Below are 50824 nucleotides of genomic sequence, written 5' to 3' on the forward strand. Positions count from 1 at the left end.
GCTGTGTGCACTTCCTCCCCAGTTGCTCTCCTTCCTCGGAAGGAAGTGCACAGCAGGAGCCTGGGCCCCACGGGGCCAGAAGGCAAGAAAAAACGAGGACCTGAAGTGGACGTCAGGCCTACAGGAGTGGTTCTGAGGCCCCTCAGCCACAGACAGACAAGGTGGGCCTTGAAAAGCACCTGCAATTGACTGAAACAAGGCTGAGAGTCCATTACTAAGCTCGGCGAGGAGAAACAGACCTGTTACCACTGGCGTTAGGCAACCCGGCTTCGCCTGGTGACTTCACCCTGGTGTGGAGGAGGGCCCAGCCAGCCAGCGCTCCCCCCTTTCAGGGCGGTATTCAGCCACTTACACAGAGCCATGCTTGGTCGTCAAACAGGATGCCCGACCACAGGCTGACCTGGTGTGTGCTGCGTGTGCTGACAGCAGGCTGGGAAGAGACGCATCTCCCACTTAAGGCATTTCAACCCTGACTTGGTCACAGAGGTGTGACCACGTCATCAGTCAAGAGGACACCGATTCTGGAAACTGATCCAGGGGAAAACAGCCAGGTATTTACCTCTTTCCTGCCCAAATAGTATTTCAAGGTAATCAAATGGATGAGAAGGAAGAATCCTTTAGAGCATTCCAGCTAGTAAATGCAGAGGGAACTGATTCTTAAAATAACTATTTTGCAACCCTGAAGAAGTATTCAAGCCAGGTGTGGTACACACCTGAAATCTCAGGGGCTCAGAGGCTGAGGCAGGAGGATTGTGAGTTCAAAGCCAGCCTCAGCAACTTAGCGAGGCCATTAGCAGCTTAGCAAGACCTTATCTCAAAATAAAAAATAAAAAATAGGACTGGGGATGTGGCTCAGTGATTGAGGGCAACTGGGTTCAATCCCTGGTCCAAAAAGAAAAAAAAAAAAAAAGGTATCCAATTCAGGTGACCATTTTATCAATGACTGATAAAAAAACACCAGGTGAAAGACCAATGGCTCAGGCTGACACCTGGACAAGGCATCCCATGTCTCCCAAATGGGTGCACCGCCTGGGCGATTTCCCCCCGGGACTCAGGACATAAAGGGACAGCAGAGCATGACAAATACCACAATGAGAAAGCAGCTAGGCAAAGCCAGAGCAGGGCCTCTCCGTAGGACAATGGCCCTGTGCTCTCCACTGGAGTAACAGGAGGCCTGGACTGCACTGTCTATAGAGGCTGAATGGGCTGCAGCCTGGAGGCCCAGAGCACAGTGCCAGCATGCCTCAGCTTGTGGCAGGGCCATGGGCTGCCACCTCGTGGTGAAGGCAGATGGCAGATAGGACTGGGGGACTCGTTTGAGTCATGACCCAAAAGCAAAAAGCCATTTTCAAGGCATTCAGGGAAATGGGAATATGGAACAGGATCAGACACTAAGAAATTACTTTGTGTAACTTTTGTTAGGTACTGTGATGGTCAACTTTATGTGCAACCTGGTTGGACTACTGTGTCCAGATAACGGTGTCAAATATTATTCTGGATGCTTCTGTGAAGGTGTTTTTTGGATGAAATTGATATTTAAATCAGGGACTTTAGCAGATTACCCTCCAAGCAGGTGAAGGGTGGGCCTCACCCAGTCAGAGTTCACCTGCACAGAACTGGCTCTCTGAGCAAGGCTCACACGTCTGCCGGCACATGGCCTCTGGATTGGGCTGCCCCCTGGGTCCCCAGCCACTGCCGCCATACAGATGCGGGACTTGCACCTCTGCCCTCATGTGAGCCAGTTCCTTGATATAAATCTGTGTCCACACAAGGCTGGACAGGTCTGCTCTCCTGGTGAAGCCTGAGCAGCACACATGGAACCGAGAGTCCTGTGCCGGAGACAGGAAGCACGGGGCTCCTGGAGACAACGAGAAACACACAGACAAGACGGACGCTGGGGAATCAACAGCAAGGCTGGTGTGATGGTCACTGCTGCATCATGAGGCTCTGGAGTCACTCAGTACTTCTCTGTATGTTTGACGTTTTTTGTAATAAAAGCTTTTATTTAAAAGGGGGAATTCTGGGAGAGAAATCACCACACCTTTTACAATTTGAGTAGACCTTGGGAAGTCCTTCCAGTTCGGCAGACCTAAGGCCGGACCAGCACTGTCCTAGGCTCTGGGGGAGGAGGGTAAGGCCTACTTGTGTTGAGGGTCCCTGACCTAGCACCTCCCCAGATTTGCACAGGGTCCAAGTTGAGACCTGGCAGAGGTGCTGCTCCTGAGGGAGATGGTGCAGAGGGGAGCCGGCCAGGCCCAGGCAGCCTGTCTTTAGGCAAGAGTTGTCTCTGCCTCAGGGCTGAGCTTCTCCCCAGCAGGAGCAGGCCACCTGGCCCAGGCCTAGCCACTTTGGGCTGACTGAGCCACTGGGTTCCTGATGTTGCCAAGGGACGGGATTTCCCAGGAACTTGGTCAGCAGGATGTGGCTGGCCTGAGGCCTTTGGCTTTGAGATTAATGTGTCTTTATTTTGCATGCTGAAGGGACTTACAGTCACACAGAGAAGCAGGCCAATGGCCCATTTGTCCCAGGTGCCCTGAGGGAAGAGGTGGTGATGCCCTGTGGACACAGGAGAGCACTTCATGGGAGTGACTCCAGGGAAGTGGGCTCTGCAGGGCGCGAGTCCACGCTGGGAAGCTCTGAGACAAAAAGAACTGTTTCTGGGAACTTCTGAAGATCATATCCATTTGGGAAAGTCAGGAACAAGTCCAGCCTTGGGCTACTCCCAGCGTCCTCATCTCACCCAAATGAGGGGCACAGGCCTGTGTCAACGGTCCCAGCACTACCCGCACGTCACCAGTGAGTGAAGGAACTAGTGATGTGCTACAGGGGCCCCAAGGCCAGAAAACTTCCCTGTGGCTCCAACCCCTGCACTGACACCCGGACTTCTCAGGAAATTGACTGACCAGGATGATTCTGCCTGGGCCTGGCCTTTGCAAAGCCACCCCAAATGGATGGGATCCAAAACCAGGGCCTTTTTCGTCCATCTGTGACCAGAGATTGTGGCAGTTATCTCTGCCCCCAGTCACGAGGCCCAAGCTGGGACGGGCTGGGACCTAGTTGCACTGCGCCATCTCCACCTCTGGCTTTCTTTCTGCCACAGGTCATGAGTGCCAGTTCAGCCTGCCAGACTCTGAGCTGGGTTATGGTGCGTGAAGCCAAGAAGGTCCCCAAAAGCCCAGGGAAAAGGGCGACACTGAGCAGCAGGCACAACCAGGGCCAGGGCCTGTCCTTCTGGGACTCCAGATTTCCTCAGAGGGGCCTCTGGGCCAGTCTTGCTACTGTGGATGGCAATGGGGACCACAGCTTGCCATGGCAACCACACCAGGCTGGACACGGGTCACCTGGTCAGCTTGGGGATGAGGGTCTTGTCACACGTAGTCCAGAATCTCCGTCTCCATCTCGTTCTCACTCCCATCTGAGGGCTTGAAGTCTTCTTCCTCTTCCTCCTCTTCCTCTTCCTCCTCTTCATCCTCCCCAGACTCAAACATCAGCTGCCCTTTTGCACGGTCGGCTTTGGCTGGGCTAGAGAAGAGTGCTGGGCCCAGAGGAAATCAGACAGTGTCCCATATGGGCTTCGCAGGTGGCCCTCGATGGGATGCAGGGCTGCTGGTAGCCTGCTTACCATGCCGGGTACTGGGCTACTATGGGAAGTATGGTGGCCCAGGAAGCTGAGGTCTAACAAGCACCCCAGGAGACATGGAGGCAGGCAGGTCTGAAACCACTCTCCCAGCAGAGTCCCAGGTGGCCTCAAGGGCCCACCTTTATCCCTGGGAAAGGTTTGCAAAGGGGCTGCATGTGTAACCAAGCAGGGCCATGAGCCTCTGCTCAGGCCCCATCCCAGGAGAAGACCCAGAGGGCCCCCATCACTCTCCTCAACCTCCTTAGAGCACAGCCCAGCAAGTGCTGGCCCTGCTTCCTAGTGGCCAGCCCAGGCTGGGGAAGGAGCCCAGGAAGGGAGAGCAGAGCAATGGGCCACAGGCTCCTCCTGTCCCTGCTCCCCACAGTGGAAGAAGATAGGGCAGAGCCAGCCCCTCTGTGGCTGGAGGACGGAGGAGGGGTGAGGGCATGCAGCAGAGGCCTTGGATCAAAGCCCCACCCTCTGCCTGCCTGTCTCAGACCCCTGGGCCAGGACCATGATTCCCATCCCAGGTGCTCCAGCTGGGATGCTGGCTCTGGGACTGGGTCCTGGTTCCCCTGGCCTCCCCTCTCCCCACAGGCTCTCACCAGGCCTTTTGGAGCGGATGGTCTGCCGGATCATGATGGACATGGTGTCCCTCAGGTCATCGCTGGTCTTGGGGAGGCACCACCCATCCCGTTCTGTGCACAAGTCCTCCGCCCCGTCGTTGCGGTGAATGATCTTCTGCAACCTGTAGGCAGGAGCAGGAGTGGAACACGAGGCTCCCGGGCAGGGCCTCCATCAGGGTGCCCATGGGTGGTCTTGGCAGAGGTGGCACTGTGCTGGGAAACACAGCCCTCATATGGTCTGCAGAGTGACGGGCAGAGAGGTGTGGGCTGCATGCTCCAGCCAGACTCCCACCGGCGAGTCCCCAGCATCAGCTGCAGGCCAGCTGGGTGTCTATCACACACCCTTCTGGCAGGAGTCCGTTTCCCCAGAGTGGAAGCTGTTCCCCACTGCTGCCAGTCACCTCCATCCCAGGGCCCCACTCCTCGGACGTTCTGGACGTTACTAAGAGTATGTGGACCAGAGGTTCCTGGAATTCTGCTTGGCCTCAGGGTTAGGAACCATGTCAGGACCCTAGATGGGCAACAGTGGGGGGGGGTGACAAAGACTGCACAGCCAGAGCCCCCGACCCCAGGGTCCAGCCCTGGCACCACACAATGTCGCCAAGGGTGGCACAGCCCAAGCCTGCAGCAGGACCCTCAGCAGCACCCGACTCCAGGGCAGCGACTCCTCCTGAGAGCTGCATGCTGACCTGAAGTCAGAGCTGCAGAGACGCTGTCCCGAGCAGCACCCCAGCACTGCCCAGAGCCCTGCAGGCCCCTCGGGTACGTACTCTTCCACGTTCAAATCACACAACTGGTAGAACATCTGTCGATAGGGTGGCAGGGCCCCCTCCCGGAAAATGTAGACCGAGTCCTGGGGAGAAGGACAGAATGGACGTTAGCCAGAGCCCTGCGGGTGGGCAGTGTTACGCCCATTCGGCAGGATCCCAGGGGGCGGGTCTCTCTAAGAGGCTGGCTGGTCACCAGGACCAGGGGGGCAAACAGGCAGAGCTGGGGAGCAAAGCCAGCTCTGACTCCCCAGGAGGTCCTGGGAGGGCAGTGAGGCGGCCATGGGGCTGGCGCCAGCCTGTGCTGGACTCTGCTCTCTGTGCCTTCCTGCAGGACCTGGCCACCCATTCCTCACCAACGGCTGCTAGCTGGTCACCTCATGTGCCCTGCACACTGGCCTGACATCCCAGGAAGAAGGCAGGGCTTCATGGGTTCTGGAGGCAGGGACGGCCGCCTGAGAGTCCTTGGGGGAAGGAGGCTCACTCAGCTGGCACAGCCACCCTCACCTGGCACAGTGCCAAGGTCTGGAAAACAGCAGGCAGGCGCAGGGGCCAGGCACAGCTCCTGCTGCCTCTCACTTGGCCTCCCCCAGGCAAAGCTTCCAGGGTGGGGCACCTGCTGGCTCCCCTAAGCCACCCAGCAGCACTACAGCCGGTGTGGAAGGCTCAGCAATGCCAAGGGCTGCGGGGTGACACCAGTGACAGTGTGCGCCTGTGGGCCCACCCCTCCCAGCACCCAGCCAGCCTCAGCAGGGCCCCAGATGCTCTGGTTTGGCTCTATAGCATGTGCCTGATGCCCACCACCCAGGCGGCAGCTCCAGCCTCCGTGGGGCCCAGGCTCACGAGACCCAGCCACACACAGCTGCTGGATCAGATTTCCCTCTGAGACTTGTCAACACCTCTCTGCTGAGGGGCCCTCAACCCCCACGGCCCTGGGTGGTTCGTACCCTGAGTTCTCACTTTCAGTTTCTGGAAGGTTCCAAGGCCTCAACCAAGCCCTTCCCAGTGTCACCCAGGGCGCCAGCCCCACCCGCACCCTCCACCCCAGCCAGGCTGAGGGCCACCCTCCTTGGGCTTTGGGGCACCTACCTTGAGTTTGTACTTGTTGGAGGCCAACTTCCGGGGGCCGGCTACCCCTGATGGGCCCAGGCCCTGCTTTAGGTCATGCATGGTGACAAGCTGGGTGGCTGCACAGGACAAGGACAGGGCTGAGGCAAACAAGTGGAGACCACCCAGCCGCACCCTCCTGCACTCTCCTGTGCCACCAAGAGAAGGGCCAGCAGTGCCCTGGAGTGAGCCCGCAGTGGCACTTCCCATCTCGCCATCCGGGTGCCCGCCGCCCCCACGTCCCTCCTGCTGGCTGCGTGGCACGGGCCCAAGCACTCACGTGTCTTCTTGACGGTGATGGGGAGGCTGTAGTTGTAGGTGCTGCGCTTTGCTTTGACAGGCATGTCACTGGAGCCATACCCTGCAGAGGAGGGTGGGCATGCTGGGAGCTGGCAGGGCCCCCCGACCCTGCCAACTGGCTGGCAGCTGCAGCTTTATGGCTCACAGGGCCAGCTCCTGGGAAAGCAGACCCAAGCTGCCACACCACGGGGGAATGGGCACTGATGTCCTGTGTGCTCTTGCTGTGGTCCCAGGTCAGACACGGCAGGGCCAGCCTCGTGTCACATGACCACAGGGCACTGTGAAATTGCAAACAAGGGACCATGGCTCAAAGATGAGGGTCAGTGGTGGACAAGGACAAGCTAGGACCTTTGCTTCTGCTACTGTGTCCCAGACTCTCCCCAGGGAGGGTCTATCCTCTCCACACCAACAGGCTCGTTACAAAAGGAGAAGGCTCGCGGGCAGAGAGCAGAGCTCTTCACAGCTTACCGTACTTCATCCCACAGCGGATTCGGAAGTCAAGGACTTGGTAAATCTTAGCCTCTGGGTGTTTACGGGGGTCATATCCAAATCTAATCCACAGGCTCCTCCAGGGACCGGTTATCTGGAGACAGGAAAGGCCAAGCCCCAGGCTGAGGCAGCAGACCCTGAGAGCTGGGGACAGGACTCTGAACACCCACCCTGCTCTGCCCCCTGGACAGGCCACCTGGCCCCCAAAGCCTCAGTCTGCCCACCAGATGGAGGTCACAAGAGCACCTTCTCCGGGTTCTGGGAGTCACCTGAGATCAGGAGCCCCTACCACAGGCTGGCACAGTGCCATGTGTTAGCACCATCCTGGCACGCAGGCCATCTTCTGCCCTGAGTGGCACTCCTGAAGGACTTGTGCCTAAGACACCAATGCTAAGTGACAGAAGGTGGCTCTCCAGAACCTCCAACAGAACAAGAGGACAGGCCTTTCTCCTGCTCTCACACCTGCTGCAAAGCTCCTGGTCACATCTTGTGTGGCTCCTCCAAACGTGGGACCCCTGGCAGGTAAGATCCCTCTCCTTCTGGCACCTTGGGAACCTCAGTAATGCCACCCTATCTCCATCCCCTTCCTGGGATGAATCTGCCCCACTCTGGAGCAAGGATTTGAGGTAGATGGCACTGTGGTTAGGGGCCAGGTTCTGTGGCTAGACAGGCTCGGGCCCCAGGTGGTTCTGCCACCCTCTGGCTCCAGAATCTTGATGTGTCATATCACCTCTTTGAGCCTGGGCTTTTCCTCAGGGATGATAAAGGATATGATGTGCACCCAGTCTCATGCAGCGCCTGGTCCCTACAAGTTGACTGTATGGCCATTCGACAGCACATGATCTTCACCCATGAGGCAGGCAGTCACTCTGTCCCAAGTCACCCCGACAGGGCCAAACGTTACTAGGGACTGTGGAGTGAACATGGACGCGGGAGCTAGAAACCTCTCTGGCTGGCTTTGACAGGCCATCTGGGGTGCAGGATGGGGAAAGGGTGCCAGGAGACAGGGTCCCCTGCTCTGGCTGTGGCTCTAGGACATCGTGTCAGGGATCAAGGACCACACCGGTGGGAACCACGGTAGGGGGTGGGCTGCTGGCACTCACCATGTAGTAGGCCACGAAGGGAAGCAAGACCTTGAGCTTGTCAGGGTGGACACTGATGTTGGCCTTGACAGCATTTCGTGACCAGATGGGCCGAATGTCAAATAGCTGAGGGGGTCAATGGCAGAGCCTTCAAATAAGTACCAGGGGCCCCACCCTCCTGCCCAGCCCCAGCAGACCCTTCCAGGGGGAGGCCGTGGGGCCCAGTCACTACCCTCCCTCCTCTGTCCATCCCGCCCTCAGAGGCAGATCGTAGCCTAGCACAAGCCAGGTGCAACTATGTGGCCTGGATCCCGGAAGGACAGAGAGACACGGTCCCTGTCCTTACACAGTCCACACTGCAGCAGGCGCAGGGCTGCACTGGCAACCTGGACTCCACCCAGCCCCGACCTGGAGGGTGGGTGCTGAGCTGTAGCACCACGAGGACCACAGGAGTGGCCCGGTGATTCCTGCAGAAGGCTGCTGTGGGGAGGAGGCTACCCTGTGTCACCCAGAAATGCTAGGGAGCCACCCTGTCTCTAAGACTGCGCCCTGACAGGTGACTTCAGCTTAACCAAGGAAGCGGGCTGGTTGGGAGGCCCCTGTCCCCACAGCACCACAGCCAGAGGACAGGTACAATGGCCAGTGATGGCTCCAGCTCCATCTGGGGCAGAGGCCCCAGGCCTGGCACGGGGCTGGCTCCATTTGGTTTGCTGCAACACACATGGGGCTACGTGAAGGCCACCGGAGCCAGGTCCACGTGTGAGTCTCACTCCAGCACGGCACCGGCCCCCAACTACCCCAGGGACCGCTAGAGAACCCTGAGTATGTCCAACCTAGGGACTGCAGGACTTATGGGAGGCTTGGAGTTGCTACGTCTGGCGGAGAAAAGCTCCCATGTACTGACGAAGAGCGTAGCCCAGCCCACAGCACCACGGGACAGAAGCAGCTGGTAAACTGTCAAGGCCAGGCGGCCCGCGGGCTGGGCAGGGCACAGCCCACCTTCCTCAGCGCCTCCTCCACCTCCCGGTCTGCAGGGTTGGTGCAGTTCTTCCTCCACGTCTGTGCCGCGGCCTCCAGCGGCTGCATAGGCACCTCCGCATCCTCGAAGTTGACAAAGATGGCATTGTGGGGGCGCCGGGCCCTGCTCAGGCCGATCAGGTTCTCACCCGAGAGCGGGGGGTTGTTGTAGCCTTCCCTAGGGGCAGAGAGCAGTTGAGGGCAGAAGCCCTTAGGACTGTCCTGGCGCAGGCCTGTCAGACAGGCAAGGCCCCATTGCTACCTCTGCTATCCACCCCCTGCCTCCTACGGTGGCTTCCAGCTGGGGCCATGGGTCACCGTGATTCTAATTGGGTTAGGGGTCATGGGTTGTTGACTGCAAAATCAGCAGGACAAGCTAGCCTGGAAGGCTCCCCAGAGGAGTGGGAGGGGTTCAACATCCCTGAAATGGAGGGGCCCATCAGGCTAGCCCTCCAGCCTCCACAGAACTGTTAGGGGCCTGTAAGGCAGTGGCCAGGCCCTGTGTACCTGGGAAGGCCAACAGTGCAGAATAATCAATAGCAGCCTGAGAATATGAGCAGGTTCTTTCCATAGGTGGAAAACTAATAAATCATACCGGAGAGAACACAGGCCTGTTGGCCCAAGGGCACTGGCCCCCACCCTTGGCCTTCCAGGCGGGACTGGAACTTGCGCTGTACCCAGTGCCTACGAGTGCTGCACAGTAGTTCACCTCTTTCTTTTGTACATTTGTTTGTTTCTGACTATAAGAGTAAATAGCCTGGGTTGGTAGGGGGAGCAAAACATTTCAGAAATGTGCTACTTTAAAAAGGTGATCACTGTACCACCCCCTCCCACACTTAAAACCCACACTGGGCTCATGATGCGTGCAGGACATGTACCACTCCAGACAGGGTCTTCAGCGGGAGCTGGTGTCGCCTAAGTCTTTTTAGTTGTATGTTTCTGTAATTTCCCCCCCTAATGAGCACGGTTTACTGTCACAATCAGAAAAGCAGCTGGGGAGGGGACAGGGGACTGAGAGAGTAAATAGACCTGGGAGTCAGCAATCGAAACAGCATGTGGAGCCCTCCTCTAGCTCCTGAGTCGCTTCAGAGACAACTGGGGAAGCTGAAGGAGGCCTGACATGGGGCGTTTGTTGCAGGAGCACCCCAAAATCTGCATGGTGGGAGACTCTGGTGCAGGTGTTTAGAGGTACACACCGTTGTTTCTTCAGGCAGGTTGGGCCACCAGCAGGGATGGGGACCAGAAGCAAGGGAATGAGGGCAGCAGGATGTAGCTCCAGCTAAACAACTCCACTAACTTTCCGCGGTACTTTTTAATCTCTTTCTCTCTCTCCCTCCCTCCTCCCTCCCTCCCACCCATCATTCCTTTCTCTCTCTCTTTCGATGTTGCCCAGGCTGCCCTGAACTCCTGGACTCAAGCGATCCTCCCACTCAGCCTTACGAGTAGCTGGGACCTCCGGCATGAGCCACTGCACCTGGCTCCTATTTCCTTACAGGCAGAGAATAAAGCCCCTCTGAGTCATCATCAAAGCCACTGCCACAGTCTAGGAGACCCTGCCCCACAAGCCCTTGGCTCTGGGAGCACAAGCCCCTGGTCCTTCCTCTGCACATGTGACTCCCTGATCTGGAATGTTCTCCGGGATCTTCAGCTCCCTGGCTGGTACCCAGGCTTTGGTTTCCAACACCAGCTCCTCCTGAGCCCTCAACCCACCCACCCGTTACCCCCTGAAGGCACCCATCCATTTGCTCGAGTTCCACAGTCCCCACCCAGAATGGAGCCTCACTGCCACGGGGCCCCAGGGCGTCCACAGCAAGCGCCTGCTCAGGACTTGTTGAAGGACATGTTTAATTAGGAAGGGGAAGCTCCCTTCCTCCACGCTCCAGAGATGACCGTTCTGGGTCTACCTTCCAGACTTCTCTACTTTCTAGGCTTCAACAACCACAATTTCTTTTCATGCCACAGGACACGTTCTGGTACCTGCCCTGTTTGTGAGCAAGGTGCCATGTTAACCGCAGTCCGCTCTCCAGAGGCTGCGTGGGTGGCGGACAGCACCGCCCGAGGCCACCGTGCACACTGTGCTTCTCCTTTGCTCATCTGCTGGCACCCATCTTGCTCCCCAGCAAGGCCCACAGACACTCAGGGAGCGCCTTGCTCAGGCCAGGCTCTGTCCAGGCACCAAAGTCGCAGCAGAGAACAAAGCAAGACAAATTGTTCCTTTGGGGAGCTCACATTAAAAGCAGAAATTTTTAAAAAATTTGTCCACGTGTAATTTTAAAAGGAAAGTTCACAAAAATAAAGAGTGTGGTGCTGAGCCTGAGTGGGGGGCAAGACCAGGACTGGGTGCTTCCCACACAGCCCAGGGACCCTGGGTCTCAGCCTCCTCATTAGCAAAACAGGGTGACATCCTGGTGAGTCACACAGACCCAGCACCCCCACAGGGATACTAAAGGACCACAGCAGAACAGGCAAATGTCATTAATCTCAAGCTGGGTATTTTCAAATGCGTTTTCTTTGTTTTTTTCCTACTCTATTCAGCTCTGGCTTTTCTACAAAGCAAATTCTATTTCTTCCTGCCAATATGTGGCTGGCCTCTAGGGAAAAACCAGTCTTTGAAAATGCCCAGGCCTGCCTTTCCAACGCCTGGGTCTCTAATTATGTCAAGACCGTCTCAGTTAGAAAGCTCACTGAGCTCACTGTTTGAGTGGCTAGTGGATCATCCATTAGGGATGTGCACCTGGGGGAGGGTTGGGAGTCATCCCACCTGGGCTTCCCTCAGTGCAGAAGCCCACCCAGCACCTGTACTCAGGAGCTCACACTCCATGGGGGACAGGACACAGACCACAGTCAAGTACACAGTGAGCCCTGTACAGCACAGGCACAGCCAGCTTGGGACAGCACAAGGAGATGGGTGGGCTGGGCAGGCTCAGAAGCAATCTCTGGCCTTGGGGGTGGACCTGGAGTGGCCAACATCAAGGGTGAACAGGGCCGAGGTCCTGCAGGGAGAACGTGGCAAAGGGAAGTGACAGAGGCAGGATCAGTCACAAGAACAGCAGTGAAGTCTGCCCAGGATGGAAGTGGTCAAGGCCATGGGGAGGGCAGAGGAGGCACAATGGGCTGGGTCGGAGTGGGGACTCACAGGTGGCATATCGCAGGTGGTGTTACTGCTGCTGACCATGAGTCCAGAGTGGCTAGTCAGCTATGATCGGGGCAGGACCACAGAGAACATTTCTCAGCAGGAACCCTCAACTCCCACAGCCAAGTTCTCTGCACTTCAGAGGCCCTCAGGAATGAAGCCAGCTAAGCAATCACCAGGCTTGTGCTATATTCAGCACTGAGCTAAGAAAACATGCTTTTAAAATTTAATCCTACTCCTGGAATGGCAGGACACATGGGAAATCCAGCAACTGCAGAGGCTGAGGAAGGAGGATCAAAAGTTCAAGGCCAGCCTGGGCAACTTAGTGAGACCCTAGCCCAACATATAATAAGGGCTATGGATGTAGCTCAGTGGCAGAGCACTTGCCTAATACACATGAGACCTTGGGTTCCATCCCCAGTACTGTAAAATAGAAAAAAAAAAAAAAAAAAACAAGAAACAAAGGAAGGAATTGAACCCAACAGCTCTACTGAGCAATACCACCAGCAATGGGGATCTGAGGCTGAGAGGCACGCCTGAGGCCTCCTGCCATGAGTGCGGCATCCAGCCCTGGACCCACACCCTCTGGCCGCAGGGCCCTGGCTCTGATCCCAGCCCCGCAGTGGGGAAGGGTCCTTACCGGTGCTGGGTCTCAGGTCGATAGAAGTAGTCCACTGGGGTGTCCAGGCGGGAGAAGATGGGTGGCGGGATGTAGAGCGGCAGCTCCTGGTGGAAGAAGGCCTCCTTCTCTGGCCTGAGCATGAGCACTTTGTCATACATCGACATGTGCCTGCCACCGGCTTTCGTGTGCACCGCCAAGTACTGGAAGTCAGACATTCCTAGAAAGACGGGGACAGATGGCAAATACCATGGCCAGGGACACTCACCCTGACCTGGCAGCTGCCACAGCATCACCCATGTGCCCCAGGGAAGTGCTGAGCAAGTCCTGTGAGGACGGAGGTGGGAGATAAAGCTGCATCTTCCCGCTGCTTCTGTGCAACTAAATCATATCTATGACGGAGACTGGTGCAGGTGTTGGGGGTAAAGCCCAGGGCAGTGCTTCCTAACACAACATGCAGACGGAGCACCTGGGACCCGCCTTCTACCAAGCTCCGGGGGCTGAAGCTGCCAGTCCAGGGCCACAAGTAGCACAGCTGGCTCGATTAGAGAAATGTCAAGTGTGGTATCTCAGGGACCGCCAGGAGCACCTTGTCCCAGAGAGGACAGCCCCCTCTGGGGAACACGGCCCACAGGGTGACTGGCATCCCAGTAGAGCCAACAGACTGCAGCTCCTGCTCTCCTCCTGTCTCCTCTCCTCTTCCCCGTTTTCTCCTTTGATTTCCCTTTTCCCTCCTTAATATTTAACCTGGTTAAATTCTACCTAAGAACGGCAGTTGTAATTACTGGCATTTCTAAGGCCTGGTGGTAATCTGCCACATGCCTCTTGTGTGCCTGGCCCAGTCCTTCAACAAGTACCATCCCCAGAATCTTCTCAAGGCCTAAGGAACTCAGGGTGCCGCAGCCCCCGTTGGACAGGCAAGGAGGCAGAGGCTGAGGGAAACAAGCCACCTGCCCAAAGAACACAGAAGAGCCCAGGCAGGCCCAACACCAAGGCCTGTGCTCTTTCTTACCCCACCTCCCCAGACCCAGCTTAGAGACCCTCCAGGGCTCCCTGTGATTACCAGCCTGACTCCAGAGGGGACACAAGAGCAATACCATCAAGACCAAGACGCTGATCCACAACACTGGGGCACAGACTGGAGGCCTGCCCACCAGGCTGACCTGGCCCACACGGTGGCTTCACCAACACTCACACAACTCGAGTCCTGGTTTCTCTTGAGAACACAGAGGGCTGGGCAGTGACACGCCCCCACCCCCAAGGCAGGGCTGGCTGGAGGAAGGAAGGACTGCCTTCAGGACGGTGCCTGTGCTCTGCTGTTCCACACAACACAGCCCCTGGTCAGACACATGCTGGAAGCTGTAACTACGGACATGTCTAAGGCTAATCGGTAATTTGCCATGTGCATTTCACTGGGCAGATGACCCACATGGCTCCACAGCAGGCCCAGATAACCCAATGCCACAGAGACTTCAGTTACCCTGAAATTTGTAAATGGTGGAGACGATGCCAAGGATCTCCATGTCGAACTCAACCTTGGAGTGGGCCTCAGCTCCGGGCACTCCTCTCTGCCACCTCGTCCTCTTCCTGATCCGGAGCAGCAGGCTGCTGGTACTGAAGCGATTGGCACACACTGGGTGGCAGTATGGGTCCTTGGGTCGGTAGTACAGCTCCAGTCTCTTGGTGGGGTCTGTATAGATCTGCAGTGAGGTGAGGGAGACAGGGAAGCAGAGGGTGCTGAGCAGCCAGCAGGAAGCTGCTCCTCCCAAGCCTGCTGGTAACCCAGGAAGACCAGGAGGCTGTGTTCCAAGCTGAGCTCTTAGTTCCCCACAGGCTCATGTTCTAAACCCAAGGGTCTCAATATTTTATCTAGTGGAGAAAAGGAGGGTGAATGGTGTCCTTCCTTCTAAGGCCTTATAAAGTTGAAGACAACTTCCAATTAATAAAAGTTGCCATCCATCAAGTGCCTGCTCACTGAGAGGCATGACGTGACTCTCCTAGCAACATTACCACCCTGGGTTTGCCTTTGAGGTAACTGAGGCTAGTGGGGTGCAGCGATCTGTCTAGGGCTACCTACTCCAGGAATCATACACCATGCCAGGACTGATTATGGTTTTCAGACTCATATGTAGATGTTTCTAGGTCCAAAGGAGATTAAATTAGCACTTGGCTCTGAGGAGCTGTCACCTTCAGCTTTCAAAGTCACAGTTCCTTCTCCTCAAACATCATAAGACCAGACCCACCTCCTAGAACTACTACAATAATTAAGGGAATGTAGGTGTAAAGCACTTGTCCTGCTACCCTCAGGATAAACGACTGTCAGTTACATATGAATGAGAGCTTGCCCCATGCTGGGTGAGAGGGATTCAGGTGAATCTGGAAGCACCCACAACATGCACTGAGATGAGACCATCCGCAAGCTGGTCTGCTGGCTGCCCAGCACTCCAGATAGGATGTGACCCTCAGGAAATGCTCAGGAACTATCTAAGGAACGAATGAAGGTTACAAGGAGCCTCGATCATCCAGACATGGGCCTGGACACAGGAGGTGATCAAGAAACAAAAGTAGAATGAATGACTAGTAAAGGTTCCTTCCCAAAGGGCTCACACTACAGTTGGAGACTTTTCAGTGTTCACAAAGGATTAGGAAGCAGAACTTGGGCTCTAGAGTAAGGCATGCAGGAGTTAAGTCCCTGTTGTATCATGTAAGAGATACTGGACCTAACCTTTCTTGCCTATCTTTAAGAAACGAGAATTTTAAAATAGTATCTAACTCATAAGATTGTTGTGAAGATTCAGTCATAGATTAAGAAGAATCAGACGTACTTATAAATATTAGAAATACAGAAGTCAGGAAGAAAGATTCCTGCTCTTAGGAAGTTCACTGCCTCACGGCCAAGGAATTGAGACAGACAATAAATGTCAATATAAAATTTCAGATTAGAATTAAAGGATGAGGAAGACACTTGGTTACAGTGTTCAGAGAAACCTCTCTAAAGAAGAGTCATTTCAAGATATGGTACATGTAAAGTATACAGAAAGCCTCCCCTCAGCTCAGCTACCCTGCTTATGACCCTAAATAAGTTGTGTCTGTTCTCTTGTAAAATGCAGACATTAGCCATGCACAGCGCAGTATGGCTATACCTGGAAGCTACCAGGTATATGATAAGTTTGCTGCCAGCCTGGGCAGAAATCCTCGCTCAAAATAAAAATTTTAAAGGGCCAGGGATGTAACTCAGTGGTAGAGTGCTTGCCTACCATGCTTGAGGTCCTGGGTTCAATCCCCAGTTATCACCAAAACAAAACAAAATAAATAAATACATTAGATAGCGCAGGTCTGACCCTAGTGGGTTCTAAGGAGGGTGGAATGTAAGCAAAGTAGTAGAACATGCCTGGCACAAAATAAGAAGTCAACTAATGCACCTCTGAGCCCCAGAGCAGGCAGGTCGGCAGTTGTCAATCTCCGGGTGCTTGCTCTCTACTCCGAGCCAAGAGGACCAAGCCGCACAGCACACCCTCCAGGCTGCAACTTGGCCGCATTCGCGGTGCGGATGCCGAGGGTGCCACTCATCCCCAGGGACAGGACAGAAGAAGGCCCAGGGTCTCCACTAGACATCCCCCTCCCCGCTGCGTTCTCTGGGTGCCAGGAGCGCCCTGGGCGCGAGTAGCGAAGCCCCGCCCACTGGGTGCAACTCCACCTCCGTTACCAGGGAAACCACACTTCCCCGCGAGGCCCCGCCCCCTCGGCCACAGTCCCTCGACTCGGTCCCTCCCCCGCTGTCCAGGGGAGTCCCCGCTCCTTACTCGGGAGACGCCCTCCTCGCCGCCCAGAGTCGACAGCATCTTGGCCACGTCGCGCACCACGCCCGGGTACTCCACGCACACCAAGCGCCGCTCGCGCCGCAGATCCACAGGGACCGCGGCCCTCGGCCCCGCTTCGGCCGCCTCTGCCGCCATCCCTGCACGCCTAGCCGAACCCGTCACGGTCCGTCCCTCAAAGTACTCCCACAGGCCTCTCCTCAACAGTTCCGTGAAGGAATCGTTCCGGCCTCTCTCACCGCTCGCGTCTCCTAAATCCTCAGGTTCAGCAAGACTCCCAGGCCTCGAAGAGCAAATGCCTCAGGGTTGGCCACGGGGAATTCGGAGTGAACTACAGCAGCGTCTTGGACTTTTTGTTTAAAACGAAGAGGGTTGTTCCAAGGGGCGGGGCAAAGGCTTGTCGCTACCAGCAGCCAGCAGGGACCCGGTGGATTTTAAGACACCACCGGCCCTCGACTTTAGCCAATGAGAAGCCGGGGGCCGAATCGAGCTCTTAGCCAATGAGGAGTCCGGAGAAGCCAGGTTCCACCCCTTCCCTCATTCCTCCGCACTAGCCAATACGGAACCTGGACTTGCCCTTTTCCGCAGATCCCACCCAATAAGGGCTTGGGGGCGGGCCTTGGGCGTTCGGCGCTCCTCCGGCTTGGGGAGAAGTCCCAGCCGCGCGGTGCCTCCGCCGCCGCTGGCCGGCGTCTGTGCAGATCCTGAGGCCGCAGGGCGGTTATGGAGTGGCGCTCGCCCCACCTCCGGCACGCGGAACCCGAGCTCGGGACGGGGCGCCGGCGTCCGCCTGTTAGGCGGCTAAGCGCCTGCTGTGTGCTGGCTGGCACGTTCAGGATGCGGCGAGGACGGCAGGCGAGGGTCCACGGCTGGCGCGGAGCCGCGGAGCCTCAGCGGAGGCGGACCGGAGAGGACGTGCCTGGCGGCCTGGCCTGAGTGCGACCCGGAGCCCGTGAAGGACTTTCTGTCGAGAGCACTAATGAGTTTTCGCATTTAAAAGACCTCTTGCGTGGCGCACGCAATCCCAGAGGCTCGGGAGGCCTGAGGCAGCACAAGTTAAGAGCCAGCCTCAGCAAACTTAGCGAGCTCCTGTCTCAAAAAATAAAATAGAAGGGCTGGGGATGTGACTCAGTGGTTAAGTGCCCCGGAGTTCAATCACTGGTACAAACAAGCAAACAAAAAAACTCTTGGTGTGGGGATCAGAGAGGGCGAAAGAGAATTCGGGTAAGCCAGCGGAGAAGCTCCGGGATCTAGGCAGGAAACGCTCAGTCCTGGGACCAGGGAAGCGGCAGGGATAGTGGAAAGAAGGGCCTAATTTAAGGGTGTTAGGAGATGAAAATCAGATAAGAGACCCCTTAGGCATGGCCATCCCAGGTTTTTAAAATTGATTCCTGAATTACTTGTTGTTGTAGATGAATTTAAGAAGGCAGAACAGGCTAGTCTTGGTGGCACATACCTATAATCCCAGCGACTCAGAGACTGAGGCAGGAGGATTGCCAGTTTGAGGCCAGCCTAGATGACTTAGTGAGACCTTGTCTCCAAATAGAAAGGGTTGGTCGTGTGACTCAGTGTAGAGTGTCCCTGGGTTCAATCTGGACTGGGGGAGGAAACAGCAAAGTTCAGGCATGACCCGATGTGCAGTGTCATAGTGGAACGACTCAGCTGGGAGCCCCAGATCTTGGAAGCAAGGGCACTTGTGAGAGTACAATGAGACTCAGCCAGCGCAGGGTGCTGGGTGAACCCGAAGAAAACCAGGGATTTCCACAGAACTGTCGATGAAGGCTGGGTGGACCCTGGCCTGCCCTCTGCAGTGGAGACTTATGTATTCTGCCACAACAAAGGGGTTCTGTGTAGTCAAGCCAGGGTTCTCCTCCAGAATTTTCCAGACCTTGAGATAAATTTTGCATTCAAATTTCTCATGTCCTTTTGTTCTCATTTGGTGCTCCTCAAGCAATCATCTGATGGCTTAATTTTCCAGAAAGAAGAAGCTGAATAACAAGGATATTTTAGGGATACGAATAGGAAAAGAGGAACTTAAGCTGTCACTATTTGCGGATGACATGATTCTATATTTAGAGAATCCAAAAACCTCCTCCAGAAAACTTCTAGACCTCATCAATGAATTCAGCAAAATAGCATGCTATAAAATCAACACACGTAAATCTAAAGCATTTTTATACACAAGCAATGAAACATCTGAAAGGGAAATGAGGAAAACATCTCCATTTGCAATAGCCTCAAAAAAAAAAATAAAATACTTGGGAATCAATCTAACCAAAGAGGTAAAAGATATCTACAAAGAAAACTTCAAAACATTGAAGAAAGAAATTGAGGAAGACCTTAGAAGATGGAAAGATCTCCCATGTTCTTGGATAGGCAGAATTAATATTGTCAAAATGGCCATACTACCCAAAGTGCTATACAGATTCAATGCAATTCCAATTAAAATCCCAATGATGTACCTTACAGAAATAGAGCAAGCAATCATGAAATTCATCTGGAAGAATAAGAAACCCAGAATAGCTAAAGCAATCCTTAGCAGGAAGAATGAAACAGAACTTCAACTATACTACAAAGCAATAGTAACAAAAACGGCATGGTATTGATGCCAAAATAGACAGGAAGATCAATGGTACAGAATAGAGGACACGGACACAAACCCAAATAAATACAATTTTCTCATACTAGACAAAGGTGCCAAAAATATGCAATGGAGAAAAGATAGCCTTTTCAACAAATGGTGCTGGGAAAACTGGAAATCCATATGCAACAGAATGAAACTAAACCCCTATCTCTCACCCTGCACAAAAATCAACTCACGATGGATCAAAGACCTTGAAATCAGACCAGAGACCCTTCATCTTATAGAAGAAAAAGTAGGACCAAATCTTCAACTTGTTGGCTTAGGATCAGACTTCCTTAATAGGACTCCCATAGCACAAGAAATAAAAGCAAGAGTCAATAACTGGAATAGATTCAAACTAAATAACTTTCAGCAAAGGAAACTATCAACAATGTGAAGAGAGAGCCTACAAAGTGGGAGAAAATCTTTGCCACTCATACTTCAGATAGAGCACTAATTTCCAGAATATACAAAGAACTCAAAAAACTCTACACCAGAATACAAATAACCCAATCAACAAAAATGGGCTAAGGATATGAACAGACGCTTCACAGAAGAAGATCTACAATCAATCAACAAACATGAAAAAAATGTTCATCATCTTTAGTAATAAGAGAAATGCAAATCAATACTACACTAAGATTCCATCTCACCCCAATTAGAATGGCGATTATCAAGAATACAAGCAACAATAGGTGTTGGAGAGGATGTGAAAAAAGTACACTCATACATTGCTGGTGGGGCTACAATTTAGTGCAGCCACTCTGAAAGCAGTGTGGAGATTCCTTAGAAAACTTGGATGGACCCACCATTTGACCCAGCTATCCCACTCCTCGGCCTATACCCAAAGGACTTAAAATCAGCATACTACAGAGATACAGCCACATCAGTGTTCATAGCTGCTCAATTCACAACAGCCAGATTGTGGAACCAACCTAGATGTCCTTTAATTGATGAATGGGTAAAGAATATACATATATATATATATATATATATATATATATATATATATATACACACACACACACACACACACACACAATGGAATATTACTCAGTTATAAAGAATAATAAAATTATGGCACTTGCAGGCATATGGATGAAATTGGAGTGAGATAAGCCAATCTCAAAAAACCAAAGGACGAATGATCTTGCTGATAAGCGGATACACATAATGGGGGGTGGGAGGGGGGCAAGAATGGAGGAAGGAGGGACTGTATAGAAGGATAAGAGGGGTGGGAGGAGTGGGGCAAAGGAAAAAATAACAGAATGAATCAAACACCATTACCCTATGTAGATGTATGATTACACAAATGGTATGCTGTTACTCCATGTATGAACAGAAATAACATGTGTCCCATTTGTTTACAATAAAAATAAATTTAAAAAAAAACAAGGATATTTTACCCTACCCCCAGTTGTAAATTAACGAATTGTAGTTACACCAGACCCCTGTGAGTTTGGAACATATGAGTCAGTCTCAAAGCCCTTGTCACTGTCAGTAGAGCTGACATAAAATATTGGATGCACACTGATGCAATATTTGGGATATATATTACATATTCATTGTTTATCTGAGATTCTGACTTAACCAGGTGTGTTTTTATTTGCTAAATACAGTTCCCCTACTATGGTCGTGAAAGAATTTTGAGTTTCTGCAAAGCTGATTCCAAACTACCTAGAACTTTAGTGAACCTGCTCTCCAATCCGATGGCCCTCTACTTTTGTCTGTTTAATCTCTTCTTGAGAAAGCAAGAGTAATCTTTCTAGATTGAAATCTCACTCTCTCCCCATCTCTAGTGACTCCCCACTCCTTCTCCCTCCCGCCAACTGCTGAGGCCGACTGCTCGTTCTTCAGGTTTCTGTTTAGACTTCACCTTGACCCCATAAGGTTGGTTTGGTGCTATTTTCTGTGCCCATGGCACCCAAGTGCACCCCATCATGAAACCTGTTTTATTTCTTTTTTACTGGTTGTTCTGTTCTGCTAAGCAGCAGCTTCCTGAGGGCAGAGTCTGTCTGTCTGTTTCCCCATTGTCTTCCCAGGTCTCAGCACAGAGCAGGTAAATGAGTGGACAAGGCCATGTGGCTCACTCAAGCCTCAGTGCAGTCTGGCCCTTAGGTCAGGGTGTGATCATGGGGACACTCAATCAAGGCTCGCCCAGTAGAGAAGTGTCCCCAAAGTGCACAGGAACCGAGGACAGAGGCAAAGGGTGAGGGAAAGACAAGGGCCAACTTCAGAGCATCAGACCAAACTTCTGTAAGACAGAGACTTGGTCCTGCCTGGGACCCAGGCAGGGAGATCAGAGAGACCAAGGAGGATCAGGAACCAGATTAAAGGAGAAACATGCACACAGGCACCATTTAACAAATGCTCCCTACTATGTGCTGGATCTTGTGCTTGGCTCAGACAATGCCGCTGAGAGAACACAGACAGACCCTGCCTCAGTCTGTATTTGAATAGCAGAGATAGCCAGCAAGTAAAAGCCATCCAGGCGTGTGGCTCAGTAATAAAGCACTCCCTAGCATGCATGAAGCCCTGGGTCTGCTTCCCAGCACCACCCCACCCAAGCAAAAAGGAATCCACCCGTTACAACACCAACTAACGCAGCACTAAGGAAAATCCAGGCCAGGGCCTCACACCTGTCTCCCAGCAGGCCCCAGCCCCTGCTGTAAACCCGGCAGCAGTAGGCTCTCAGACCTCTGTGCCGTGGGCTTAGGAGACGGCACCCAGCTAACCTTGTGAGGTCAAGGTGACGTCTAAGCCGAAACCTGAAGGATGAGGAGCGGTCAGCCAGGTGTGGGAACGACACTAATTAGCAGCAGCCTCTGCTCGCTCAGGCTCAGCCCCTCCCAGGCAGCTGGACACCCTGTTGTAGAAGCCGGTGGGCTGACCTGCACTCCTGCAACCCTCCGTCACAGCCTCAAGCACTAAGGACAAGCCAGACCAGCCCTCAGCTGAGCCACGTCCAACTGATATACTGACCCATACACTGGCCTGAGGAAAGACAGCTGCCCTGCCCTCCGGAGTGACCCAGGGCAGTGGAAAGGGACCACTGGCTGATTGGTGGCTGATTGGCAACGTCCAATCCCACAGGTAAGAGTGGTGGGAAAACCACCTGATACTTCTGGCCACTCTAATCCACCCCCTCCACGTCTGTCTCCTGGCCAGGGCCTTGGCTAAATGACGTCAGGGGACCCCTTCTGCGGGGTGACTGGAAGTGCAGGAATATGTATCCCTCTTTTTGTCTTCTTTTTGGTGGTGCTGGGGATGGAACCCAGGACCTGGCACGTGCTACGTAAGTGCCTTCCCACTGAGAGACACGCAGCCCCTGGATCCATGTTAACCAAGAGAAAGGAGAACTTTCCTCTGGACTCCAGTAGGGCTGGGGTATCACTCAGGGGAAGGGTGCTTACCTAGTACGTATAAGGTCCTGAGTTTCACCTCCAACACTGCAAAAAAATTCCTTTTGACTTCAGACTCTACATAGTCTTTCTTGGGCTTCTAGGTAGGTCTGTGAAGCGCCCAGTGGTTGTTTAATATTCCCTAGCCCCGCTTGCCTCGGGGCACCCTGGACTGGAGGAAAGGTGTAGGTTTGCTATTGGCCACCAGAGGGCGACATAGCATCCTTGTGGGCAACACAGCCGCCTGGTGGTCACAGGTGCTCATGACACCCTGGGAGAAATCGCCAAGTGGCTGGTGGAGTCGACTGAGACCGCTGCCTAGGTAGCTTGCGGTTCATGAACAGTTTGGCCTAGGAGGGGTCAGCACTCTGCTCCTGAGGAGGTGAGACTCTGTACTCTTACACACAAGCCAGGGCCAGGAATTGTCCCACACAGTCCCATCACTGGGTGGGAAGTGATGGGGACCTGGGAATGGGGTCTGTACAGAAGTTTCACAGTTTTCTCTTCACTTCCAAATGGGACAGATTGTTCCAAAGGACATTCTCCTCCCCCATCAACTCGTATTCCAAAGCAAAATTAAACCAAATACACCCAGGACTGAATTTCAAAGTTTGTTCATAAATAGAACGTATATTAAATATTTTCAAAAATGTTCCCAGTAGAGGCAAATTTACAATGAAACTAATAAAATCAAAGGACCAAGGCATATCAATTGCATGTGCCTTTTTCAAAGTCCCTGGGAGGTCCCTTGTCCTTGTGTTCACGTAAGCAGGTGTTTCTCCAAAGGATGAAATAGTAAGGCGTCTTAGCTGCGGTGGTTAAGCCAGCTGCACCTGTCCATCTAACCAGTCTGCCATCACTTCTGCTTGTGTTGGGAGATCCAGCGCTCTCAGGTGTGGGGGCCTTGGCTAAGGGGAAGTTGTTTAGTTGACATGGAGTGGAATGCAGGGGTGAGGTTTGCAGTCCTGCTGGGGTGGGGTGTAGCTCAGTGATAGAGAACCTCTAGCTTGTGCCAAGCGCTGGATCAAGCTGTTGCTGGTCATCATAGGCAGCAGTGGCTCTAGGGGACGCATGCTCCTTCCACCTTCTGTACGACTTACTGCTGCTGTGACATGAAAGGCCACAGCCAAGGCAGGAGAGGGCTCGGAGCCATGATCTGGACGGAGGGAAACGGCACCCACTGGTAGACGGGCGTGACTGGAAAAGGAGCAGCCACCGTGCAAGACCAGCAGCTCCTCAAAAGCTAAAACAGGATTGCTGGGCACTTCCGGGACACCCACGTTGGAGCAGCAGCGCTGCCAGCAGCCAGGGGGACACGCCCAGGGCCCCGTGGGCTGGGTGAACCGAGGACGGTGACCCACAGGTGGGGAGCTCTTCAGCCTGAAGGAGGAAGGCGGCTCTGACGCCTGCTGCCACGGGTGTGGACCTTGAGGACGGGGGGTGAGTGAAGAGGGCAGCCTTGAAAAGCCCGGTTCCACGGACGCCAGGCCCGGAACCAAGAGCCGAAGCCAAGTTGCCCTCTTCTAAGTGGCTTCCCAGTCATTTTGTCCCTCCCCCAAGCCCACGCGGTAGAGGCTCAGCCCCAGCTGGGCAGTGGAGAAGGGCGGCTGCGCTGCAGGGTGGGGCTCACCCCCCAGTCCCTAGCCATCGAGGGAGCGGGTCTGCTCCCCCTGGCTCTGTGCCCCGCACACTGACCCTCCCACAGCGGACCTTGGGCCGGAGCCCCTGAAACAACCAAAGTGAACCTCTGCCTTTATAAGCTGGTCATCTCGGTCCTCCGGTACAGTAACCAGAGCCCACCGCACACCTGAGCACAGCGCTAGCAATGAGTTTGTGAGCTGGAAAGTTCTTCACTAGCAGTGGCGAAAGACAAGACCTGATGAGCCACATCAAGGACCCCATCTCCGGAGAAACTACAGAGGCAAGGAGAGGATGTAGCCTCAAAACCTAGCAGAAAAGTAAGGCCGTGACCAACAGTTCACTCATATAAATAGCACTGTATCTGGATTTTGCTGTTCTGTAGAATTGAAAATTTATGATTTTCAATTAGCTATTTCGTTCACACCTGATTTAATATTCTTTTCGGGGAGAATGCTGGGAGTCATATGGGGGCCTCATGCCTGATGGGCAAGTGTTCTACCACTGAGCTGCACCCCAGCTCTGGTTGGTTTTGGGGGGTTTTCTTGGTATTTTTTTTTTGGTACCAGGGGTCGAACCCAGGGTGCTTAACCACTGAGCAACATCCCCAGCCCCTATATACTGTAGTTTGAGACAGGGTGTCACTAAGTTGCTGAGGCTGGCTTTGAACTTGTGATCCTCCTGCCTCAGCCTCCCAAGCTGCAGGGCCAGCCCTGCTTTTGTAGACCTAATTTTGTGTGCTTCCTGAAAAAGACCCTAAAACCGTATAAGCTTAAGTCCTGCCATGTGTCTGGCAGAGTGTGTGAACAAGCGAGGGCAGCCACAGCCACACAGTGACGCCAGGGCCAACAGACCAACCTCCCACAGTGGCTCTGTGAGGTCCTGTCACCAGGGACTTTGTGGTAGTCTGGGTTTGTGCAAGTACCCTCTGAGGCCTGCATGGGACAGAGTTGCCTAAGGACGCTTTCTCAGCATACTTCCAGGTCCTTCCACGGCGCTGGCTGCCCCCTCCCAGGAGCTTCTCCACACCCACACCCCTCCAGCTCTCCTGCCCCGACTCGGTGTTCCTCCCACGCCCAGGCTGATGGATATTTGTGGCATCTCCCTTTGTTAAAAAAAAAAAAAGAAGAAGAAAAAGCCTTTGGGGGTTGAGGACATGGCATAGTGGTAGAGCACTTGCCTAGCATGTGTGAGGCCCTGGGGTCCATCCCCAGCACTGCAAGACACACACACACACACACACACACACACACACACACACACACACAGATTTTAATTGAAGTATATCCAAAAGCATGTTGTCTTAATCCATTTTCTGTTGCTATAACGGAATGCCACAGAGTGGTAATCTATAAAGAACAGAGGTTCATTCCACTCGGGATCTGGAGACCTGGAGGTCCTCTGTGGAGGGGCCGCCTCTGGTCAGGGCTTCGTGCTGGGGCGGGGCTCTCCAGTGCTTCCAGCTGCCAGCCTGCCAGTGGTGTGGCTGAGGTCTCCCCAGCAGGGAGGAGAGAAATGCCGCTGGCCCCGCGCCTGGTTGTCTGGTCCTCAGGAGGAGGAGAGGAGGTAGCCGTTCTCCTTGGAGAGCGTGTGCTTTGCAGCCTGTGTGAGCAGAGCTGTTGCTTCCAGGTTTGCACCATTACGGATCCAGCTGCCGAGAATGTTGCGGAGCAAGGCCTTCCTGCTGCCATGAGCCAGATGCAGGGCCACCTGGAGAGTGAGCACTGACCTGCGGGGACACTGAGTCCTGTTCTCCATGTGCTGCACCCTCTCACACTGCCACCAGCCTCATTTGAGATTTCCAGCTGCCCCCCATCCCCACCCCCCATCTCCAGCCGCACTTGGCGTTCCTCGGCTCACCAGTGAGCGCTAGCTCTGACTCTTTGTGGCCTAGGTTTGCATTTCCTTCCTCACTAGAGAAATCGAGCTGCCAGGGGGCCCACGCCTGCAATTCCAGCTACTCCAGAGGCTCAGGCAGGAGGACTGCCGTTTCTAGGCAATTTAGGGAGGCCCTGTCTCAAAATGAAGATGAAAAAAGGGAAGGGAAATGTAGCGTCGCGGGAGAGCACTGGCCTAGCATGCACAAGGCCCTGGGTTCAATCCCCCAGTACTGAAAAAAAGTTTTAATTGTGCGATATTATAGCTGCAACAGATTTGTTTTGGTTCGTGTTTTCAGAGTATATGAATATTTTTTATTTTCATAGCATATATGTATATATATTTCCATCTTTCCACTCTAAATCTTCCTCATCCCTATATTCTAAGTCTGTCTCTATAAGCAACATGTAATTTTATTTTTCCTTCCTGTTTAATATTCTTTGTCTTTTAGTTGGAATATTTGGTATTTTTACATTTAATGTAATGTTGATGGATTCGGATTTAAATCTTCCATATTACTATTTGTCTTTCTACTTGTCCTATCTGTCCTATGTCCTTTTCCTTCCCCTTTCTTTCCTTCTTTTATCTTAGACATATTTTATTGCTTTATTTTTCCTCTAATAAAAAGTTGCATAGACTTACACTGGTTACCATAAAGATTATAATATGCATCCTTGATCTAAGTCAGCTACTGTACAAAGTAGTACTTTTCCCACTTCTGTGACAGTGTAAAGACACGTTTAGATGCCTCCTGCTTTTGAGCTATTGTTATCATGTCACGTATGTATTTGTGTGTAAATGCTTTTAAATCGACTTTACTGAGCTATAGTTTACATGCAACACAACAGGCACAGTTTAAATGTATAGTTTGGTGAGTTTGCAAATACATAAATGAAGTCACCGTGTCAATCATGATACAGAATATTTCAATCACCCCAAAGCATTTTCTCGTTCCTTTGTAGCGAGTCACCCCATCAGCCAGGCAAGGGAAACAGGGCTCTGTGGGGTCAGTGAGTCCTCTGCATCACTAACCAAACCCTAAACCTCCTAGTGTGGGCCAGAATTTGACGGCCGGGGCTGGGTTATGTGACTGAGGAAGCACATGTACCCAGGACTCACCCACACAGGTAGGAACAGCTCTCCCTCCACGGTTACCCACAGCAGGAATTTCCCCAACAGGGGGTAGAGGGGATCCTGGAGAGTCAAAGGGAAAAAAGGCAAAGGAAGCTCGAACTGAACCCACCCCGCATCTTCCAGGCTTCTATTTTTCACTCTTTTATTGGTGCATTATAACTATGCACAACAGTGGGATCCCTGTCATATATTCATACGTGCACTGAACATAATTTGGTCATTTTCATTCTCCAGAACCTCCCGCTCTTCACAGACCTTCTCTCTGGCCCGCCTGCCCCAGGATTCTTATTCTCCCCTCACCCCGCCATCCCCTTGGAACAAGAGCTCCAGAAACCTGGGTGTCAACTGGGGTTCCCGTCTCCCTGCGCCCACCCCAGTGTCCTCCACTGCTGAGGACATCGGGCTCTTCTCCCCCTGTCCCCGCTGTCCTCTCAGCCCTACCACCCCACCGTGGACTGCCTCCTGCCGGCCTCCCACGTCCACTTACACCTGGGGACAGGTAACCACACAAACATGAATCAAAATCAAAAGACACTGGGCTGGGGCTGGGGCTCAGTGGCAGAGCGCTTGCCTAGCCCATGTGAGGCACTGGGTTCCATCCTCAGCACCACATGCAAAGAAATAAATAAAATAAAGACATTGTGTCCATCTACAAGTAAAAAAATATTTTAAAAAATCAAAAGACACCAAAAGGTACTCAGCAAACATTTCCCTCCCACTCCCCCCAGACACTGAGACCTCCCTTTCCCTGGAATGCCGACGTGGGCAGTTTCTTGCTTCTCTGAAGACCATCTACCTAGCCAGAGCACAATCATCCCTAGATCCCCATCCCCTTGGGAAGTGGGTGGCTCACCCACAGCTGGGTCTTACTGTTCTCTCATCATAAGCAGTTGCACTTGCGGGCCTCCCTGGAGGTTGTAACAGACTCCCGGATCCGTAAACCTCGACCACCAATCGTGGACCACAAATGGAAGCTCGGCGGGCACTCCCTCCCTCCTCCTCTTTCCCTTGGCAAGGTGGATGGAACCACGCCACATCCATTCAGCGGGCACTTCCTCCTTTCTCCACAGACCACACGGGCCCATTTGCTGGACCGCGATTGGCTCAGCGGCCCTCTCGGCTGGGCACTTAGGTTGTTTCCGAGCTTTCCCCTGGGAAACACCACTGCAATGAATGGGCAGTGTGTCCCTTCACACCCAGGCCGGCTATCCGGGCAGCCCTGTCCAGTCAAGGGCGTGTGTACCTGTGATTTGGTTACGGCACTACATTTTCCCTTTGGGGTCACGGGGGCCTCTGAGGTATGAGACCATCCTCCAGCAGTGACCTGAGGGCGCTGTGGGCCTCCCCTGCAGCCACTCCCAGAGCCTCAGGTTTTGTGCTTCATTCACCTGCAGCATTGCCCTCCCCACAAAACCAGAGGGATTATCTCCCCCAAACTCAAATCTGGATCTTCCCTGACCTGCCTAAGACCTGCTGTGGCTCCCCGTGGCTCTGGGGCAGAAACCCAAACCTCTAACAGACTCTAGGGAGCTTCTCCTCGCATCTCCTCCCAACCTCATCCATTGCACCTTCTACCCCCAATTCCTAACCCTCCAGGGCCTTCCAGGACCTCTTCCAGCTGGGGGACCCTGGCAAGAGGTTCATAGCCCACATTTTTTTTTTTTTTTTTTTTTTTTTTTTTTTTGGTACTGGGGATTGAACTTAGGGGCACTTGGCCCCTGAGCCACGTCCCCAGCCTTGTTTTGTATTTTATTTAGAGACAGGGTCTCACTGCGTTGCTTAGCACCTCGCCATGCTGCGGCTGGTTTTGAACTCAGGATCCTCCCGCCTCAGCCTCCTGAGCCTCTGGGATTACGGGCGTGGCCACCGCGCCCGGCTTCATTGCCCACTTTTTGAAGAGGCCTCTTCCTGCAACACACCGGCCGGACGAGTGGTCTGTCGGGCGGGTCTTCGGAGGGCATCTCCTGGAGCCTGGCACAGACATGACCCGCAGTGATGCCGGCGGTAGCGCAGCCAACGCACTGGGACGGCACTCGCGGGCAGCCGCTGCGCGGCCACCAGGGGGCGCCGTCTTCCTCGGCTCCGGCTGTCCCCGACCCGGCGTGCGCAGGCCGGCGACAGCGCGGACCTGGGAGACACCCGATCGGGCCCGCGCGCTGCAGGGACTAGGGGGTCGCGCCAGGCAGGGTGAATGGCGTCCTGGGAGAGGGGAGGGAGAGAAGGAAAGGAGGTGGGAGGCAGGACGGGAGGGATGAGGACTGGAGCGGGCAGAGAAGGACGAATTGGGGGCACGGCCTGGCCCTCTCCACCCCGCTGCCCCTCTGGCTCACCCCTTGCTTGCAGCCTGCCCAGCCGCACAGCAAGACCTTACCGTACAGTGCCGGGTCCAGGATGGGAGGGGGCCAAGGGGCCAGCCCCAAACCCTAGCTTCCTTGAGTGCTGGACAGTGGTCACTTAAAGATTAGTCCAGCCTTGGTGGCGCCTGTTTCCCATGGGGGTAAAATGGCTCCTGCCATTCGCTGAGGGAAGGGCTGAGCCAGTGGTGGGCACCCAGGGCAAGGGCTCAGGGTGGGTGAGGGTGCCACCTGGGCCAGCTTCCAGGATGCTCAGCTCAGACCAAAGTCAGAGCTGTTCCCACACCCACCCTCCACCCAGGTGGGGCCTCCTCCAGGTGCAGCACAAACCACAGAGTCGCAGGAGCGACTGACAGTGGTTCTGAACTGCAGCCTATGTCCCAAACAAGACACTAAAGTCCCACCCGCACAGGCAACTCCAACTCTGACCACGCCTTGGGTCCCTTTGGGACGGGAGACCCATCTGTCCATCACCTACTCTACAGTACTTCTTACCCGGGGACCTTCATGGAATGTGTCCGCACAGTGACGCCATCAGCCATCCAATGACAGTCGTGACCAGCATCAGAGGGAGATGCCTGTGGGCTATGAGAGTCGCGGGAGGGATTGCACTCCAATCCCAACACACCTGCACCCCCAGCTGAGCGTCTGTGTTTTGCAAAATTCTAGAGTATCTTGACCACTCTCTTCTTTTTACACCTCAGGAACCAAAGCCCAATGGCAGAAAAGGACCTGCTGGGGTGGAGGCAGGAGGGCTTATGCATCAGGCCCTGGGAACCAACACTGGCATCCTCAAGGGTTTGCTGCTCCACCGGTGCAACTACTGTGTTCTGCAGGAAGAACCTCCACTGGCTTCCCTGGGAAAGAAGTCTTTAAATGACTGGAGTTGGGCGTAGTGGTACCTGCCTGTAATCCCAGCAACTTGGGAGGCTGAGGCAGGAGGATCACAAATTCAAGGCCAGCCTCAGCAACTTAGTGAAACTAACTCAAAAAAATAAAATAAAAAGGACTGGGGATGTAGCTCAGTGGTAGAGCACCCCTGGGTTCAATCTCCAGCACCAAAAAACAAAAACAAAAACAAACAAAAATAGATCCCTGGACCAGAGAACCCCGGGCCCTACACCAAGCACTGTTCGGGCCTTGACCCAGGGTGGCCCCACGCTAGGATATGAAGGCCAGGATATGAAGGCAGAGCCTGGGCCAGTGCCTGCTGGCCAGGGTCCTCCTGGAGGCCAGCCCTGCCCCACTGTCCTCCTCACTCTGATTTCACAGCCAGCAGAGCAGACAGGGCTAGGCAGAGAGTGGCGATGTGTTCAAGGTGACGGTCCCCGCACAGGCTCGACCTCCAGCCTGTCACTCAGCCTTCTCCTCTGGCCCAGGGAGAGGCCTGAATCCCAGCTCCCCCAGCATCCACCCATGACCAGAGGGTCTCCTGCATCCAAGCCACCCGCAGGCTGGGTCTGCAAATCTAGCCTCCCCTCCAACACCAAGAGCCAGTTTCCCCCGGAAAGGTGTCTGTGCTGGCACTGCTGACCCCTTATGTGTCTCCGGCCTCACAGCCAGGACCCCAGCCAGGCCTCCCCAGAGGAGGCTGGACCTGGGGATGGCATTCCTGGCTGCCCCTCCTTCAGAGGCCAGGCACCGTCACTTCCCAACACAGGCACTGCTGGGCTGCCCGAGCCCGTGCAGCTCGGCCCTGCGGGGAGCGTGGTTGCAGGCTGAGCTGACAAAGGGGGCACACACCCTGGGTGGAGGGCACTTGTGGGGCACCCTGCCATCGAACTTTCTGAGAAGGCCCCCGCCCTTCTCTTTTTCCCTCTGTGAAGGGGGTGGATGGCAACAGCGGCGGTGGCCGCGGGTGCTTCCTCTTTGCCCAGCTCGCTGTATGGTGGCCAAGCCCTGGGCCCTCAGTCACCACAGGGTCACCCAACGGCCCTAACCCTGCTGGACTTCCGTGAGGCTGGTCCCCAGCCCACCTGCAGTGGCCCCCACGCTGCTTATCTGCCTAAGGGCTTGGAGGGTGGGGAGCAGAGCGGCACATCTCCGCCCCGGCCTGCACTACGGTTGGGGCTTTGTAATCTGACTTTGTGATTTTTTCACCCTTGTTTTCTCCCCTTGGAGGGAAGATTTGCTGAATCATGCAGGGGAGGTGGTTGGAGGGCTGGGGGCGAGGCAGCTGGAGGGCAGCGATAAGTCTGAGGCTGAGCTGAGGGGGCTGAGGAGTCGCTGAGGAAACCCCAGGCTTGCCGGTTCCCAGCTAAGATTGCTGGCTTTGCAGAGCTGCTCTGGGGAGCTGAGCCCAGGGACCCGGAACCTTCCCTCCATGGTAGTCAAGGGCAGGGCTGGGCTGCCAGCCTGATGGGCATCCTAGGACAGGAGCAGTGACCCCAGTGGAACCGTTCTAGGTCACTGACAGATTACACACTGACCTCCTGAGGTCCTTGGGGGGCACTGCTGGCCTCCACCACTCAGTAGGCTGGGAGAAAGCTGGGGCAGACCGAGTGGCCTCTGGTCTCCCCTGTGCTTGATATGGCTCTTTACATGACCTGAACATCCCCTCTCCTGGGACTGGCCCCTCTGGACTCAGCCCTCAGTGGACACTCAGCTAACATCTGTGTTTTGTTTGGTTTGTTCTGGTTTGGTACTAGGAATCGGACTCAGAGGTGCTTACCTGCTGAGTCATGTCCCCAGATCTTTTTATTTTTTATTTTGAAACAGGTCTTGCAAGGTTGTTGAGAGCCTCATTAACTTGCTAAGACTGGATTTGAACTTGTGATCCTCCTGCCTCAGCCTCCCAAGCTGCTGGGCTTACAGGTGGTCACCACCGCAACCGGCTAGCTAATGCTTGTTAAATAGAGACGTAGGGTCTCTCCTCTGGCCCTGAGATGAGTTGTCTTCTAAGAGTCTGAGGACCACAGGGTGGGAGGAAACCCCTAGAGGGGATGGCGGGCACCAGGGCCTCCTCTGCTGCAGACAGACTCAGTGACTGGGAGAGGTGGGCTCTACCCAGGCCTGACGCCCCCTCCACCTCTACCCTCCTGCCCTGCACTCTGCCCACTGTGGCCTGGCCTGACCTCTGGGTGCCTGGTCCCCCAGCCTCTCCAGCTCCTGGGAATAAAGTGGAGACAGATACCCACCAGTGACAACATGGCAGTGGGTCACACAGAGATGGGGGTCCTGGGCGCAGGCGTGGGGCCGGGGCAGAAAGGCCAGACTGGACGGTGCTGGTGGCATCCCCAGAACACTCTCTACCTGGCTGATTTCTGATTCCCCCGAGTTGTGGCAACCGCAGTCCCGGGGAGCAGGGGTGATTGACACCCTGAGTCAGTGGCCACATCCCCTCTGCTCCCAAAAGGGGCTTTGGGGGCAGGAAGAGCTGCCCACGGTGGTAGCTTCGCTCCCTTCCTGCTGCCCAACTGAGCTCGGAGATAAGTTCTTGTGGGGTGAGGGAGGCTGGGGAGCTCCGGCCTCCCCAGAAATCATGTCAGAGTCCGCATGTGGAGGAAGGGGCCTGAGGGCCCGATAACTCCTCTATTTTTAAGAGATCCGGGAGGAAGTTCCCAGTCACCCCTTGCAGAAATAGCTCCGCACGTCCGCCTGGCGTTGGGGCTGTGGCTGTCGGCGGGGAGTGGGGGGTGAGACACAGCTCGGCCCACCACACAGCAGCAGGGCCCGCCTGCCCCCAGCTTGGCCTAGAGGACCCAGGCCTGTGCCCACGCTCAGGGCCCCCGGTCGTGGTAATGACAACTACCTTGGTCACATGCCCAGGGCGTCCTGAGCCACTCACACGCCGCCTCAAGGGAAGTGCTAAAATCAGGGCACCAGCCGGGCAGTGGCTGCGGGCAGGGAGCTGCCTGGGAAGCTTCTGGAGCTGGCTGGGGTGAGAGTGGGAGGGGCAGAGTCTCAGGTGGAGGACAGAGGAGCAGAGGCTGAGCCACAAGAGGGACCGGCGGTGCCAGCAACGGAGGCTGTGGACCTGCCGAGTCATTGACCTCTCTGGCCTCAGTTTCCCCCTCAGGAAGTGGAATGACAGCATCCCCCCTGCAAAGCGTTGATTTATATGAAGTATTGGCGACGTCACCTGGTGCTTCAGCTGCTCCCAAGAAATACTGGATCCTGGCAATGCCAGGCGGAGGTCTCGGTGGCAGAAGGGTCTCAGATGCCACTTGGCTGTTGTCGCAGCCCTTACGGGCTGTCTCCTCTCCGCTGTGACCACCACCTCCACCTCCACTCCCTGACAGGCCATTTGGGGACCCTGGGTCTGGAAGGCCGAGTCTCGAGCTTTCCAAAGATTACCGGGGACATCTCATGGGAGAGGTCCTGAGGCCAAGGGAGGGCCTGACGGTCACCCAGCCACCCAGGGCCAGAGTGCATGGCCCAGTCGCCCAGTCACGGCTCACCATCCACCCCGGTGCTTCTGGAGAGCCTCCTCAGGCTGCCACCTGACTTGGTGGCCCCGGGCCACCACCGCCCTGGCCACTTACTGCTTTCGCTCTCCCGCCGTTTACTCTCAGTGTCCCTTCCCAGCTCCAGGAGGTCGGGGCTTTGGTCCGAGTCCCCACTGCCCTGCCTTCCCACTGGAGCGCTGCCCAGCAGGGGCAGGCCCTCAGATAGGAGTGGACCAACAGGCGGTCAGCCATTGTGCTTCTGCAAGGGTCCCCTTACACTCCTCTCAAAATTGGTCTTCTAGGAATTGCGGGGAACCCAGAAAAGGTAGGGAAAAGGGCATAGAAACACCCACCCCAAAGGACCTTGGAGAGCAGGGGGTCTCCCCAGCCTCACCTTCCCTTTCCTCCTCCCCTGATCTTCCTGGGCCTCAGGCTCCTGCCTACTCTTCTGTGCTCACTCTGACTCAGCGACCCCTTCACAGGGAGGGGTGACCATGTGCAAAAGCTGTGGCGGATGGCGAGGAGTGGCCGGCTGGACTTTCCAGGGGGCTCACAGTGCAGGTTGAGCCAACTCACCCCAGACCTTGGGGTAGGGAGAGAAAGGGGGTGTCGAAGGATGGTAGAGAAGTGGTTAAGGGACAGGGGGCCCCGGGGACCTGCGCCCCTCCTCCCACATTCTTCCCCTTTGTGTTCTGGAGCGACGGAACCTTCCAGAAAAGGGGACTTTTGCTTTAGACCTTGCACAAGAGCTAAGAAGTATCAGCACCATTTCAGGCCAAGAAGGCTGAGACAGGTTTCATGGGTCTCCAGCCTGCTGTGCTGGGGCTGACTGGCAGCTGTGTCTGCCAAGGCAGTGACGGTGGCCAGGGTCCCGGAACCTCAGAGGCCTCTTCCTCCCTGCCTCTTGTCTTTGGGTGAAGTGGTTGGAAGGCGCTCTCTCTCTCTCTCTCTCTCTCTCTCTCTCTCTCTCTCTCTCCCTCTCTGCCTCTGTTCCCCCTTTCCCGCTCTCTGGGCCACGAGGCTCCTGATAACACTTGGAAGGCGCTATCAGCCCAGGAGTGTCCTCCTGCCTGGCTTGCTGGCCTGCTTTGTGCCGACGGTTGGCAGCCGGCACCGGGTGATAAACTTATCAGGCCAAACCTGAGCATGGCCGGGTCAGACGTGCCCTGCCTCAGATTTCCCTCCTGCTGCTTTTCAGAAGACCCCCTCCAAGAACCTCAGGCCCTGCCTGGCTCCTGGATGGGCCCAAGCCCAGAGGGATGCTCATGGACACAGGGCGGAGCCAGCCACTACTGAAGCGTGGAGGAAGAGTGCCATGGCTGGAAGAGTCACCCACTTGCTGTGCAGCCCTCTGTCCCCAAGCCAGCTCTTACACCACCTTGAGGGCCCTTCTCCCACTGCCAAGAGGGAGCCTGGGCCCCCAAGGGGGTCGTACTTCCATCCTGAACTTACTAGTGACCACGGGGCATTGGCCCCAAAGGATGGAATCCAGCGTCTGCCAGCAGGTGGCTCCTGGGGCGTGGGGTGGGACAAGCCGGCCAGCGGTGGTCAGGCAGAAAGGAGCCTCCCCGGGAACCTGCACACCCACCCAGCAGGGGCCTGCAGGAACGCGTAGCTCTGAGGGCGGGGTGGAAGGCAACCCAGATGAAGAAAAACCTCAAACATAAAGCTCAAGGGGTACTGGAGCCGAGGGAGTCTTTTTAATGCCAGTGATAATGTTATCATGCAGGCTCATTGCAGAAAAAGAAACCACGCTCCCGAACAAGAGCCAAGAAAACACGCGCCACCCTTTCCCCGGGCAGCCGCTGGACGCGCCTCTGGGTCCTCAGGCTTCCTGCCATCTCGTGTCCCGTGAGGACCCGATGGAATCAGGGTGTTGACTGATTTCAAACCACTTTCCTCTTCAAATGGGAATCGCTTCCTGCCCAGTACTTTTATTCTGAGAAATCGATTTTCTTTTCCTTTTTCCTCCAGTACAGGAGGCACTCGAAGTCTCACCGACAGGGAGCCTGAGAGTGAGGTCCAGCCCCTGCAGCATGGGCCCTCAACAGCCCAGGACACCAAAGTGTGGGTGTGCGATGGCCCCTCGCACCTGCTCCTGTGTCCTTTAAGCCACCCCAGCCTCATTCCAAGGCTGACCCAGTAAGCACTATGCCAGGGAAGGAGCTGGAAAAGACCACCGGGGAGCCAGGCCAGTGTCCCTGCGCTCAGCACAGCCTCACCTGCCCTGTGCCCGCGGAGCCCATGGCCGCAGAGCAGGGCTGAGCAAACCCGAGGAGCGGTCTGCACGCAGCTGGCACGAGTCGGGCCCCACGCTTCAGACCAGGCTTGCAGCCGGCTCTGGTCAGCTGTCACACAGCACACGCACCCCGTTCACGGCCACCGGCACGCCCGTCGCCGAGAGACACCTCCCGGCGCGGCCAGAACCCTCACGGGCACCAGGGATGATTCCTTTTTTTTTTTTTTTTTGCCATTAGAAACCGAATGTGAAGGTGCTCCGGTGGCCGCTCCACGTGCCCACCCACGACCTTCTTTAAGTCGCACTCCCAGGAGGAGAGAGTAGGGTCCAGGACGAGTGAGTTTTAAAAGCTTTTCTTGTGCCAGAGCTGGGACTTAAGGCCGAGAGGACTTAGGGGAGGAGAGAGGGCATTCAGGTGGAGGGCACCCGTGGGCAGAGGTGCAAGGGTGAGAAAGAGCGTCGAGGATTCCCCAGAGGCCGTTGGAGGGGTACCAGGAAAGGTCCTTCCTCGCCTGGAACTCAGGGAGGCAGGGCCTCCTGGGTGGAGCCCGGTGTTCCTGTCTTCTCCTTGCCTCCCACCTCGCTCCACCCAGCTGCCCTCCACTCCTGGGCAACCTCAGCAGGGAGCCAGGACCCCGGTGCCCCCTCCTCTCCTCCAGGACACGCTGTGCTCCTGCCTTGGGTCACCCTCCTCAGCTCAGCTCCCAAGCCACCTCAGCTCCTGCCTGTTCCCCAGGCCAAGTCAGCAGCCCTCCTCAGCTGGTGGGCATGACGCTGGCCAACCCAGGTTCTTCATCACTCCTGGCCCCTTCCCTCTGGGGTGCACGTCACCCACACCACACAGAAAGGAGCCCTGGACAGCAGAGGTAGAGTGGAGGCTTTGAAGTCAGGGACTGGGGTCACCCGGGACAGCTGGGTGATGGTGAGCAGTTGGGGTGGGGCTCGGCTGTCAGGTGATGGGTGGGAGCCTGCCGGGACTCCGGGAACCCCCAGAAGGGCTCTTGATGTCAGAAATAACTCAGGATCCCCTCTCTCCTCTTCCCTGACTTCCAGAGCCTGCTCCCTGCCTCTTTGCCTCGATCCCACTGGTCTCCTAGGCCACCAGACAGATTTCTGCTACTGGAAGATGGAGACGGGCTGGGGCCACCTCAGCCACACACAAATCCTGGGGCTGACCAACCCTGGAGAGCATTTCCACTCTTATCAGTGATTTCCATGGGGAGAGCTGGGCACCTCCCAGTGTGTCCTCCAGACCCTGGCCGAGTGCCTTCTCAGGAGCGCACGTGAAGGCCATCCAGAGGCAGCAGCTGTGGCCGGGGCAGCAGTGGCCCTGCAGCTAGCAGTGGAGCGGGACTCGCTCTGAGCTGACCCAACCCCGGCTGGTCTTCACCACCCTTTCCAGCCTGGGTCGACTTCCCCTGGAAACTGTCCACATACCTGCCCTCTCCATGATATGCAAATGGGGACCAGGTCCCTGCTCTGAGGCTGCCGTGGCCTCTCCCCCACCTCATGGCACTCGGTGCTAAATCCCAGCCTCGTGGAGCTGGGACCCGGGCTCAGCTTGTCCTCCCAGCTCCGCCCTGTTGAGAAGGGGCTGGGATTCTGATGTTGGCTCAGTTTTGTTTAGCAAACAAGAGCATGCAAAGCAGCCCTCAGGGTGTGTGTGTGTGTGTGTGTGTGTGTGTGTGTGTGGCACAGGCACCCCTCCCCAGCACCTACCCTGACTGTCCTGACCCGAGGTGTGCAGGGTCTGACCCTGAGGTGTGGCTTTGGACAAGTCCTTTACCCTCTGTAGGCGTCACTGTCCCGTGGGCAGAAGGAGGGCTGGGGCTGGTATCCTCCACGGCTTTGGTGGCTCTGATGCCCTGGCCATGAGAGTCCATCTTCCCTGCCTTCAAGAGCCAGGCCCGCAGGACACCAGCAGGGAGCTGCTGAGGAGGCGACCACCCTCTTAGGCAAATTGCACACCCAACCCCAACGCCTGACAGGTTCATTTAGGGGATGCTGGATGATCAGGAGCAGCCTCTGCCGTGGAGGGTCTTTCAGGGGCCTGATGGCCAAACCCAGATGTGCCTGTCCCCAGGGGGATCTAGACAGCAGCCTCAACCCCAAGCCCCAGAGGTCTGCACGAAAGGACAGAACTAGAGGAAAGACCCGTGGGTCTCAGTGGGCAGAGGGGTAAACGGAGGCTCAAAGGAAAGCACAGCTTCCACTTGGAGTCGGATCCTGATCCCAACTCTGGTGTGCCTGCTGTGTGGCCGTAGACATGCAGGTTGACACTCCTCTCTCTCTCTATTCCCAAACACAGTAGGGAAGCTCAGAGCCTGTCTCCTCCTGGTGGAGTAGAGCACGCACCTCGCACACTGAGGCTCTGAGAAGCCACGCAGTCAAGGGTTACACGGGCCACAGTGCCCTCTCCCCGCTGCGGCTTGGGAGGCTGCGGGCAGGCGTGGGGCACTCCTGTGCTGGCCGCCAGCCCTGCGGCCCTTTCTGTAGGGATGGACTTCAGCTGAGGGGTGGCCCCCATTGCCCTGAGGCAGGAGGGCCAGAACTACCAACAGGACAGATTTGGTTTCTTCCAAGGACATGTGACCGTGGCCAGTGGGCACCGGCCTTGCTCGGGGCACGTCATTGTTGCTCCTCCTTGACAGGGTGAGTGTCAGGGTCAGACACTCTGAACGGCTGGTCACATTCTGAAGGGCGACACCTCCAGAGGCAGAGGGTGCCCTCGGCCTGCACAGGACCTGGCTCCCATCCCAGCCACCCCTCCCCAAAGGTTTATCACAAGGAAGCCTGAGGGACAAGCCCTGCTGCGCGTACTCCTAGGCTGGCCTCTCTGGGCCCCAGTTGCCCTTGCAGAGGTCATGTGGGTGAGGACAGCGTCTGGAAACGCTCGGCCCAGTTCAGTGCCGAGAGGGTTTCAGCGACTTGTCCACCGCCGGGCCTGAGGCTGGGCCATGGGGCCCAGAGACCGCGCCTTATGCCAAGGGGAACTATCCATGGACAGCTGCTCTCTGTGGTCAGTGGCTCCAGAGCTGTAAGCGAAGGGGCTTGTTCCACAGGCAGGACTTCAAGCAGGGACATTGGTGACCTGGTAGCACTTGCCATAGCTAGGCCTCGCACACGGCTTACCTGGGGCCGCAGGGAATTCTCCAACAGCACCTCCAAAAGGGACTGTCATGTTTCCCATTCTGCAGAGGAAGCTGAGCCCAGAGAGGTTCAGGGCCCCACCTGAACTCACACAGCTAGTAAGGCCACATCAGACTTACCTCAGTCACACCTGCCACTCCTCTTTTGCCACTTGAGGTGACACTGGCAGGGGGCAGGGGGCAGGACACAGGTGTCACCTTGGAGCCATCATTCAGGCCACCACAGTGATTGCACTAAGGACCTTGAGGTGAGACAATCATCCTGGATTATTCGGGGGGGCTTGATGTTATTACTAGTCCTCCCAGGAGGAGGCAAGAGGGTCAAGGGCAGGAGGAGGAGATGGGGTCAGAATGCTGCTCTTTGAAGCTGGAGGAAGGGGCCAGGTGTGGGGGTGCACACCTGCAATCCCAGCAGCTCAGGAGGCTGAGGCCGGAGGATCATCAAAGAGGTCAGCCTCCGCAACTTAGTAAGACCCTGACTCAAAATAAAAATAAAAAGGACCCCATTTGTGTACAATGAATCAAAATGCAGTCTGTAAAAATAGAAATTAAAAAAAAAAGAAAAAGAAATAAATAATAAGGGTTGGTGATGCGGCTCAGTGATTAAGCTTCCCTGGGTTAGGAAGGAAGGAAGGAAGGGAGGGAGGAAAAATAAAAGAAAGAAAAGAGAAAAGAGAAGACGCGAGGCTGCAGCTGAGGAGGCAGGCAGTCTGGAAAAACACCCGGAAGCAGCTGCCTGGGCCTGGCCGACGCCTGCCCTGGGTGCTGCCCCGGCGGGAGGAGCTGGGTGCTGTGTGAAGCGGGGCTTGGAAGCCGCCTGGTCCCCTATGCGCCTGCCGGGCTGCGCTCCCCTCCCTCCTGTCTCGGGGCCCCTCCGCAGCCTTCTCCGCGCCCCGAAGCTCCCCACCGCCCCTCCCCAGAGCCCCGTGCACCCGGAGGCACCAGGAGGCACCAGCAAGTGCAGGTCACCTGGGAACAAATCTTTATTTTTATTTACAGTAACTGAGCGGAGCAGGCTTTTGACGGCAGCCACTGCCCATTTCCCAGCCTGACGCCAAACCCGAATCCTGGTGGACCGTCGAGCGTTGGTGGCGGTCGGGGGCAACCAGCACACCTGGTCTCCCCCTGGGGCAGGAGGCAATTCTGAACGTCTGTGGCAGCCAGAAAGGGGTCCCTGGAAATCTACGGTGGCCACATCCAAGCGGGCAGCAGGCAGGGGGAGGCTTCCGCCGTGGGTCCGTCCTCCTGGGTGGGTGTTCCAGCCTTCTGGTTCTTTCGGGGTGAGCACATCGATGGACAACCTCAGCTCAGAAAGACCCAGACCAGCCCTCACACTTTGTGGCAAGAGACTTGTTGGTCCAGAGAGGAGAAGTCACTTGCCCGAGGTCACACCGCAGTTTCATGAGTCTCAAAACAAGTTCGGAGGGTCCTGTCAGTGCAACCTCCAGGAGTCCGGGGATCTGCGGGCGCGAGGCTGGCCTGAAGCTGGCCTGAGGTGAGGGGACCTCCAGGCAGGCTGCCCGAGAGCCGGAGGCGGGCACGCCTCACTTGAAGCTGTGCTGGGTCTCCCGGTGCCGCCGCAGGTCCACCTTGCGCTGGAAGCCCTTGGCGCAGAGCTCGCAGCTGAAGGGCTTGAAGCCGGTGTGCTTGCGGCTGTGCGTGATGAGGTTGGAGCTCTGGCTGAAGGCCTTCCCGCACACCTGGCACTTGTGCGGCTTCTCCCCTGGGAGGCGGGAGGGCAGCGGGAGTGAGGCAGCAGCCAGGCCGTGCCCCCCACACCGCCTGAGACAGTGAGGAGCCAGAAGGGCTGCACTCTCCACGGGAGGCGGGGCCAGGTCCCCGTGCTAGATCCCCACGGCTGGCCCAGGCCAGGCAGAGAGGTGCCACCAATGAATGCGTGAGCGAGTCACCTGTGAGTCTCATTCTGCCCAGGGGCCACCACCACGCTGTCCCTGCCCATGCTGTATCCACTCCTGAGTGTGCACGAGCACCACGGCCCCCAGCCCTCCACCGGCGGGCGCCTCCCACACACCCAGACCCGCCCTGCCGGCCGCCGGCTCGCTCACCGGTGTGGATGTAGGTGTGCTTCTTCATGTCTGACTTCTGGTGGAAGCGCTTGCCACAGAACTGGCAGGGGTAGGGCCGAGTGTCCGAGTGGATGAGCAGGTGGGTGGACAGGGTGGACGAGCGCTTGAAGGCTTTGCCGCACATCCGGCACTCAAAGCTGCGCTCCTGCCGGAGGAAACGAGGCCCCAGGGGGTCAGGCGCAGGTGGGGCCTCGCCGCCCGGGACAGCCAGGCTGGGCGCAGGACTGGACCGGGCTGGGATCCCCTGAGGAAGACGACACTCCGTTGGGGTGGCCTCGAGGGCGGGGCCCACGGGGCAGGACCCGGGAGGCCCCATTTCTGGGGTAAGACCGAGGCGTGGGCCTGAGAGGCCTGCAGAGATGCCCCTGCTCCCAGAGTCCATCCACACAAGGCTTTGCTGACTGGCTGATGGACGTCTAATCTGAGAGCCTCTACAGGAGCCCACATTCCATGACCCTGGACCAGAGCGAGCCCTCGAGGCGGGGGTGGAGACAGCTGAGCAGCCGCCTAGTTAAGAGCTCCAATTACTGAGGCCCCAATTCTGGCCTCTGGGCAGCCATGTGATTTTAGGTGGTCACTTAACCTTCCTGAGCCTCAGTTTCCCAGTCTGTACATTGGGACTCTAACAGTCACGGCCTCAAAGTGTTGCTGGGGAGGCTTGGAGGCTCAGAACAGGCTGGTGCCCAGCAGGCAACAGGGGCACTGGAGTGGAAGCCCTCACAGTCCTTCCTTGTCCTTCTCTCCTGACCTCTGTTCACCCAGTGTTGGTGAACTGGGTCCAGTTCCCGTGCCCACCTGCAGTGGAGCACCAAAGCTGGAGCTTTCTTAGTGGGGCTTGTGACCCTAACTCCCAGTCTCTGAGAACTGTGGTCCTCAAAGCCAAGGACACCTGCTCGGGCCACTCAGGGGACAGAAATGTCTCTGAGCATCCCAGACATTGGTGTCTGCCAGACCTCACCGGGGTCAAGAGCTTCTTCCAATCAGCGGGGTCGATTGGAGACCCAGTAGCGTTCGGGGGGTGTGGGAGACCCTTAGTCAGGGGCCCCCATCTGCATGGCCTTCGGGGACAGGAAGAGAGACCCAGCCCCAGCCCCCAGACCCCCAAGGTAAGCATCTCTCAGTGGTGGGCAAGGGGGTCCTGCCTTGGCCGGCTGCTCACCTGGGAGTGGACGTGCGTGTGCTGCTCCAGGCTTACGGCGTGACCGAAGGTCTTGCCACAGATGTCGCAGGCGAAGGGCCGGGTCCCGCTGTGGGAGCGGCGGACGTGCACTTCCAGCCCGTGAGGAGTGGAGAAGACCTGGGGCGAAGCGAAGCGTGAGGGCCCTGCCGGAGGCAGACCCGCCCGGCCAGCTGCACCTGCTGGCTCACCTTGCTGCAGGTGACGCAGTGGTAGGCGTCCATGCCCGGGGAGTAGCGCAGGCCGACGTCCAAGGGGGGCTCAGCGCTGGGCACCAGGGGGCTGCCGTACAGCCGGACAGAGCGTTCCAGGAAGGCTGACTGCATGGTGGAGGGGGCCTGCTGGTAGCTGTGGCCGTAGGACGAGGCCAGAGCATCCCAGGAGAAGCTGGGCTTATAGAAAGGGGGTGAGTCGGACAGTGGCGCGTCCCTGTCCTGGGGTGGGGCCAGCACGACGGGCCCCTCTGTGGAGACAAGGACACGTGCCTAGTGAGTCTCTGAAACACAGGGCGCCTGCTCTCCACCACCCACCCCACCTGGGGACCTCTGTTGAGGGGTCCGTGTGCGACCCTGCATATTCCCTGCGGGGCTGTCCGTGTCCCTGTTATGGTTCCTCAGCCTTTGCAGCCCAGAAGCACCCCTCCTCACCCCAAGGCGCTCCTCACCGCTGCGGGCACCTGCTGTGTGCTGCCGGCCCACCTCCCAGCAGCCCCCAGTCGGGTCGAGCTCCCAGTGTAGCATCGTCCAGGCGGAAGCCAGAGAGCCCGTATGCGTCCAGGGGACCTTGCAGGTCCTTCCTGACCCATGAGCCTAGCGGGTGCTGCTTCTGGAGCCCGTTCAGTGTCCCCCACCTCAGCTCCCTTGGGGAGTGGCCGGGACCCTGGGCTGGGTACCTGGAGCCGAGGCCATCCTGGTCAAGCTCTGCCTGGGCTCCAGCGTAGGCTCCTGTTTGACATGGTTCCAGTCCAGGTATTGGTCTGGGGGCAGTGGGCTGACCACAGGGCTGTTGCTCAGGACCTGGTCCCTGGTCACTGTGGGGAGACAGGACCTCAGAGTCACCAGCTGCAGCTCCTGAAGCCTGCCTTCCCAGGAGGAGGGGCCCTGGGACGTCTGCCGTTGCTTCTGGCTGCTCATGTGCAGGGGGCCTGGCTTCTAGAGCAGCCCTCAACTCACCTCCCAGTAGGAGCCACCCGTCTGTGACAGCCCCCTTCTAAGACCCATGTCCCTGTCACTGCAGGGGAGACCTTGCCGAGCTGCCGCTTCTGGGCTGGCAGAGGGGCTGCCCGGGGAGGGCCTCACTGCAGCTGGCCAGCCTGGACTCGGACTCACCGGGGGCCATGGCAGGGGGCCAGACCGGGTCCTCCTGGGCGCGCGGCTGGTGGTAGGTGTGGGCCTTCTTGCTCTTCACCAGGAAGGAGCGGGGCATTTTCAGAGGTCGCCCCACCTGCGAGGGGAGGGCAGGCGGCTAGAAGAGCAGAGGACAGTGCTCCCCTGAACCCGAAAGCCCCCCCGAGATGAGGACACCAGCCTGCTGGGTTGAACAGCATCCCCGCAAAACTCACCTCTACCTGGACCTGGGACCTTGTTGGGAATAGAGTCTTGTAGACGGAATCAAGTGGAGATGAGGTTGTCCAGAGGGAGGGAGGGCCTCAAATCCAATAGGACCAGTGTCCTTGCAGAGGGAAACCTGGGCACAGACACACAAGGAGAAGGCCTGTGACAATGGTGGCCGGGATCCCCATCATGTTCCTATACGCCGGGGAACGCCAAGGTGTGCAAGGGACTCCTCAGAGCTTCTGGAAGGATGCGACCTTGCTGACGTTCGAGTTTGAACTTCAAGACCCCAGGACTGTGACGGAGTTCACTTCTGTTGTCTTCAAGCCACCTCGCTGGTGGTCACAAAGCCTGCCCTCCCTAAGTAGCAAAGGAATACACTGGCACCCCGGAAGTCCAGGGCCAGCCTGCTCCCGCCAGCAGGCCCCGGGTTGGACAAGAGCAGAGAAGGAAGGAGAGGGGCCAGGGTCTCTGTCAGTGACACAGTGTGGACCCCACTTCTAGAAAGCTGCATGTAATTCCCAGAGGGACCCAGCTTTAGATGCCACAGAACAAAAGTGGTCTGTCCTCTGGCTTGGGGATCAGAAGCTCTCGTGTCAATCTTGGCTCACTGCTGTGCAACTTAGGGCAGAAACTTAACCTCTGTGGGCCAGTTTCATTTTCTGAAAGGTATGGCATCCAGGCGGTCATGCTGACAAGTATGTCTGGTCCCCAGGGAGGAAGGACCTTCTCTGTCCCAGGAGTAGAGAGGGTTTGGGCCCAAGAGGACACCCCTGGACCACACACCTTCATCGACTCAGGAAGACTCGAGTGCCCACCAGCTCTCCTTGGAGCCCCGCCCAGCGTCACCACTGAGCCTCCGACCAAGGGCGTGGGAGTCATGGAGAACCAGATCTGTCAAGGTGCTGCCCTGGCCCTAGGTCCAAGGTTGTGCGGAGCTGGGCCATCCTGACCCCCACTACTCCTCCCCCAGCACTCTCCCCAACAGCTTGCATCCCCGGCTGCCTGCTCATCGCCTCTCCTAAGGGCCCTGGGGAATAGCATCTCCTGGGTCCCTGTCCTCCATTCCCCGAGGCTGCACCCACCTGCACCCAGAGCTCAGAAGAGACACCAGCCCTGTGAGGCCCAGGCAGAGTCCCGCCCCCACCCCGCCAGCCTCCAGGCAGGGCTGCGGGGGTGAAGGCGGGAAAGGATTTCAGCTCCTCCAAACAGCCGTGGGGGCTGGGCGATAAGGTGGTGCCCTGCACAGGGCCAGGGGTGGGCGATTAGAGAAGGCCGTGGCAAGGGCCCAGAAGGGACGACCAGGGTCGGCAGGAGAGGGCCTTGGCCAGCTCGTCCTCTGGCCCAGAGCCCCACTGGCGGCACCAAGGGTCTGGGCTCGGCAGCAGCAGAGAGGGATAGCCCGGGTCCAGTCCTGCCTTGCTGTGGACGTTGTCACTGTGTCACCATGTCCAGATCTGCTAAACAGGGATCATTCCCGATGCCATGGGACTGCTGGGAGCAAGACAAACCTTCCACATTCCACAGGAGGAATGAGCTGGCACAATGGCACAAGCCTGCCATCCCAGCGGCTCAGGAGGCTGAGGCAGGAGGAGCACAAATTCAAAGCCAGCCTCAAAACTTAGTGAGGCCCTGTCTCAAAAAGAGCTGGGGAGCGGTTTAGTGGTTAAGCACCCGGGTTACCACTGGATCAATACAAAGCAGCTCAAGGGTGCCCAGTGTGTGCCTCAGGGGAGCCACGGGTGGTGGCATCTCTGCCCAGGTGAGGAGGAGCTTCAGAGGTCAGGAAGGAGGCTTGCATCCTGCTGCGTCCCCAGTATCTGGGACAGAGTGGGTGCACCACCTGCAGGACAGCCAGCCCTGGACCCGTGGCCACAGCAGTCCCCAGGGACCTGGGGACATGCTCAAGACCTCCTCTCTCTGAGCTCTACTAGGAGGGGTAGGGTCCCCTCCCCTGTCAGAGTCTCAGCTCTTTGAACAAAGGCCCTGCAGAGCCTGCCACAGTCAGGCAGCCCACAGCCCCCTTATCTTCCAGGGACACATCTTCCTCCTCCTGCCTCTTCCCTCCCCTGCCAGGGTTCCCCACACCGCCTTCCTTCCCCCTCTGAACTCTTCGCCCTGGAAACTTCCTGAGGAGGCCAGACCCCAGGCGGAGTGGGAGGGGACCCCCGTGAGCTGGGCCAGGGCTGGGTTCCCTCCACCTTTGTCCTGTGGGGGCCGCCCAGAGTCGTGGTCTGTCAAAAGATGATCTATCTGTTTTTTGTTAGGAAATCGGCTAGGAACAAGGTGCCCGTTGAGGCCCCTGAGACAGCACCAGGGTAAATTGGCACCCAGGGTCTGCTCAGCCACCTGTGTACATTTAGAGAGCCCTGTCCCATACTGATGTCGCCAAGGAGGAGCCTTGGTCAGAGGCTGCCCAGGACCCCAGGGCGGAGCAAGGACCCTGTCTGCTGGCTCTGGGGCTTCCATGCTCCTGAGGGGTAAACCAGCGGGTGAGCACTTGTTCCCTCTGTCTGTGCCACACACTGGGTTGCTGGTCCGCACCCTCGCACCCTTGTGGCGTTTCCCCAGCTGGGGGGACGGTGGTTTGTCTAAGGTCACCGCAGAGCCAGGCCCAGGGCTCCTGTCCTGTTAGAATTTGACTAGCACCACCTGAGCTCCTTGCAGTCTGTGGCACAAAGAGCAAGAACGTTTAAAGTTGGATTCCTCTGGCCTTCGAGTCTTTTGAGAATCTCCCAAAGCCCCGGCTCAGGTCCTGCAGGGGTGCAGGTAGGGCCAATGAGGAACGGATTCCCCTATGGCAAGCTTTGCCCTTGGGCTCAGAGCCAGAGGGGTGGATGGGTCAACTGACTGCATCCCAGGACAGCAGTGGCAGGCTCTGGGGTCACGAGCTTGCGCTGAGCTACATGGTGGCCGAGGGGAAGGGGCGCCAGTTTCTGAGGTTCCCCACTGGAGGCAGGGAATTCTGGAGCCTACTCCAGGGATCTCCCTGATCCCCCATCCTCTCCTCACCCCGTGGCCTGGCAAAGTACCAGGAAATCAGCCAACCCCACGGCCAAGCTCCCAAGCCCTCAGTGGGAGCCAAGCGCACCAGGTGAACTTCCTTTTGGCCCCTGTTAGCTGAGTTAAAAAAAAAAAAAAAACAGGAACCAGTCACCTATAGTGCAGTTAATTAACAACCACTTGGTTTTGATTCACACGGACCATTCTGAGAAAGAGCTAGAAGCAGAGATTGTGAAAGAAGCTCCGGGTTTCTTCATAAAACAGAGGTGTTGATGGTATCGGGCCTCCGGAAGGAGGCCCCATGCTAACTTGGCTCCATTAACCTCCCATCCTGATGGAGCGTCCCCTGACCCGAGTCAGATGCCGGCAGTCGGGTCTCCTGGGGACTCTGTCTGCACCCTGACAGCACCCTGCACCCAGATTCCAGGTGGAGTCTGGTCCGCCGGCCTTTGGCTTTCCTGTAGGGAGGCGCTGGTAGCGCCTGTGGGGATGAGTCTGATTTTGCGACCTTGCGCTTGTGACCGCGGCAGCCACCAACCTGGGTTTGGTTTTCCTATCTCTCAAAAGAGACGGTTGGGCTAAGATTTCTAAACTTCCCTTTTGCTCTAAAATCCCTTGCCGGACTCGCTGACCTTCAGCGAGGGACTGGCCCACCTTGGCTAAGACACTCATCACTTGGGTTCCCTTTTCGGGAGGGTTGGGTAAGACAGAGCCGATTCTCAGGGTCAGCTACAGAGGACCCTTGGGACTTCCTTTATGTTTAAAGACACGAGGGAAGAAACAGACTCAAAACCTTTCCCGCTGGGAGTGGAGGGGACAGGAGCCGGCCCTGCTGGGGGCCCCGCGGAGAATTCAGGGTCTAAAAGGAGGGAACCAGCTTCTGGGTCCGCATCCAGAAGCACCAGTGACAGGACTTCAGAGAGCTCTTTGCACACCCAGGGCCACAGCGGCATCATCCACAGTGGCCAAGAGATGGAGTCGGCCCATGGATGAGCAGATAAGCCAACTGTGGCCCTCCACTGGGGAATGCTATTCAGCCTTAGAAAGGAAGGAATTCTGCTACCTGCAATGATGGGGTGGACCTTGATCCCCTGAGTACCTGGGACAGGCAAATTCAGAGACTCAAGCAGAGGGGAGGTTTCCAGGGGCTGGTTCACAAGTACACAGTTCGGGTTTGGTTTTACAAGGTGAAACAGCCACAGAATGACTGCCTGAAAGGGTGTATATGCTCCATACCACACAACAGTACACCTAAAAATGCCTGCAATGAGCTAGGCACCGCAGGACACGCCTGTGGTCCCAGCTCCTCAGGAGGCTGAGGCAGGATGATCTCTTGAGCCCAGGAGTTTCAAGCCAGCCTGGGCAACATAGCAAGATCCATCTCAAAAAAACATTGTGGCAGGAGGCTGGGGGAGTAGCTTAGGGGCAGGGGTAGAGGGCTTGCCCAGCATGTGCAACACACTGGGTTCCAGTCTCAGCACCCAAAAAAAAAAAGCCAAAATGGTCAATTTTGTGAATATGTATTTTATCACAATAAAAAAATAGTGAGCAAATGAAGCCCGTCCCGCACATCTCTGTATTAGCAGCTCACCTTGGTTGGAATTTCTGGAAGGAAAACAAAGCCCCTCTCCAGACCAGGCGGGAGTTTTCTGCTGTTTCCACCCAGGGTGTAGATGCTGTACCAGGAGGAGAGTCTGGGAGTCGAGCATGACCAGGCTGTTTTCCTGGTCCCAGAGGACCCTGGCCAGCCCACCCTGCTGTCCCTGAGGCCTTGAGACACCCTCTGCACTGGTTTTGGCACTTCTGCCAGTCACGCCTAACTCAGGTATGGCTGTCTGACTTCCTCCAAGACCTGTCTGCAGGGAAACCAGCACATTGACCCCCAACTCTGAGAGCAAGAAAAGGTTGGGAGAGTCTCTATCTCCCCGTCCAAGAAATTGCTTCTGCAACCCTCTGAGGACCAGCAACTAGCTGCTTTCCCAGACCTGGGATATTCTACTGTTGCCTACCACAAAATAGAGCTGGTAGGGGCAGTGCAGCCAGCTTCCAGTAGCCACCAGGTCCATAGCCAGCGACTGTCATTTAATTTGCCCCCAAAGATGATATAACATTGCAGATGTTCTTCCCAGAAAAAAAAAAAAAAAAAAAAAAACCGCCATGCACAGGCACTTTCCAAATGCCCTGCTTTTGAGTGAACCCAGGAACAATCACAGAGAAGAGGGACCTGAGACAGCAGATCCTGCCTGCCGTCCTAGTGTCTGGGAAACTGGTGTGGCTCGTCCGCTCCCCTCCGTGGGCTCCAGAGGGGAGGGCACCTGGCTCGGGTGTGTCCCGGGACCCGGGTACCCAGCACTGCCCACATCCCGTCCCGGGAGAGCTGGGCGGGTGTCACTTGGTGCAAGTCGGCGATGTCTGTCCGCCTAAAGAAGAACCGGGAAAAGTTCTGGAGACGCGGCTCCTACAGGGGCTCAGCCCAGGCTGCCGTCACCGCCGTGTCCCCCCACCCTATCCGCTAGACTGCAGGCGGCATCCCTAAGAGACTTCCGCCCACCTGTTCCTCCAGTAACTTCCAGAGCAGCTAGGAGTCCTGCTCTGAGAGGATCTCGGTGAGAAGTGCACTTTTAAAAGCAGCGCCACGCGCCGCCAGCACTCACCGCGGGAGCCGTCCCCTCCGCCGCCGGAGCCTCCAAGCCCGTCCCTGGGCACCGGCCTCCACTTCGTCAACCTCGCGTCTCTGCACAAATAGACACTTCTCCTTTTCTCTGTGTGTGTCTCTGTGTTTTTTCCTCTTCTGTTCCCCTCCCTGATTTTCAATCTGATTATTTGTGTCAAAATCTGGCGGCGAAGCAGCAGCCAATGGAGAGCGGGCGCGAGCCGGCCACATTTGCTTATCAAAACTTCCAGGACCAGCCGCTGCCTTCTGCTGCCTTCGGTCTCTAACCTCCGCTCCCATGAAACCTCCAGAGACTTCCAATAACAACTGGATGAAAAGGAAGCAATGACCAAACTATTCAGTTTTAAAAGCATTTTAAACTATTCGGAATTAAAGCATTTACTCGCAATACCCGAATTTATATACTTTCTTTAGATTTTTTTCTTCTTTTCTTTCTTTTTTCTTTCTTCTCTCCTTTTTTTTTTTTTTTTTTTTTTGGTATTGGGGATTGAACCCAGGGCCTTGTGCTTGGGAGGCAATCTTCTCTCCTTCTTTTCTATTTTCCCTCTTTACTCATTTCGTTTTTCCTCCTCTACTTCCCCTTATTTCTCTCTCCATCTCTCCCCTTTCCCTTTTCTCTTTCTTCTTCCCCCTTCTCTCCTGTCTTCCTTCCTTCCCTTCTTCTCTCCTTCCCACTTCCCTGCTTGCTTCCTTCCTTCCTCCCTTCCCTCCTTCCTCCCTTCCCTTCCCTTTCCTTCCCTTCCCTTCCCTTCTCTTCCCGAGTTCAGCATCCTGCTCTTGGGTCCTTGGGGAACCCAGGGTTGGCAGCCATGGGTAACATGCCTGCTAGCCAGGCCCCTCGCCTCCTCGCTCAAGGCATATTTGAGGAGATACAGATTCACATTTCCCCGGATGCAACTGCAGGACAGACGAAAGTGCAGCCCAGGTACAGCAGTGAGTCTGGGGGGCC

The 50824-nt window shown here is 56.2% G+C and overlaps 2 protein-coding genes across 4 annotated transcripts; both read right to left on the reverse strand.

Moving 5' to 3' along the window:
* Positions 1-1959: 1959 nt before the first annotated feature.
* Positions 1960-16976, reverse strand: Gtf3c5 (general transcription factor IIIC subunit 5). Of its 2 annotated transcripts, none has more exons than XM_047525772.1 (11): positions 16563-16975; positions 14240-14459; positions 12781-12979; positions 8990-9185; positions 8012-8116; positions 6888-7002; positions 6400-6480; positions 6102-6199; positions 5016-5098; positions 4225-4367; positions 1960-3535 (listed from the first exon to the last, which is right to left on the reverse strand). In XM_047525772.1, exons 1-11 carry the CDS (start codon positions 16713-16715, stop codon positions 3369-3371), a joined length of 1560 nt encoding a protein of 519 aa, XP_047381728.1. In that variant the 5' UTR covers positions 16716-16975; the 3' UTR covers positions 1960-3368. The 2 variants fall into 2 exon arrangements, with proteins under 2 accessions (XP_047381728.1, XP_047381729.1); XM_047525773.1 differs by lacking the exon at positions 1960-3535 and adding an exon at positions 3550-3767 and having other exon boundaries at positions 16563-16976.
* Positions 16977-40393: 23417 nt separating this feature from the next.
* Positions 40394-49954, reverse strand: Gfi1b (growth factor independent 1B transcriptional repressor). Of its 2 annotated transcripts, none has more exons than XM_047525365.1 (8): positions 49856-49954; positions 44207-44331; positions 43974-44088; positions 43538-43675; positions 42837-43108; positions 42628-42765; positions 41448-41613; positions 40394-41104 (listed from the first exon to the last, which is right to left on the reverse strand). In XM_047525365.1, the coding sequence occupies exons 3-8, from the start codon at positions 44068-44070 to the stop codon at positions 40926-40928; spliced, it is 990 nt and encodes a 329-aa protein (XP_047381321.1). In that variant the 5' UTR covers positions 44071-44088; positions 44207-44331; positions 49856-49954; the 3' UTR covers positions 40394-40925. The 2 variants fall into 2 exon arrangements, with proteins under 2 accessions (XP_047381321.1, XP_047381319.1); XM_047525363.1 differs by having other exon boundaries at positions 41448-41712.
* Between the last annotated feature and the right edge of the window lie 870 nt (positions 49955-50824).

This window comes from Sciurus carolinensis, chromosome 14, assembly GCF_902686445.1.
Source record: "Sciurus carolinensis chromosome 14, mSciCar1.2, whole genome shotgun sequence".
Classification (NCBI taxonomy): Eukaryota; Metazoa; Chordata; class Mammalia; order Rodentia; family Sciuridae; genus Sciurus; species Sciurus carolinensis.

Coding starts and splice junctions, on each gene's coding strand:
- Gtf3c5 (XM_047525772.1), bottom strand. CDS start 16,715: ATGGCGGCAGAGGCGGCCGAAGCGGGGCCGAGGGCCGCGGTCCCTGTG. Junction 7,003..8,011: donor CCTTCGTGGCCTACTACATG/GTGAGTGCCAGC, acceptor TCCTGTCTCCAG/ATAACCGGTCCCTGGAGGAG. Junction 4,368..5,015: donor TGTGATTTGAACGTGGAAGA/GTACGTACCCGA, acceptor TCCTGCCTACAG/GTTGCAGAAGATCATTCACC.
- Gfi1b (XM_047525363.1), bottom strand. CDS start 44,070: ATGCCCCGCTCCTTCCTGGTGAAGAGCAAGAAGGCCCACACCTACCAC. Junction 42,766..42,836: donor ACTGCGTCACCTGCAGCAAG/GTGAGCCAGCAG, acceptor GCTTCGCCCCAG/GTCTTCTCCACTCCTCACGG. Junction 41,105..41,447: donor GCACACCTACATCCACACCG/GTGAGCGAGCCG, acceptor CCCGCCTCCCAG/GGGAGAAGCCGCACAAGTGC.